The 70,335-nt window shown below is 38.1% G+C and overlaps 2 protein-coding genes and 1 long non-coding RNA gene across 3 annotated transcripts; 2 read left to right on the top strand and 1 right to left on the bottom strand.

Annotated features, from left to right (window-relative positions):
- The first annotated feature begins 21,557 nt into the window (after positions 1 to 21,557).
- Positions 21,558 to 38,209, top strand: TSPAN13 (tetraspanin 13). Its single transcript, XM_034402639.3, has 6 exons — positions 21,558 to 21,830; positions 28,070 to 28,237; positions 30,364 to 30,444; positions 32,105 to 32,218; positions 33,982 to 34,092; positions 35,429 to 38,209. Exons 1-6 carry the CDS (start codon positions 21,768 to 21,770, stop codon positions 35,501 to 35,503), a joined length of 612 nt encoding a protein of 203 aa, XP_034258530.1. The 5' UTR covers positions 21,558 to 21,767; the 3' UTR covers positions 35,504 to 38,209.
- A 4,888-nt stretch (positions 38,210 to 43,097) lies between these two features.
- Positions 43,098 to 49,173, bottom strand: AGR2 (anterior gradient 2, protein disulphide isomerase family member). The gene is made up of 8 exons (XM_034401868.3): positions 49,154 to 49,173; positions 48,291 to 48,443; positions 47,290 to 47,353; positions 46,419 to 46,471; positions 45,664 to 45,737; positions 45,069 to 45,132; positions 44,657 to 44,740; positions 43,098 to 43,693 (listed from the first exon to the last, which is right to left on the bottom strand). Exons 2-8 carry the CDS (start codon positions 48,433 to 48,435, stop codon positions 43,644 to 43,646), a joined length of 534 nt encoding a protein of 177 aa, XP_034257759.1. The 5' UTR covers positions 48,436 to 48,443; positions 49,154 to 49,173; the 3' UTR covers positions 43,098 to 43,643.
- LOC117654922 (uncharacterized) lies at positions 48,439 to 53,169 on the top strand. Its single transcript, XR_004588443.3, has 2 exons — positions 48,439 to 49,985; positions 51,332 to 53,169. It is a non-coding gene; the product is annotated as an uncharacterized LOC117654922 (long non-coding RNA).
- Positions 53,170 to 70,335: the final 17,166 nt, after the last annotated feature.

Genomic DNA, 70,335 nt, shown 5'->3' with positions numbered 1-70,335 from the left:
TATTAATGATTGATACAGTTCTTTACTGAACTGTGGACTCTGCAAACTATCCTGCTGGAATTCTTGTGTCATAGGAGTCTTGGCAGGTTTACATAATTCCATCCCATATTTTGTCAACAATTTGCAGATTTTATTAGATTGTGAAATTTTAAATCCTCTAGATGTTTTCAGGATATCCAGCCCTAGATAATGCCGTATATGTCCTAGATTTCTAAGTTTAAATTTTGTTTGCAACTGACCGATAATCTCTCTGGCCTCAGCGTCAGTTCTGGTAATTATGGCAATGTCGTCTGTAAAGAGTAACAAGAATGAAACACATCCATCCTGTTCTTTTTTAAACAGACATTTATCTGCTACGCCCTCATAGAACCCAATGCTATGTAATTCCTGCACTATACATTGGTTCCACTCATAACCTGATTGCCTTAAACCATATAGGCTTTTTTGTAGCCTCCAACACTCAGTGCTATCCTGTGTATCATAACCAGGAGGTTTCTTCATATATATTGTATGCCTCAACGGAGCGTTCAAGTAAGCTGTCTCGACATCTATATGAGTAATAGAGCATTTATTTCTAGCTGCCCAAACCAGCATCGTTCTCAAAGTGCTCGCTCGTAAACTTGGAGCAAAAACCTCATCATAGTCTCTATCTGTCTGTGAGAACCCTTGTGCAACAAGCCGAGCTTTATGGGTTACTACCCCATCTACACTTTTCTTTACCTTGTAGACCCACCTACAGCCTATAAGTTTCTCATTTGGTGGTATTCTTACAACTTCATAGACACCAAGCCTCTTCAATGAATCAATTTCTCTATCCATTGCCTCTTGCCAGGCTTTTTGCTCCTTTTCTGGATATAATTTTATATCATGATAACTGGATGGTTCGATATCTACTTGGCAAACCACTGTGGCTTTATAGTGATCTGGTGGATGCCGATCCCTGGAAGATCGTCTAGGCATAACAGGACTAACATCAGGTATATTGGGTTTATCCTCCCCTAACCCTGATTCCTGTTCCTGTTCTTCAACCTTAATAGATGGTTTATCATTCATCTCAGATGAACTATCATCAGGAATATGGTCTACCTTAACATCCACATCTGTAAAACCATAGTCTGCTTTTTCTAACCTGTCCCAGCCTTCATGTTCTAGGAATTTAGCATTAGCGCTACACAAAACTTTTGTTGTTCCTTTTTCCCAGAACCTATAGGACCTATGGTTAGCCTCATAGCCAACAAAAATCATTTTCTTTGCTCTCTGTTGGTCCTTCCTTCTCTGACTAACCGGTATATGCACCCAGGCTAGTGCACCAAAAGTATGTATATAACTTAAATCAGGCTTTCTCCCGTGCCATAAAGTAAAAGGTATTTTTCCTGTAGAGGAGTGCACCACATTATTTAAAATATGATTGGCACATAGTATTGCTTCTCCCCACAATTTATCAGGTAAACAAGCAGCAGCCAGCATAGTCCTAGTCATAGCTTGTAGGGTCTGGCCTCTTCGTTCTATGTATGCATTATGTTCTGGCCGAAAAGGGGCAGAATGTTTATGCTGTATCCAAGCATCCTTCAAAAACTTAGCCAACTGATGGTTAGTAAACTCAGTTCCATTGTCAGTAACAATGCATTTCACCTTAAACCTCTGCTTCCTTTCTACAAAACGAAGCCAGTTTGTGATACATTGGAACGTATCACTTTTGGACTTCATAAGGTAGCAAAAACCATATCTGGTAAAGTGATCAACTATACTCAAAATATAGCATGCTCCCCCTAAACTGGGTTTCTTTGGCCCTATTAAGTCTAAAAAGACTACCTCCAAAGGTTTAGTTGTTTTAAACCCATTGCAGCGGTTTGCAGGTGTAACTTTACTTTTATGCTGGTTACAAGTATTACAGTTCAGGTATTTGCTGCAAGCCCTTAACTTAATGCCTTTAGACTGCTTAACAGTCGAATGCAACAACCTGAAATTCAGATGACCAAGCCTTCTATGTAGTAAATGTACGCATTCATCATGCGGCTTTATATTTCCGAATTTAGCTTTTGACTGAACTAACAGTAATGACTTATCGCTAATGACAAATAAGTCGTTTTCTAATTCTGCAGTAACTACAGTGCCTTCACATTCCAGCAAACATTTGTTGTTTTTAAAAGTTACTGTAAACCCAGAATGTAGTAATGACTTTACAGATAAAAAGTTATATTTCAAACTAGGGATATAAAGCATGGGTAAAGGGTGCTTATTAATAGAACATTGAACAAGTCCCTCCCCAGCTACAGTCACATTCCAGCCATTAGCTAATTTGACCTTTTTAGTACTTTTCTTCATGTTTAGAAACAGTTTTCTGTTTTTTGTTATTGATTGAGAGGCACCGCTATCAATCACCCACCAATCATCTCTTATATTAATAGATGAACTGGTTGCTAAATTACACCCTTTCCTGGGTTTAGCAGAGTTTCTAGCAGACACTTTCTTATTATTACAATATTTTGCAATGTGCCCCTTAGCCCCACATGCATAACAGCGTTTAACAATATTGACATTCTCATATAAAGCTTCCACTTTTGGTTGCTGTTGCATCCTTAACTGGTCTCGTTCTTGCCTAGTTATACTGGCCAATGTTAGTTCATCTCTAGACAATACTTCTAATGATGAAACAAAAGAGTCATAACTGTCATCCAACGATGAAAGAATAATATAAACTTGCTGCAGTTCAGTAAACACAAGGTCTTTCTCATGTAGCTCCTGGAAAAGCCCTGTCATGGAGTCCAGGTGAGCCATCATGTCTCCTCCTTTCTGAAGATGTAAGCGAAATAATTTCCGTGTCAGGTAGATATGGACACCCACAGAGTGACGAACGTAGAGCTTCTTTAGCTTTGTCCAACACCTCGCAGCAGACTCTTCGCCCCGGAAATGGACAAGTTGCTGATCTCCCAGTGTCAGGCCAATGATGCATAAAGCACGCTCGTTGTCCCTGTGAAACTTTGCTATCTTTTTGGCATCTTCTTCGTCAGCAGCATTCAATGCAGTTATGTCCGGTGGATTATTAACCATGTCCCACAGTCCTTCTTTTCGCAAAAGTAGACAGCATTTTGTGGACCAGGTAACATAGTTTGTACCATCCAACCGGGTTATGGTAGAATAACTTGTACCTTGCTCAAAAGCCATCATCTTGACTACTACACCCACTGCCTGCATTTCTCACTTCCGCAAAAACAAATTAAAGAGCCCTGGAACGTTCTGGGCCCATAACCAATGTTAGGGTGTGTGTAAAAAGTATTTGTTGCTTATGCAATGAGCAGAGCAGAAACACACAGGGAAGGAGATAAACGTGCAGCTCGTGTGAGAAAAATACTTTATATACAAGATAAGAAGCAGTCTCGGTGTAGGTAAAATAGTCCAAGGTCATAAACAGTAATATCAGTCCAGTAAGTATCTTCCCTTACCAAAGCAAACAGACTTTAGTAACCCTTGGTATACAGTACCATATAACAATTCAGTCTAACAATCAGCAGAAAGACGCAGGAAGCAACAGGAGCAATCAGGAAGAAAGAACGCTTCTCTGCCCTGCTTATTTATGCACTGTAGCCTAATTACAGGGTTCAGCAAACCCTGATTACGTGGCTCAGTTGTTTCTTAAAGAAACAGATATATTGCCTGACCAACAAGTTAGGAGTGAGCTACAAGCTGAACCTAACAATCGATCAATCCAAGTCTTTGGTCATTCAAATCAATCCGAAGTTACAGATATCTTCTTACCAGACAAACAGCAGTTGGTAATAAACAGCAATTCAACGCTGGTAACAAATCACGACGGTAACAGATCCACCACTTCTTCACACACGACAGTAACAGTTTCAATCAACAAGTCAAGCAGCAAGTCAAGCAATGATGAGAGCAGGTCCAACAATGACTATAGTTTGGCTTCCTCCTTATATACAGTTTACACTAGTAATTATCCACTTAAGATAAGTGAAGTCAGCAGTGCAATGACTCAACAGTACAATTATGATAATTGCAGTCAGCATTCAGTCAGCAGTCATTAGTCATTACAATGACTCAGCAGTACAATTACTCAGCATTACATTTAAAGTTACAGAATACGGCACCCTGAGGAGGCCCACTCTGTGCGAGCGTACTGGCCGGTGGGAGGCTATTGGTGGCAGAAGGCGGTCTCGTAAGTACCCCGGCCCTAAGCCATGAAGCGCTTTAAAGGTGGTCACCAACACCTTGAAGCGCACCCGGAAGACCACCGGGAGCCAGTGCAGCTTGCTCAGGAGAGGTGTCACATGGGAGCACCTTGTCGCCCCCATAATCCCCTGAGCGGCCGCGTTCTGGACCAGCTGGAGCCTCCGGGTGCACCCCAGGGGGAGCCCCATGTAGAGAGCGTTGCAGTAGTCCAGGCGGGAAGTGACGAGTGCCTGAGTGACTGTGCGTAGGGAGTCCCGATCTAGAAGGGGGCGTAACTGGCGTATCAGGCGAACCCGATAAAAAGCCCCCCTGGCCACGGCCGTCAAATGATATTCTATAGACAGCCGTGCGTCCAGGAGGACACCCAAGTTACGAGCCCTCTCCGTGGGGGTGAGTGATTCGCCCCCAATAGCCAGCGATGGCGTCAGCTGGCTATATCGGGACGCCGGAAGCCACAACCACTCGGTCTTGGAGGGGTTGAGTCGGAGCCTGTTTCTCCCCATCCAGGCCTGCACGGCCTCCAGGCACTGGGACATTACTTCAAGGGCATCGTTGGGGTGGCCTGGGGTGGAGATGTACAGCTGGGTGTCATCAACGTACTGATGGAACTCCACCCCGAAGCCACGGATGATCTCACCCAGCGGCTTTACATAAATGTTGAACAGAAGGGGCGAGAGGATCGACCCTTGTGGCACCCCACAAGCAAGGTGCCTCGGGGTCGACCGCTGCCCCCGTCAACACAGATTGCGACCGGTCAGAGAGGTAGGAGGAGAACCACCAAACGGTGCCCCCCCACCCCCAACCCCGCCAACCGGTGCAACATGATACCATGGTCGATGGTATCAAAAGCCGCTGAGAGGTCTAACAGGACCAGGATACAGGAGCAACCCCTATCCCGAGCCCTCCAGAGATCATCCACCAACGCGACCAATGCCGTTTCCGTGCTGTGCCCAGGCCGGAAGCCGGACTGGAGCGGGTCTAGATAGACAGCTTCATCCAGGTACCGGGGAAGCTGTTGCGCTACCACACTCTCAACAACCTTCGCAACAAAGCGAAGGTTGGAGACTGGACGATAGTTAGCCAAAACAGCCGGATCCAGAGAGGGCTTCTTGAAGAGGGGCCTCACAACCGCTTCTTTCAAAGCAGCCAGCAGAATCCCCTCACTCAAAGAAGCGTTAACAATCTTCTGGAGCCAGCCTCGTGTCACCTCCCGGGAAGCCAGTACCGACCAGGAGGGGCAGGGGTCCAATAAACATGTGGTTGCGTTCAGCCGTCCCAGGACCCTGTCCATGTCCTCGGGAGCCACAGGATCGAACTCCCCCCAGATAACACTCTCAAGACCTGCCTCAGTCATCCCGTCCGGACATACCCAGTCAGAGGCCAGCCCTTCCCGAATCTGAGCGATTTTGTCATACAGATACTGCACAAAGTCCTCAGCTCAGCCCTGCAAGGGGTCATCCCGCACTTCCAGATGAAGGAGGGAGTGGGTCACCCTAAACAGGGCGGCCGGGCGATTATCTGATGACGCGATAAGAGTGGCAAAATAGCTAGATTTCGCCGCTTTTATCACCACTAGGTAGGTCTTAATATGAGACCTCACCAGTGTTCGGTCGGATTCGGAGCGGCTGGTCCTCCAACTACTCTCCAGGCGTCTTTTCCGGCGCTTCATCTCCCTAAGCTCCTCAGAGAACCAAGGAGCTAGGTGAGTTCGGTGCCGGGTCAGAGGCCGCAAAGGCACGGCACAGTCCAAGGCCCCAGCAGCCGCACTATCCCAGGCGGCCACCAGGTCTTCAGCCGAGTCATGAGCCAGAGTCTCAGGAAATGGCCCAAGCTCCATCTGGAACCTATCAGGGTCCATCAGACGCCTGGGGCAGAACCATCTGGTCGGTCCGCCTCCCTGCGGTGGGGTGCAGCGGTTAGAAAGTCCAGTCAAAGGAGTGAGTGGTCAGACCATGACAAGGGTTTGATGGCTATATCCCCTATATCAAGGCCACTCAACCACTGACCAGAGACAAAAACTAAGTCCAGAGTGTGTCCCCCTGTGTGAGTGGGGTCATGAATTAACTGAGTAAGGTCCATGGCCATCATGGAAGCCATGAACTCTCGAGCCACCTCAGACGTTTCACCGATAGATGGCAGGTTGAAATCCCCCATGATAACAAGTCTGGGGGTGTCCACTGCCACCTCGGCTATAACGTTAAGCAGCTCGGGCAGGGCCGTTGCCACGTGGCATGGAGCCAGGTACATGACCAACAAGCCCATCTGTACTCCACGACCCCACTTCACAAAGACGGACTCACATCCAGCTATCTGTGGAACAGTGGTCTCCCTTGGATCCAGACCTTCCTTTATAATAACTGCCACCCCCCCCCGCCCCTGCCCTGAGCCCTCGGGCAGTTTTAGCTGGCAGTTTTAGCTGGCTTACATAGCTCCATAACGTTTCAACATCTGATTTATTTTGCTAGCCTGTGACAGTTTATACTCTCTAGCTGTTTGAACAATATCAAGACCTAAATAGTGTCTAATATGTCCTAAATTTCTAATTTTGAATTTCTCTTGTAACTGTCTAACAATATCCATTGCTTCCTTGTCAGTTTTAGTTACAATTGCTATACCATCCGTGAACAATAGCAAAAATGATACTAAACTATTATTCTCTCTTTTAAAGAGACATTTGTCTGCTACACCTTCCTGAAAACCAATATTATTCAGCTCTTTCACTATACACTGGTTCCATTCAAACCCTGATTGTTTTAAACCGTAAAGGCTTTTATTTAATTTCCAGTTTGATCGTTTGTTTTCACTCCTAACGGCTTCCTCTTATAAATAGTATGTCTTAATGGAGCATGCAAGTATGCCGTCTCTACATCTATATGATTAATAATATACTTATTCTTTGCCACCCACACTAGCATAGTTCTTAACATGCTAGCTCTTAAACTCAGAGCAAACACCTCATCGAAATCTTTCTCCGTTTGAGCGAAACCTTGAGCTACAAGGCGAGCTTTATGGGTTATTGTCTCATCTATACCTTTCTTTATTTTATACACCCATCGACAACCAATCAATTTCTCTCCAGGTGGTAATTTCACATCCTCATAAACATAATAAATAAATAATTAACTAAAATAATTTAGTTAATGAGTTTATTTCTCTACTCATTGCCTCCTTCCAAGCATTTTCCTCTTTTTCAGGATACAACCTAATATCCTCATAACTTGAAGGTTCTATGTTAACCTGACAAATTACGGTTGCTTTATACCTATCAGGTGGATGTCTTTCCCTACTGGATCTCCTAGGTAATACAGGACTCATTGCAGGTGATTCAATTTCATCCTCCCCTAAAACTACCTCCTCTTCTTCAACTTTAATAGAAGAATCTACATCATCTATATCCTCAGCAGGAGTATCGTTACTCATTTGATGCTCAATGCTAACAGTATTATCATCCTGTCTATAATCTGCATGCTCAAGTTTCTCCCATCCTTCGTGCTCTAGAAATTCCCATGGCTTGGGACCTGGTTACTTACGGGACCGCCTACTACCATCAACAGCCTCCCACCGACCAGTACGCTCCCACAGAGAGGGGCTCCTCCAGGTGCCGTCGGCCAAACAATGTCGGCTGTCGGCCCCTAGGGGGAGAGCCTTCTCTGTGGGGGCACCGACGATCTGGAATGAGCTCCCCCCAGAGATACGGAGGATTCCGGATCTGCGCACCTTCCGCCGCGAGTTGAAGACGCTTTTGTTTCATCAAGCTGGCCTCGCCTAAATCTTCTCCCTTTAAATGTAAATTCTAAATTTTTAATGGATTTTAAAATATGGGTATTTTAAATTGGGTATTAATTCAGCCAAATTTATTTAATTCATTTTATTCGATTTTAAATTTTGTATATTTATGTGTTTTATTTCATGGCTGTGCACCGCCCTGAGTCCTTCGGGAGTAGGGCGGTATAGAAATTCAATAAAATAAATAAAATAAATAAATAGTCGTCATAACTATCGTCCAGAGAAGAAAGAATTATATAAACTTGCTGTAGTTCCGAGAAAACAAGTTCCTTTTCATGCAGCTCCTGGAAAATTCTGGTCATGGATTCCAAATGACCCATCATATCTCGTCCTTTAAAAAGATGTTGCTTAAACAATTTCTGTGTGAGATTTATATGAGCACCCATAGTGTCACGAACATATAGTCTCTTCAACTTGGTCCAACACCTAGCAGCAGACTCTTCGCCACGAATATGGACAAGTTGCTGGTCACTCAGTGTTAGTCCAATTATGCAAAGAGCTCGTTCGTTGTCTCTGGTAAACTTGGCTAATTTCTTTGCATCTTCTTCATCATCAGGATTCCACGTTGTTACATCCAGTGGATTATTTACTACGTCCCAAAATCCTTCTCTATGCAGAAGTAGATTACATTTTGTAGACCAGGATACATAGTTTGTTCCATCCAGCTGGGTTATTATGGAAATATTCGATAACTGTTCTTGTGCCATCTTCACTTGGATTATATTTCACAAACACAGTTTTCTGTATTATTCACATTAACTCTCAGTTTTGCTCTGAACAATCCTAGTTAGTTCTGGTTGGCTCTGGGCCCATAACCAATGTTAAGGATATTGTTGTGTTACCAACCAGCAGAGTAAGTGCACAGAGAAAGTGCACTGAGAGCAATGAATACAATACATACAAACTGGTTTAACAAAGCTTTTACTTTGTAATGAAAAACAATTGCATAGTCTTTTAATCAATCCAAGTCTTTAGCCATTCAAATCAATCCGAAGTTACAGATATCTTCTTACCAGACAAACAGCAGTTGGTAATAAACAGCAATTCAACGCTGGTAACAAATCACGATGGTAACAGATCCACCCACTTCTTCACACACGACAGTAACAGTTTCAATCAACAAGTCAAGCAGCAAGTCAAGCAATGATGAGAGCAGGTCCAACAATGACTATAGCTTGGCTTCCTCCTCATATACAGTTTACACTAGTAATTATCCACTTAAGATAAGTGAAGTCAGCAGTGCAATGACTCAACAGTACAATTATGATAATTGCAGTCAGCATTCAGTCAGCAGTCATTAGTCATTACAATGACTCAGCAGTACAATTACTCAGCATTACATTTAAAGTTACAGAATACATTTAAAGTTATAGAACACATATATTGCCTGGACAACTTGTTAGTCTTATACCATATCCTAACAGGCTCCACCAATGCATAAAGTTTTGGGAAATGAATTACAAATCGTGCTACTATCTTTATATTATAATACTCCCTATTAACTGATAAAGCTGTTTCCCCTATATTTGAACATCCTTGCTAAGGGCCACTGAGGATGAACTTTGTAATACTTGAAACCTGGTGTTTGTAGTTCTGTTGCATTGGTTAACTAACATGGGTATTTTTGTGTTTAAATTTGCTTTTTCAATTCAATTCAGTTAATAATTTCCCATTAGCCTTGATCTTAAAAAAAAGCCTGTCTTTTTAAAGCAAGGATTGGCAGGAGAGCATTCAAGACATTGTAGATAACAATTTCCTTTTTAGCTATTTTCAAGCCTCCATGAACAAAGAAAATAGTCAAGCTCAACCTTGGGAAGCGCTCATAATGTATCTTACCATCCCTATTTTATGTTTTTCTTTTGTAAATGTTTCTTTCACTTTTACACAGAATACAATGTTCTTTTCTACAGCTATATTCACATGTAATTGGTGATGTAATTTAATTTTGGTGATATAACTGAGCAGATGAGTATTTCTAAATCAATCAATTTTTGCTTTGAAGTTCTTTGTTGTGCAACTATAAAAGTAAATGTAATTAGTTTTTCATGGTTCCCTCTTTTTCATAGGGAGACCCCACTTTATCAGAGCACTCTACTAAATTACTCTGAAATTATCTTCCAACTCAGTTCCTTATTGGAAAAGGTAAACCAAGACAGAACCTACAATCATATTTGGGCAACACTGGAGACAAAAAGTAGTCCCATTTGATAAATTGCATGCAAAAATGTGTTTTGCGCATACAAAATAGATGTTCTGTCAGTGGATTCTTACATTAGATTATACTTTGCTCTAAACAAAAACTCATCTAATACTCAATCTTGCACAATATCCAAAATGCCATTTCATATAGCCTAGTGGAAAACTCATGTGAATGAGAGACCTAAAATAAGCAACTACTTTTGGAGTCATACAAAAATTAAAATCCTTACATGACAGGAATCCAGCCGGCATGTCTAGTTGACCGCAGTCTGTAGAAAACTGGAGTGCCTGAAGTAGCTTCTTTGTAGACCCCTTATATGCACAAGTAAGAGGGAATAAAAATCTTATTAAAGGGACACAATATGATCTTTCTAAACTAAGACTGGGCAAATATTCAGTGTTTTCCAATATGATCACTAAGTCCTAGTTAAAACTGTGGTAGAAATAGCAAAGGAAAGCTGCATGAGGTAATATCTCCAGAAGAATAAACTCTTCCTGGATCATTCCGTTCATTAGTCAGAATAATAGGCATCTATTCTGGGAAACCATGAAGGCAAAGCTTTTTCAGAGAACTTTGGGTACCTGATATCAAATATTGCTTTGGGGAAGGAATGGTAGCAATTGTATTAAGGTGCTTATCATAAATTTGATAACTAATATTTTAGTAACTCGTTGATTTTATTTTAAATAAAAGAATGGTTCTGGAAATCTTTTTTCAGGGCTACCAGCCTTTTGGAAATTCTTTTTTTTTTTTTTGGATAATTCTTTTTTTATTTAAAAAATAAAAAATAAAATAGAACACATCTTTTCAATACGAAGCTTTTGCTCGGGTCACAAATTGAAACAAATCATTAACAAATCTTATTTTCAATTAACACAACTCAATATTTTAAACAGATATTTCCCTCAAATCTATCTATATAACTATACCATTATCCCCAAAAACCCGTTACTTAAATCTTAAATCCTATCCAGTTAACAATTCATTTTTCCTCTTTCATTTGCTTAGATGGATATTTTGACAATATAAATCATACAATTATATTAGACAAATTAAACATTCATTCATTATTTAATTATTATTAAACCTAACTTATGCATTTTATCTTAACTATCACTCTCAACATGTACCTCCTTGTTTTTATCATCCCACCTCTTTTTATTACCTTTGATGTTAAACCAATCATTTCTATTTCTTGACTGTTAATCACAGCAGAACCCTTTGTTTTAGTTATTAAATATAGCATATTTTTATTTTTTGGCCATTACCCAGCATGCCCTTTGTTTGGCTGTTGAACACAGCATATTAGTTTTGTTTTTTGGCCGTTACACGGCATCTTCAGGTTTGTTTGGCTGTTGAACACAGCATCTCTATTTTTGTTTTTTGGCCGTTACACGGCATATTAAGTTTCATTTTGGCTGATACCCAGCATGACCGTTTGTTTGGCTGTTCTATACAGCATATTATAACTTTTGGGCTGTTAAATACAGCATGTTCATAGTTGGTTTAACAATCTCTACTTAAACCTTCCTTTGTTGTTTCCCTCCATCTATGCATTGCTTTTCATTTAGTCATATTTTTCTTTATCTTTTTTCATAGCAATCATAACATTTCAACTTGAGACATAGTTCTTTCTTAAAACATATTTTTAAGTATATTTTTAAATTCCTTTTAACATTTTCAATTAATCATATTTATCCTTATTCTTTATCTTGACATTTTACCATTAAAACATAGTTCTTGCATTAAACATATCTTTACATGTATTAATTAGTTTCATTTAACAATCTTAATTTCTATAAAAGCCTCCCTTTAATTTATTACAATCATCTTTATTTTATTTTTAATCATATTATCTTCATTTCCTCCTCTGCAAACATAAATTTCTTTCCATTTCCCAAGTTTTTAATTTTATTCTCCATAAATCCAATTAGATCTCTTTTCATATTTTTATTCTGGATATAATGTATCAAATCTTTCTTTTGGGGCTGCACTAAATCCTTCTTCTATTCCTGCACCAACATTCAAGTTATTATTTGTTCAACCATAGGAGTTCCATTGTAAATTCCTTTTCTTTTCACCCAAGTCCAGCTGCTTGCAGTCAGGAAAGAAAAATCCTCCTCCCCAGTTCAGCAATTTTTTTTCTGTAGAGTTCAAAGTTCTCATAACAAAGGGAAGTTACAAAGTTCCTCTTTGTGCCAGATGGTGTCTCTTTATAATTCACATTTCCCATTACTTTTACTTTACTTTACTTTTACTTTTATTTAATTTATATACTGCCCTTCTCCCGAAGGACTCAGGGCGGTGAACAGCCAACAATAAAATACATACATACAAAATTTAAAAAACAGAAATAAAATCGAATTAAATAATTTGGCCCAGACAGATTAAAACCCCAATCAATTTAAAACAGATTAAACTTTGAAAATTAAAGGATATTAAAAATATTAAAATATTAAAATTGTTTAAAAAGATGGAGAAAGTTAGGCCAGGCCTGCCTGGTGAAATAAAAAGGTCTTTAGAGCGCAGCGGAAGGTGCGTAGATCCGGGATCCTCCGTATCTCCGGGGGGAGCTCATTCCAGATAGTAGGTGCCCCCACAGAGAAGGCTCTTCCCTTGGGGGGCTGCCAGTCGACATTGTTTGGCCGACGGCACCCGGAGGAGCCCCTCTTTATGAGAGCGTACCGGCCGGTAGGAGGCTATTGGTGGTAGTAGGCAGTCCCGCAAGTACCCAGGTCCTGAACCATGGAGCACTTTAAAGGTGGTAATCAAAACCTTGAAGCGCACCCGGAAGACCACCGGGAGCCAGTGAAGCTCGCGCAGGAGGGGTGTTACATGGGAGCGCCATGTCGCTCCCATTACCACCTGCACGGCCGCACTCTGCGCCAGTTGGAGCCTCCGGATGTTCCTCAAGGGGAGCCCCATGTAGAGAGCGTTACAATAGTCCAGGCGGGAGGTGACGAGGGCATGAGTGACCGTAGGTAAGGAGTCCTGATCCAGAAAGGGATGCAACTGGCGAATCAGGCGAGCCTGATGAAAAATCCTCCCGGTCACGGCCATCAAGTGCTCTTCTAAAGCGTGAATCCAGGAGGACGCCCAAGTTGTGCGCCCTCTCTGTGGGGGCCAATGTTTCGCCCCCAATAATCAGTGATGGCACCAACTGACTAAATCGGGACATCAGAAACCACAGCCACTTGGTCTTGGATGGGTTGAGCCTGAGCCTATTCCTCCCCATCCAGATCCGCACAGCCTCCAGGCACCAGGACATCACTTCAAGGGCATCGTTGGGGTGGTCTGGGGTGAAGATGTACAGCTGGGCATCGTCAGCATACTGGTGGTACTTCACCACGAAACCACGGATGATCTCGCCCAGCGGCTTCACATAAATGTTGAACAGGAGGGGCGAGAGGACCGACCCTTGAGGCACCCCACATATGAGGGGCCTCGGAGTCGACCTCTGCCCCCTGTCAACACAGACTGCGACCGGTCAGAGAGAAAGGGGGAGAACCACTGCAACACAGTGCCTCCCACCCCTAACTCTTTCAACTGGTGCAGCAGGATACCATGGTCGATACCATGATAGATCGCTGAGAGATCTAATAGGACCAGGACAGAGGAGCACCCCCTGTCCCGAGCCCTCCAGAGATCATCTACCAATGCGACCAATGCCGTTTCCGTGCTGTACCCAGGCCTGAAGCCCAACTGGAATGGATCCAGATACGTCGTTTCATCCAGGTGCTGGGGGAGCTGTTGCGCAACCACACTGTCAACAACCTTCGCCACAAAGCGAAGGTTGGAGACCGGACAATAGTTTACCAACATTGCTGGGTCCAGGGAAGGCTTCTTGAGGAGAGGCCTCACCACCACCTCTTTCAAGGCGGTGGGAAAGTCACTCTCACCCAACGAAGCATTTATAATCCCCTGGAGCCAGCCTTGCGACACCTCCTGGGAAGCCAGCACTAACCAGGAGGGGCACGGGTCCAATAAACAAGTGGTCGCATTCAGTCTGCCCAGAATCCTGTCCAAGTCCTCAGGGGTCACAGGATCAAACTCATCCCAGATAACATTCTCAAGACCTGCCCCAGTCCCTCCCCCTGAGACTACCCAGTCAGAGTCCAGATCATCCCGAATCTGAGTGATTTTGTCATACAGATACTGAGCAAAATCCTCGGCTCTACCCTCCAAGGGGTCCTCTCGCATTTCCTGGTGGAGCAGGGAGCGGGTAACCCTAAAGGGGGCGGCCAGGTGGTTATCCGATGATACAATAAGAGCAGCAAAATAACTACATTTCGCTGCTTTTATCGCCACTAGGTAATTCCTAATATGGGATCTTACTAGTGTCCGGTCAGATTCAGAAAGACTGGCCCTCCAACTACTCTCTAGGCATCTTTTCCAGTGCTTCAACTCCCTCAGCTCCTCGGAGAACCAAGGAACCAACTGAGATCGGCGCCGGGTCAGAGGCCGCAAAGGCACAACCCGATCCAGAGCTCCAGTGCCTGCCGTATCCCAGGCGGCCACTAGGTCTCCAGTCGAGGCATGTGCCAGAGCCTCAGGAAATGGCCCAAGCTCCATCTGGAACCTATCAGGTTCCATCAGGCGCCTGGGGCGGAACCATCTTACCGGCTCCGCCTCCCTGCGGTGGGGTGCAGCGGTTCGAAGGTCGAGACGAAGGAGAGAATGATCTGACCATGACAAGGGCTCAGTGACTATATCCCCTATCTCAAGATCACTCAACCACTGTCCATAGACAAAAACTAGATCCAGCGTGTTTCCCCCCATGTGGGTAGGCCATGAATTAACTGGGTCAGGTCCATAGCTGTCATGGAAGCCATGAACTCCCGAGCCACCTCAGACGTCTCACCCACAGACGGCAGGTTGAAATTCCCCATGACCATAAGCCTGGGGGTATCAACCGCCACCGTGGCGATGACGTTGAGTAGCTCGGGCAGGGCTGTTGCCACGTGGCAGGGAGCCAGGTACATGATTAGCAAATCCATCTGAGCCCCATGACCCCATTTCACAAGGAGGGATTGACAGCCGGCCGTCTGAGGAACAGTGGCCTCCCTTGGTCTCAGACCTTCTTTAATAATAACTGCTACCCCCCTCCCCTCCCCTGTGACCTCGGCTGATGGAATGCGTGGAAACCTGGCGGGCACATTTCAACGAGGGGAAACCCCCCTCCTGGCCCAACCAGGTCTCCGTAATACCTGCCAGGTCTGCACCCCCTCCTGAACAAAATCACAAATGAGGGGGGCTTTATTTACTACGGACCTGGCATTGCACAGCATCAGCTGAAGGTCCAGGTCCTGAGGGTCTAAGCAACCTGGGGGGCGAGTGGAGCCTTGGGGCCGAAGCATGCCACTGCTTGAAGACAGCGAGTGCGCACTCCCCTAACACGATGTGGCCCCCTGCTCCCGCCATATCTACCTCTCCCACCTACAGTATTGATGTTCAGAACACTATCCAGATGAGCTCTAACCCCCTCCGGACTCCGGGTCTCCCATCCCCCATGCCGCGCTTCACGGCCAGAACCAACCCTCCCCCTTGTGAGTTATCCCCCATACCCACAACCCAAGTTCCAATCTGACCCTCCCCCTCCCTGGGACCCCTTAAAAGTTTGACTAAAAATTTCCATAGAAAACCCCTCAATCCCCTAGTTTTCACATGCCACCTCTCTGGGTCCCAAAACCATTAGTAATGCAAGATTCCATTTTATTTCTTATTATATAACCATCGACTTTATTTTCTTTTTTTGGTTAAAGAAGTATAAAATCTTTCTTCCCCCCCCCCTTAATCCAATTCAGATTTTAAAGTGTTTAGTCCTTTTACCAAATCTCTGAATTAAGTCTCTTAATTCTTGTTCCAAAATTAGTTATTTCTCGAGTCTTTGTTCTTTAAAGTTGCAGTTTAAAAAATTTTTTTCAAAGCCACTTTGTTACTTAGCCGCTGTTTTAGGCTAGGGGTCTTCTAGTTACTGATATAGCTCCAAACGTTGTTATAAGCCTGGGTTGTTGTCACTCACCCGGCTTCAAAAGGCTCCGATTTACTTCACTTTCCTCCAGCACTTTTCTTGCCTGGTTGTCCCAACTTCGTGGCTGCCCACCACCGCCGACTCACAGAGGGTTCCTCTGACCTCCGAGGAACTTGCCTGTTCCTCTCAGTCTTCCGAGGCGCCCCTCTTCTTCCCCCATCCCTGCAGCGGTTTGGCAGCCGGGGTTTTCGTGGGACTCATCAGAGCCCGCTATTTCCCCGAGTATCTTGCCGTGACGTCAACCGGAAGTCCTGCCTTTTGGAAATTCTGTTGATCAAGTGAGGAGGAAAGTCACTAATTCAACTTGGCTGGCTCAGTCTGGCTCAGTCATTATTGCCCCATATTCTCTCCCATATGTTTGCCTTGACATTAATGCCCACATTTTTTTTTCAGATAGACTACCTTCCTTATAAAATAAGAAAGATGATATCTGTTTGAATTTATATAGCATTAGCTGACCTCACTTAGGTGAGGAGGAGAGAATAAAAATATAAAAAATATTCTGCTGAGAAGAAAATTCATTTGGTGAGGTTTTGTCCCTATTTATCAGCCTTTTGCTTGTCCCAAAGAAAACTTTAGCCCAGCCAAGAGGATTCCCAAGTTATCAGAGGATTGCCAACTCCTCCTCCTCAACTTCATTGGACCTGAATTACAGGTCCTATGAAGTTGAGGAGGAGGAGTTGGACTTACTTCACACTTCTTGAGTTTGGAAGTCTTCCAGAGGCCCTAAGGTAGCCCTCGTGAGCTAATTTCCAGATGGCTACCACTGATCAGCTAGATCCACAAGCAGATAATGGAAAATGTCCATCTTTTGGAACTGGTCTTAGTTCCAAAGTCCACAGGAGAACTGTGGCTTCATAAAGCACACTAAACAGATGCAGCCAAAGTTTTATTGAAAGGGGCCTCTTATCTTCCTAGATGGGCTGTTGAAGGTTCCATCTAATGTAAAACTTTTAAGATAGAACCATGTGCAGCCCAATGCTGCCGGAAAAAGGTGATTCTTTTTCTTTCTCTGCATTTTTCCTGCTTCAATTCAAATTTTATTCAATTTCCAAGCAAATGGGGAAAAAGTACAAATGCATGTATGTGCGCATTCAAAGTATCTTTATGTCTTCTCCTTCAATGGATGAACACTGGGTAAAATGAAACACTGTGTAAAGTGAATCATTTCTTAAACTTCCTACTTTCCCTGAAGTTTTTGAACTTTTGCTTCATCTTTCTCTTATTGAACCAAATACGTAATTCACAGAATCTTTTCTCTTTTTCTGAATTGAGCAAGAGCTACATTCTCATAACTTTTAACTCTTTATTTTATTCCTTTGTTTGCAATAGATTAAAATATACTCCTGTTGCGATATACTCTTGTCAGTATATCATTAGACTAAAATACTATTTAGTAAGGTGTATTCATTGATTATTAAATATGCGTTCATTTCAAAACTTCAAGAAAGATAATCACTTTTAATAAACTGTGTGCCACAATAAAATTGATGCTGTGAAAGGCCCTAGATCACAATAGTGTACACTGTTCATATACTTATATTAAAGTAGCTAATAAATATATTGCAATAAGGTTTTAATCAAAATTATCAAGTGAAATCAAAACTGGACATACTAAAAAAAATTGAGATATGCACACAACACTACATTGACTTAAATAAAGAAGACTGAACTCATCTGGAAGGTAAAAATGAAAAGTCAAATATCTATGTTAATGGTAAACATTAAGAAAACTTAATATTTAAAATAATATGTAAACTAATTTTTACATGAATGAGCATTACAGATTTGGAAATTGTAACTAACAATAGAGGTAGCTCTCAAATTACAATCACAATTGAGATCAAAAAATATTGTTATGAGCACAGAATTCTGGCAAAATATCAATGAGTCTCCGGAGAAGGGCGGCATATAAATCAAATTAAAAAAATATATATATATCAATGAACAGATACCAACTCCAGAATGAATAAAATCCATTGGAGCGCTAATGAAGAAAACAATCATTCAGCAAGTTTATAGTAGGCCCATGGACACTCATTACAATATAATCTGACTGGCATTGTGTGGTGTGGTTCAATCTAGGAATTTAACCACTGGAGTTTTAAAGTGTTTTTATCTCTTAAGGTTATATGTCAAACAAAATCACTATGGCTTTCCCAGCAAACCAATCTATCGTACACATTTATAAGAACTATAGGGATATAGGATCAAATTTCCAATACAAATACATTTTCTTTCCTTGCAGTTCAGTCCCAACTATGCCAAATTCAAATTCAGAGTAATTGCCAGTGGGATTTATTTCCACATTAAGCAGAAATCTTCATCAAAGTCAGGCATATCTAGAAGGTTGTGGTTTTTATGCTTATATATACTTACCGACATAGAATTAAGTTAAAAGTATGCTTAGATTTTCAGAATTAAAACTCCAGCCCTGAGAGACCAAGTGGATGAAACATTCAAGCATGCCCACATTTTAAAATTCTTTTAAAAACAGTGGCATGGGAAAAATCTACAAATTTTACAAGGACTTCTGCCATGTGTATTTGTGTTGAAGGTACCTTTTTTCTGAGCTGTTTTTCCAGACGTACAAATGCACAAGGCTGCTATTCATCTACTGAAGAAAATGTTGCATCTCAAAATGCAAGGATAAGAAACTGCACCTACTTGATATATGACCTAATGCTATAGTAGAATACCGAGAATGCTTCCTCCTTCCCCCGCTGGAATTACATTACATTATCCCAGCAAAAATTTCAGGGTAGTTTAAAATCATTCCTTCCTTTGCATTTGATCGACCTATTTTTCATACCTACTACATTTTTATTTATATATTTATATAGAACACATGACTTGCGCCTGACATACATATCATTTGCAGCAGCTTGCTCTTTAAACTGTGAACTTGCTGCAGCAAATATTTATATTTGCCTTTATCTAGCAAACTGAACATTTTAGTGCAAGAAAGCACCTTGAGTATGCAGATAATGAACATTGGCCATCTTATCGCAACCATTTATAGAAGGGTGTACAGAGTTCATAAGGATATTAAATGTAGTCAGTTGCAACTCTACACCAGCTAATACTCAAAAAAATTCTAGTAATGCTGCCTACTAATGTTGCCTTTGACTTTGTCCACATTCAATAATTTAGGCCCAGGTTACTAAACATCTCTGTCCTTATCTACATGTTTTCCCAGTTTCTGGGGAAGGATTTAAAACACCTGCACAGCAGAAATAAAAGAATTAAAGATAATCAGGAGTAATGTATTTTTGATGTATCATCAAATAAGCTTTTATGAACTAAACTTTAATTCCGATTGTCCTATATAGATTGTCCTCAACTTAACAAACATAATTGAATTTGAAACTTTATTATTAAGTGATAGGTTCAGTGAGTGAGTTGCTTTTATTACCTGTTTGCTGCAATTGTTAAGCAAATCACTATCACACTGTTTTTAAGCAAATCCAGTTTTACTCATTGGCTGTACTTTTCAGAATCCCCCAGGGAAGGTCATAAAATGATGATCATTTGACCCTGGGATACTAGAAGCACATTGTAAATTACATGCCAGTTGCCAGACACCCAAATTTTGAGCATGTAGGTGCAGGGTCAGTTGTAATTGGAAGTTGTAACTGCAAGAACTGGTCTAAATTGCTTTTTTGTGTGTGTGCCATTGCAACAAGTGTCAAACAAGTAGTCCTAAAATGAGGGCTACTTGGATAACTTAATGTACTTGTTTCATACTTAAGTCATACAGAAAATATTCAGTCATTAGCTGTCTGAATTAGCTCTTCCTTTAACTCTTTCTGAATATCTCATCATTCAAATTAAATGAATAAAGCCAGATTCTAGAATGACAGAAGAAAAATATAACCTATTCTTCCTATAAATGTCTGATTTTACATGCATGTCTTTTTCCCTTATCTATTTTTGCATCACAGTCTTTTTGCTAAGAGTCACAGATGTTGAGATATATTGTTACATAATCCTTGATACTCCAGATTTTTTGATGCACAGAATTTAAATAGAATTGTTGTTTAACTAGATAAACATCTAGATAGAATCACACAGATGTTTTACAAGTTGAAATCTTTATTATCTTGAAAGGAAATTCCAGTGACCTGGAGATGTTATTTCTGAAAAAGCTCTCTATTTTTCTGCATATATTACCATGATACTTCTTTTAAAAAAAGATAAGCATGTGGCTTTTCAGTTCAAGGCAAATATATAATAATCCAATAAAAATGTAATTCACTACATGGAACACACACACAAAATCAGATAACCATTGGGTTGCCTTATTCTTCGTCCTAATGTCTCTGTCTTTAGCACATACACAAAACTTTCAATAAAATATTATTTTCTCTCTAATGGACTCCATAGATGATGTCTAGTGAGGGCTGGGTTTCCAACCAGTAAAAGTACAATGTGCTAGAACAGTCTTTTAACCTACATGCTTCGGGTCTATTCTTTCCACAATGTCTCTGTTAATCCATACGATTATAAATAGGATATTGGGGAAAGTGAGTATAAAATTATATTCCCAAATTGGAAATCTATCAAAGCACGAGGAAATATTGGACTTATCAAGTGTAGATAACAGCTAGTATACTTCACCTGAAACCTTAGATGAAAGATATGCTTATACTTTCTGTGTATGAGCAGACTTTCTACTGGCATCATCATGGGAATCTCCTTCGTATAGTTAAGATTTATTTGGTTGTTATTTAAGATCTCTTTTATTGGGATTTTCTTTTTCTTTTGTTTATTTTCTTTTTATTATTTCTTTTTATTATATATTTCTTTTTATTATATATTATTTATTGTTGTTCTTTTAGTTTGTCATGGAATTGAAAAAGCAATTTAAAATATATATATACCCAATATATGAACATACATGTAGGGAATTCATTATAGTCTCCAAATATATGCATTGCATTAGAAGCCAGACTTTTCCAAACAAATACTTCAAAGACATATTGGTCTACAATACCTATCAATCTTAGACATAGGAAAGAAATAATGAATAATAGTGTTCAACTCATGCGGAAGGCAAAGAGCTGTACTAAATTTACTGTAACTCAAAATCAACCAAATCTTAGGCATGCATGGAACTACTTCAGTGAGAATTTTGCTTTCAGGGTAACCAATGTCTCTCCAGCAATCTTGCTCTAAATGCTAACATAAAATATTGTAAACTACAACGGGAAAGTGCTAATCGCCGCAAACTCTTCCACGACTTCGTTCAAAACCAAGTCGCCGGGCCGGGTGCATTTGCATATTTTTACCTTTGTCTCCGAAGATCAGCCAATGAGGGCCTTGGCTGCCTGCGGGCCTCCCCCACCCCCCGGACGTTTCTGAGCTGGCGCTGGCAGCTAGCTGGGAAAACGGGGTTTTGTGACTGCTGTTCGTGCAGTGCCGCCGTGGTCATTCTGGTTCTACCTCCCTTTTTATACTTCTAGCAAGGGAGGCAAAGGTTTGTTTTCCCTCCCTTGAAGGAAGAGGGGAATTATCCAGATCAGGGGACGCTGCGGCAGCAGCCACAACCGCAGGGGCACAATGGTTTGCGGCGGCTTCTCTTGTTCTAAGAATTGCCTCTGCGCGCTCAACCTGCTTTACACGGTAAGTCCAGCCGCCGCCCGCATTCTCGAACCAGGTGGCAACTGAATGGAAGCTTCCTGCAGTGGGGGGGGGGGGGCGGGCGTGGGAGATCTTCTTGCCGCCGCCCCGAAGTGGCTGCTCTTTTCTTCCTGCTGAGCGAAAAAGCACCACGGCAGGCCTGTGGGAACCTCATAGTCCGCAGAGAGTAAGAAGCAGTAGTGACCGCCAGATATCCCGGAGAGAGTCGCCTCCGCTAAAAACGCTTCTCGCACGCTGCTGTAGCCCATTGGCAAAGGCGATGCACCTGCCGCGGTGAGAAAGAACCTCCACGAGGGACTGCGGGAACTCGAATCTGCTAGAAGCCCCTTTCCTGCAGGCTTTCTTCGGCGCCTAGGCAACGGGCTGTTCTGTTAAACCCCAGATTACGCGCTGGGAGCTCCACTGATTTGTACTTTAGGGTGACATATCACTTCGTCCAGCAGGATTGTCTGTCTCGAGGAACTGCCCAGAGGCGGTCGTTTAGTCTTTCTTCCTTTCCTGACAGAAATCCAACGGTGGGGAAATCTTCACCTGTGGAACGTCTTCCAATTCGGTATTAGTTAGCCATAGAGGCGGATTATTGCCTGTAGAAAAACAAAACTAGATAATTTGGCTAGTAAGACTAATTAGCTGAAATAATTATTACTTTTCATCTGTAAAAAGTTTGAGCCTTTTGGTTTTTTATATCCAACCCCCTCATGTCCGTGCTAACTCTAAATGACATTTGTTTAAATTGTGGAGTAATAATCCAAAAAAAAAATTATTTTAGGTTCTATAACTCTATAAAACCTGGACTTCCATCTGTGCATTTGCACTTGGAAATAAACTATCACTGAGTAGGGAGCCACAAAGTCCTACAACTGAAGCTTGTTGAAATAGGAGGTCAAATAACAAAGATTGCAGAATTGAGGCTGAGACTAGAGAGGACATCATTTGTTTTGTTTGCTTGTTTATTATTAAATTTATTCTCTGTCCACCTCGCTATTAAGCCATTCTGACCATGATATGAAATTGCAACTGGTTCCTGGTTATAGGCTGAGACTGATGGAAGCTGGAATTCAACAATATTCAGAGGGATTTGGGATTTCTAACTATGTTACCCCATTACAGGGGTGAAATCCAGCAAGTTCTGACAGGTTCTGGAGAACTAGTAGGAGAAATTTTGAGTAGTTCGGAGAACAGGCAAATACCACCTCTGGCTGGCCCCAGAGTGGGGTGGAGATTTTGCAGTATCCTTCCCATGCCACACCCACCAAGCCATATCACGCCCACCACACCACGCCCACAGAACTTGGTAGTAAAAAAATTAGGATTTCACCCCTGCCCTGTTTTCCCTAAAATAAGACATCCCCTGATAATAAGCCCAAATGGGCTTTTGAGTGTATGGCAATAAGGCCAAGCGCTTATTTCAGATTTCAAAAAAATATAAGAAAGGGTCTTATTTTCAGAGAAACACAGTATCTTATAGGATAACATTCTTTGTTTTTGTAGATTTAACTGCTCAAAAACTTTTCACACATTTTTAAGCAGGGATAGAGGAACTACTTTTTCCATGTTTTAATACTTTACATTGGGAAGTTATTAAAAAATTGACACAATGTGCTCAAAGATTTGCTTAAGCACTTTCCTAAATAAATCATGTCCTGTTAAGTCAAATGTACACAACTGAAGTCCCTGAGCAACTGCATCCAAAAACCTTGGGTATGCCTCAAATTTCTTCAAAAGTTGTTACCCAATTATTAAACACATAAGGAATCATCTATATATTTAAAAGCAAAATGCCACTCACCCATCATCACAAAATCTTCAGAACAGTAAAACCTACAAACTTGAAATTTACCACGTATGTTCCTCTTGGCTTCTAGGTGCTCATTAGAAAGGATTTTTGGAAATGACCATCAGAGCATTAGTATTTCCTATATTATTATTATTAACATGCTCTGATCCTAAGGAGTTCTAATCCCCCTCCCAACCTGAAAAGAAATCTGTTCCAAATGCAAAACACAAGCAGAGGAGTTTTAGTTTCAGTTTTACTTTCACAGAAGCAAGCAGGAGATAGAATAGGATAGGCTTCTGTGGCTTCTGCCTCAAGCTTGAGGCAGAGAAGGGATAGGAAAGGTGAGAATTCTGTAGGGCAAGCCTGAGGGAGAGAAGAGGTATAGTATAGGAGATATTTCTGTGGGGCAAAGTATAGGAGATATTTCTGTGGAGCAAAGCCTCTTGCTGCACAGAGGCTGAGGGAGAGGGGATAAGATAGGGGAGGCTTCTGTGGGGCAAGGCTGAGGGAGAGAAGGGGATAGGATAAGGGAGGCTTCTGTGGGGCAAGCCTGAGGGAGAGGAGGAGATAGGATAGGAGACGTTTCTGTGGGATAAGGCTGAGGGACTCAAGGGGTAGGATAGGGGAGGCTCCTGTGGGGCTAGGCTGAGGAAGAGAAGGGGGATAGGATAGGCTTCTATGGGGAAAGACTGAGGGAGAGAAGGGGAGAGTGGAGGCCAATCGTAACTATTCATTAATTTTCAAGCTGTAAGTGTCGATTTATCAGGCCCGATCACATAATTTCGTAGCAGAATACAGGTACTCAGCTAATATTAATTATAGTTAATTTTAATTACTACTGGGAAGCATAATTTTGGTACAGTATGGTCAGGCCACATGTTACTCTTAGCATGCACATCTCTACATTAGTTCCTGAATCATGATTTACAAGCAAATGGATGAATCTACGCTCTACATTTTGATATAGGGTCTTGAATGAACCCATTTAATAAATATCTAAACATTGTTTATTTACTACTAATTATTTTGACTACTTTATTTACTACTACTACTTTGCCTTGTTATATCTGTAGTTTTTCTTGGAAGCAGCTGGATGAGTATCACAGAAACCCAGATTGTAGATTAAGGTAAACTTCTAGATAGATTTGTTCTAGCAACATTCATAATCTATTCTGGATGCGTGTGAAACTTTAAGAGCAGTAAATTCTGACATCAGGAAATCCCTTTCCAGCCTCAGTCCCTTTCCATGGACAGCCACTTTGGTAAGACTAAAGTTAATTTGTTTTGACATTGGAGCAGTCTGAAATGGAACAGGACTTTTCAGGATCATGTTCTACGTGATATCACGTGATCCATGACTTTTGAACTACAGATTATCCCAAGAAACAGCTATTGCAATCTTATTTCGTTTTTTGTCTTAAATTAACTTTAAAAAGTTAGAATTCTCATTTTCAAACATTAGAAATGTGGTTACTATACTTTAACTTTGCATTAAATTATTAAGCTTTTAAAAATAGAAAGTTAAGTCATGCAGTAAATCAGAAAGCATTGCAACCTCTGACATCAGCACATAGATGAAAAACCATCATGTCTAGTCAAATCATGTGATTTAGGTCCCAGATAAGGAAGTAATGGAAAAGTATGTATCTTGCCACATCATACGTGAAGCATCCTGGATGCTGAATAATGGCTGTTTGGTTGACGGTTTAACTTACTCAAAGCCTGTGTTCCAGGTTAGTTTCAATATAGGCCTTCATATTCTTACATTTAAAAACCATAGAACCTGGGAAACCAGATTAAGCTGGCAAGACGACAAGGAATTACAGTGATGAAAGTTACTGGGGCTTGCAAACAACTACTGGGGCTTGCAAACAATTACTGGATCCTGTTGAAACTAAATATTTACATTGGATAGAATTCCAGAGTTTGAGAATGAGTGTTTTAATTTGCATAATGTATACCTTATCTTTTATTATAATTGCAGTATTGTGCAGCAGTGTTATCACATTCCTCTGTAATGGTCCAGCAAGTCAACTTTTAAAATAAATATTTGTTATTGACATCTTGTGCTTGAGTTTTTACAGCCTATAGCTACTTGTAAATGAGTTTAAACTGTTACTGAATTGCTTTCTTGCTTTTTACATCTTATCAAAGATTTTTTCCTGGTCAGGATTATGAATTCATTGAATACATTTCAACAGTTTGAATTGTACATAAATTAGACTAATAAAACTACAATAGAAAAGTAAAAATGGAAGTAATACTGTACATGTATCACTATAAATCTACCAACGGGATTAAGGCAAAATTTGAAAACTATTCAAAACATGGATATTGCAACAATTTTTGGGACTGGGACTGCTAGCACTAGAGAAGACATAGTGGTTGGGTTGATATATCAAATTCATCCCATTTGGCTGTTTGTAAACATCACATAATCCTGGGATTGTTGAAAGTGTACAATCAAAAAGCCAAATATTTATGAGAAAGTTTGTGTCCTTTTTTTCTGGATCAGTCACAATAAAGCATTACTGAATATTGCTTAAATTTACCAGCTTCTTGGAAGCAGGTGATATCTGCATAGTTGTTTAAACCACTTGTGCACACAAGTGGACTAACCATTTAGCATTTATACCGAATAGAATAGAAGCATTGTTTTGGGAAGCTTTGTGTCACCTAGAGGTCAAAAAGTTGCCCAATCTGGTAGTCTCCACATGTATTAGGATTGCAGCTTTCCTGACAGTATGGCCAACATACTTTTGGTTTTTATTTCTGATATTTTCTGAATGGCACTTGATTGTAGGTGCTATTCTATATTACAATAGCTCTGTTTTTCAGTACTTTTCTTTTTTACAGAAACAGGAAAGGTGGGGTTTCCTGCATTTAAAAAGTGATTTCCTCCACTTAAAACATAGCTTGTCAAATATTTCTTTGTGCCAAACCTGTCAATTTTGAAATGTGGTGCTAGGGAGAAAAAGTGCTATTCAGACTTTAACTTAATTTTATTTAAAGGCTGGGCAAAAGTAAAAACCTTTATAAGTAGTCCTGGTTTAGTGACTACAGTTGGTACCAGCAACTTGGTTGTTAAGCAAAGCTAAATGAAATCACAACTGTGCTTGTGGTCATACTTTAACTTTCATTTGCTTTATAAATTATGACCTGCGTAGGTCATAAATGTGAGGATTTAGGTTTAAGTTAAATTTAAGTTATTTTGTTGTGAGTGTTATAATTGCACTCACTAAACCAGGATTACCTGTATTCCAGGGGTGGGTTCTTCTTATCTTTACTACCGGTTTGCATCGCGCCTGTGTGCACGCGCTCACTTCGCTCACGCGTGTGCACCTATGATGTTCGGATCAGTGGGCGGAGCCTCCAGCCAGTTTTACTACTGGTTCTTGCAAACAGGTCCGAACCGGGGGCAACCCACCACTGCTGTATTCCATTCAAAAATGTTAACATGACATTATACAAATGACACAGGTTAATCACTTCCTCTATCTCAAGTGGTATATATATTTATTGCCTGCCATCTGCCAAAAGAGTGTGAGATTTCTGATGTTCTTTGTGAAGCCAAATTTCCATTTAATTTCTAGTGTGGCTTTAATGTTGTGGATTAAAGCATTAACTTTCCGTTGTTCATAGATGTCAGAATATTTTTTATTAATTAAGGATACATGTTTTTTTGCATGTTTTTCAAAGGTTGATTAAGAGCTGCTGTTACAAAGATTAATTCAAAATTATGAACTAGATGGCAGAAATTAGCTGACATTGGATGATCTTAAGAAAAAAAAAAGCAACTAATCAGGTCAAACCAGATGAGCACATGGGAGATTGCCAGAAAACTGCAAAACTCTAAGCTAGACAGGGCATTAAAAATATTCTGGAAATATTTCAGAAAGGAAAATAATGACAAACCACTTCCATACTGTTATCCATAACATGTGGAAAACAACATGAGAGAGTTCTTTCCTTTGATTTTTTTCTTCTGATTTTTTTTAAAAAGCTATAAACTCATCAAACTCGTGAACATGAACATGTATATTACAATGTTTTTTTAAATGCATAATGTACAATTAAATATAGCATTATTATTAATAAAATTAATGAACAACAACTTCCTACCTGCATTTGCTGATTTCCTTTATGATTGTCTTTGGTTTCCAAAAGGAACTTTGCATAATTTTAAAACTGCCATAAGCATTTTAGAGAGTTAAAGTACCACATCAAATAGGAGATTTTTAAGATCATGAAAATTAAACTAGATTTAACTCTTTAAGTTATTGTGAATATATTTTATACCCAGGAGAAATGTTTGTGAGAAATCTTGGACCAAGATTATTGTACTGATTTGGATATGTTCACCTTTCACTTGGCTAGGGAAGGAATGCTACATTGCTCTAACATATGAACAAAACTTTTCTTCACTTTTTCTCTTTTGTAACAGTTGGTCAGCCTGTTGCTGATTGGAATTGCAGCTTGGGGCATTGGCTTTGGCCTCATCTCCAGTTTCCGGGTCGTTGGAGTAGCAGTGGCAGTTGGAATCTTTCTGTTCCTGATTGCTCTGGTGGGACTGATTGGGGCCATCAAACACCATCAGGTCTTGCTTTTCTTCGTATCCTTTGACTTGAAAGTAATCTAACATATTTCGCCTATTTCTCTGTAGCTCCTTTGAATAACACCTTCACAGTTTCTTCTACTTCATTGCAGGTTAATTAAATTGAAGGCAGTATTTTGTTGAAATCATCTAAAGTACAGGAAAATAAAACTTTAAAAAAAAAAATTTCTATCTTGTTACGACACTAAAAGTTAGATAGTAACATCTTTCTCCAGTGGTATAACTGGTTTCTTTCAAATGGCTGCAGATTAAATCTTGAGTTTGTTTGTTTATTGAGCTCCCAGAGTTTCCAGAGAGAAAACTATTCAATTTCATTGTAAACATGTTGTGCATTAATAATAAAGGTTTGATTTTGATTTTTTTTAACTATTTGGAAAGCCAATTAATAAGAGGCCACTGGAGTTGAATTGCTAATACATAAATAAATAAAATACTGGTCAATTTAATGGAAAAGAAGCATTGACTTTAGATAGTCTTAGACACTAAATCTTTTTTTAAAGATAAAAGTGGAAAAAGTGCTCACTGCTCACTATAACATTATTGTATTAGGTTACACAATTGTTTTTGTTTTTTAATACATCTCTTGGAGGCAAACAGTAGTTTTTAAAACATATATGGATGATTTAAAACTCCGGCATAAGAAAGATCATGTGGACCTATGATCTTTTTAATTTTTTAATACCTAACTTGTCCATGAATCTTAAATAACAGATAGTATTTGACATATGACCACAATTGGAACCATCGTAATCCATAGTAAGTTGGGGTATAAACATGTTTTCTCTAATTGATATTGTTGGAAACTGTTTGGAAAGGTTGCAGATTGCAATCATGTGACCTCAAGAAGCAGCAGCCAGTCATAAATGTGAGCCAGTTGCCAAGTTCCCAAATTGCAACCATGTGACTATAGGCGTGTTTGTGTACAACAGTCATAAGTACTCGTTATAAATCACTTTTTTCAAGGCTATTGCAATTTTGTACCAACATTAACAAATTGTTGTAAAGTGAGGGTTACCTGTAAGGAAAAGAGGAGATAGATCAGTGTGTAAATATTCATGTATCTTATGTTATTTTTTGACTGCAGAATATTTTATGCAAATTAAACTACATTAAGTTCAGAAAGAGGTACAATGATTCAGTGGTTAAAGACACTGAGCTTGTTGGTTGGAGAACAGACAGTCCAAGAATGAGACTCAAGATCTGTGCAATGGGTGAGCCCCCATTACTTGCCCCAGCTCCTGCCCATCTAGCAGTTCGAAAGCATGCAAATGCAAGTAATTTAATAGGTACCACTTATTGGAAAGGTGGGAAGGTAACAGCATTCCATGCACCTTTGGCATATAGCCATACTAGCCACATGACCATGGAAATTGTCCTTGGACAATGCTGGCTCCCTCAGGCAAGAAATGGAAATGAGCATCATGCCCTAGAGTTGGACACGACTGACAGGGAGATCTTTACCTTTACCAGAAGTTCAGAAGGAAAGCTTGTACAAAAGGTGCCAGATGTTTACTACACGGCAGCTAAAATTACTTCACATTCCAGCAAATTCTAACAACATCTCCTCTTACTATATGTGAGTATAGCATGCCTCACTTTTATTTTACATGCAAATTCAGGTATTTCAATTGTTACATTAAGAAATAATCTAATTAGGATTATTCAAGGGGTGTAAGGCAAAGAAGGAGCTGATGATTCAAGAAGAAGGCCCAGAGTCAGGTTGAAAAATAGCAACTGCAACAAAGCTGAAATGATTTGGAGGCTGCATATAAAATGCTGCGGGATTGCAGGTAGCTGACATGACAACCAATATCCCATTGGTTGATGGAACAAGTGGAAATTTTGGCATAATCATAATCCAAAATGTGCTCCATCATGTAATCTCTCTATTCAATTGGGCTTCCTTTGAATCAGATCAAATTAGCTTAGCCTTTTAAATTTGTATCTACATTTTATCTATGTGTATGTGTGGCATGCTGCCCAGAATCACTTGGTTGAGTTGGGTGGCATACAAGTCAAACAAACAAATAAAATGAATGAATGATCAAACAAACAAACAAACAAACAGATGTGTATTTATTTCTGCAAATGTGGTTTTGATGACTTTAACTAAACTATTTCAGTATATGATTATACTCTTGCTAGTGTTTGTTATACAGTTCTCCGTCTCATGTGCTTGTCTGACATTGAATAAAGAACAGCAGGTAAGACATTTCTTATGATATCTTTATTTAAAATATATTATTATGTGGATACAATTAGATCCACAATAAAAGACTGGTGAAAATTTAATAATGCAAGTCCTAACCTAGGACCTAAAAATTATTGAAGTATGTATGCAAGCAGTCCCAAACAGGGTTTTATTTATTGATTTGTAATGTCAAAATGTTGAGGCATTATTATTATCAAAGAGCCATTATATTTATCAGTAGGATCATAAAGAAGATATTCATAGTCAAAATTGTGATGGGCCCACTGAAGAACATTTGCTTGTTAATTAAAAAAAGTAACAGTTACAAAATGTAGTATGTGTTCCCCCAGTAGATGGAGAAAACACAGCAGTTAAGCCTCAGTTGAAGAGAAGACAGAGGATACGGTGTATATTTCATTAGGTTAAGACAATAGTGCTGTAAATGGTTATCCAGCAATTTTAACTCCGATTCCCAGTTCAAGATACTTAGGCCCAGAAGTATTTCAAAGCTAAAAAAGGGTAAGAAGGATTTATGCTAAAAAAAAAAGACCAAAGACTGTAAAGACTCTTACTGTATATATAAAAGATAGAACTTGTAACAACTCGAGACATTCTAGAAAAGAAATTGCTGGCTGAAGGGCTGAAACAAAAAAAGTTCTATAGCAATACTGCTATAAAAATTCATGATACATTTTATGGATTGGCTCCATTGAAGCTGGTTGTTGACAGTCATGGTTGAAGTCTAGAATCTAGCAGTATACTGCTGTTCAAGTTGGAGTTAACTTATTCTTTTCTTCTTAATTTTTTTTTCCTGATAAAAAATAATAAATGAGAAGGTTAGTCCTGGAACTGATCCCCTCTCTCATAAATACTGTAACATTAAGTACTACTACTGTTAATCCATTTTGTGAAACCTTGGTTGATTCAGTTAGCCAAAAATAAAACAAAAGGAAAAGGACAAATAACAAAATAGAGAAATCAATTATCTGTTGCTTGAAGTCTTTTCACCTTAATGTTACAGAAATATCAGTTAAATAGATATACAAACAACTTTAATTTAGCTGCAGGTTACACAGACTTTTGAATAGCATCTTTTAACACATTTAAGGTAATCCCAGTCTCTTCAAATCCATAGTTTATGGGTGGGTGTAAACCAGCATGCTGGCTAAAGAATTATGAGAGCTGAAGTCCATACACCTTAAAGTTCCCACATTTGAAAAACTCTGATTTAAAATAAGCCTATGAGCAAACAGGAACCAAAATGCAGATATTTCCCCTCATTTCCCCCTATATGGCAAAAGAAATGAAGCAACAGCAATGTAAGCACTTTTTTGTGAACAAGCAAAAATGGGAGAGAGGAAGATTGCAGAATGCATCTAAGATGCATTCTGCAATCTAAAATATTATAAATATTAAGAAACGGTGGAAGTTTTTACATACGAAAAAAATACTGATACTAACCACTAATGACAAACAAATTCAAGACAGTGAAAGCTTTAAAACTATGAGCAAAATAAGAAAATGAAATTAATAATTAAAATACTGGAAAATGATTTTGTTTGCATTGGCGGTTCAGATATAATCAGCAAACCAGAGTCTTTATGCAGAAGTTTATATCAAACTAACAGCAAAGTTTGGTTCTTGGCTACTACATAATTTCCTTGTGTTTATAGAGCAAACTTCTAGAGGTTGGGTGGAACAACACAAACAATGCAAGGCAGGATATTCAGCGGAATCTAAACTGTTGTGGCTTCCATAATGTCAGTGATGATACCTCTTGTTCTGCTGTAAGTTGACCTTTTTTATGTTCTGTTTTAGAAGAACTTCGTTACCATATATTTACTTTGCTTGTCTGTCTTGGATGTGTAATGTTCTGTCTTTGAAATCCATAATCCATTCCTTGCATTTGATTACAATATATACAGTTATAGATTTTTTGGAAAAAATACATTAATTTGAAAAGTTGCATCCAAATCTTCTTGTTTCAAGATCTGTCCAAGAAACAGAATTCATGAGCACTATGGCAGTCCTGAACTTAGTATAGCTTATTGGGGGTCCATTTGACAGAAGAAGTCACATCCCTAGATATGCTTTTCATCTTGGTAAGGTGACAATGTGGTTGGATGATATTAATTTATTCCTTGCCATGGTCCTGCAGGGATCTGGATTTTCCTACCGGTTCTGTAAGACGTGGCTTGGTGGGACATGGCTTGGTGGGGTCATGTGACTGGGTGGTTGTGGCTTTTGACGGGGGGTTATAAGACAGAAAATCACTTTAACAATTTCTTTCAAGGTATCCTCTGAAGCTGCGTCTAGGGTTGTGGTCCGTCCTTTCTCTACTTTTTCCCTCCCTCCCTCCCTCCTTTTTCTCTTTCTTTCTTCCTTCCTTTCTTCCTTCCTTCCTTCCTTCCTTTCTTTCTTTCTTTCTTTCTTTCTTTCTTTCTTTCTTCTTTCACAGACCCCCCCCGCCCATTTTTGGCGTAGCAGGCTTCAGGGAAGCCTCCTGGGACCAAAAACAGACCCCGAATAGGTAGTAAAAAAATGCTTTAAAAGGTAAAAAAAAGGTTCTGAAGATTGCGTGGCACAGCTGATTGTCACAGCTGATTGTTGGGACCTTTTTAAAAAACCCCTGGTTCATTCATGAGTTCTGGAAGATGAAACAATATAAGAGATACTTAGAGTGTTGCTAAGACAAAATGTTAATAAGACAAAAAGCAAATCTGATAGGCCACAAGTGAAATTATGTATTAATTATTTATTATGTATTTTCTTACAATAAGATGTTGAAGTGTAGTAGCACTTACCTGGACAATGTTGGTATGCAATTTGGAAATTGCATCTGTTTCTTAACTGGGAGGGCCTGCTGAACTTATTCATGTCTTAGACACTTCTAATTCAACTACTGCTCCATGGCACTACCCTTGTTGACTACTTGGAAGTTTCAACTGGTCCAGAATGCAGCCTGTTCATAATTCTGAATGCTCTGAGATTTGCCCATGTTACACCATTGTGGTGCTGCACTAACACTTCTCTCTCAGGTGCAATCCAAAGACTTCATGGCACAGGTCAGCTTATTTGCAAATAATTTAAATAAATAAATTTGCAAGACTGTCTTTTGACAAGGGCATCTACCAGTGCCACCAAATCTGATGGATGAACAGAAGGCCCAACCTTTGTCAGCAGTGTCTTTTGGCATAACCTTGGGGGAATGCTTTATCTGTTGAGGTGCCTGCTTTTCAGAACAGGCTCTCCCTTGAGACCTAGATGGCCCCTTTTCTCTTGACTCTTCTCCTAGACTATGAGCCCGGATGTAACATGAAACCAAACTATGGACAATTAGTACAAGTTTTTTTTTTTTAGTATCACCTGGTTAAGCTGTGATGGTCTTTAATTTGGTAGGAGTGAGTATTTGTAATATGTTGGTTTGATTATTGTTAGCTGCCCAGTGTTATATTATGTAGGGAGGGCTACAGTTATTTTAAATAGCATATATATCTGTACATGTAGCTATAGATAACATCCTAATAATGAATTGAAATAATGATTGCAGGAATGTTTTGAAACACAGACCTGTAAACCCTGTGCACCTATAATTAAGGAATATTCTGGAATGGTCTTGAGATTTGTAGGAGGCATTGGTCTCTTCTTTAGTTTCACAGAGGTAAGTGCAAAATCAGTCTAAACCTTTGTGTATGTTTGTGTGATTTGGAGAACTTTCCAATATAATTTTTTTCTATAAAGATATTATAGTTGATATGGAGAAGCATTGTTCTCTACTATAAAAGTAAAAATATTTTTATTTCTTAGCAAGATAATATACAAATTATCTCAATGTCAGGTAAAGTTAATATCCTATGCAGTTACTTAAAGGAGTGAATGTCATTGAATTAACTGTTTATTATTTATGTACAGGTAGCATACATTGTAGCATTGTCAGTTATAGCTTATTCCTGGTAATTACACAAACAGCCCATTTTATTTTCAAGGACTGTGTACACTTCCAAAATAATCAGGAAAAAGTGCCTTAAAGTAACCATGTCTTTTTTCATATCTCCTCATCATCTTGAAAAAAAATAGTGTGTGTGCATATATATATATATAAAATAAAAGTCTGTCTTTTGTGCAGAAATCTAAAAAGCAACTTCAGTGAACTTCAGTGAACTTCAATGAACAGCAGTGAGCTCCAAATAACTTTTTCTGAATCAATTTTTAAACAAAACCTTTTGTTAGAAAAAAGCAAAAATGCAAAGATAAAATGATGCAGTCTTGTTTTTATAACAGGTAGTCCTCACTTACTAGCTGCAATTGGAATTCCGTCATTAAGCAATACAGTTGTGAGATGGGAAAAACCACATGACCATGCCTGATTTATGATGGTGGTTTGTCAGTTCAAGCTGTGGTTGTTAAGCAAATTACCACAGGTTATTAAGTGTGAAGCGCAACACTTTGCTTCTCAGAAAATAACTATGAATGTTGCAAAATGGCAATCACATGACTGCAGGATGCTACTCCTCCCATAATTGCCTAGTGATTGCCAAGAACTCAAACTGCAATTATGTAATTGTGGTAACATTACAATATGTGCAACATTGAGGACTGATCATAAGTATCCTTGTTCAGCACTGTTGTAACTTTGAATAGTTATGAACAGTCATTACATAAGGACTACCTGTATTGATGAAATAAAATACATAAAGATATGTACACATAGAAAGATAAAGTATAATAAAAATTTTGTTCTATGTATAAAATGATATCCCAAGTTACTCCAAGTTCAGGAATATCAGGAAAAATAAAAGTTCAATTTCATAGGTTATTCTAAAGATGAAAATTCGTATATTATTTACTCATAGATATTATTCCTTCATATATGAATATATGATGAGTCAGAAGCATTGGGTATAGAGAATGTTTATAAATGAAGTGATGGACTGCTGAAAGATATTGCAATATATTATGAAGTTTTAGCAGATGCTTTCTTTCTTTTCTTCCTTCAGATCTTAGGAGTGTGGCTGACTTACAGATACCGGAATCAGAAAGATCCACGTGCAAATCCTAGTGCATTTCTTTGACCTGGAAATGTTTTCAGGGACTTTTTTTTCTCTGTAGTTTTAAAAAGCTGAATTCTCCACTGATCTGTCTACTCTCCATGTTAATTGGGGGCGTGTGCCTTTGAGATGAGAAAACAGATCTAGAACTGCTTTTCATCCTATTTTCTAGTGTTCTTTGAAGGAACTAGTCTGAAGTGCTTGTTGTCAATTGTATAACTAAACAGAATATGAATTCTGTAGGAATGTAGTAATCCAATAGAATTAGTCATGTTATTCTTCTCTCAATGGGTTAGTGTTACTTTTATTTAAGGAAGGATTTATTTGAACTTATAAACAGAGTTGGGCCGGTTCACACCAGTTTGGGCAAACCGGTACTTAAGATTATGTGCAGTTCACCGAACCGGCAAATGCCACCACAGCCTGGCCCCTCCCCTCCCCTCCCTTTCACTCCTTATCACACCTCATCTGCCTTGGGCGATTACTAGATTCACACCCCCAGCAGAGCTGCTGCTGCTCTCTGTTTCCCTCACTTGCCTCGACCATGCAGCCTAGCTGATCTCTGCCTTGTGAGTCTTCCTTCACTTCTCGCTTAACTACCTCCTACGTTGGCCCCGCCATGCTTGCCTGCCTTCCCCTCTCTTCCAGCTTGCTGGTTTGGGCATTGGGAGCTTGAGGGATAGATTGTGCATCCTGAAGTCCATCTGCTGCTGCTTCAAGGCCAGCTCTGGCTGCAGTTGACTATCGGCCAATTTTTTTCAGCACTTGTGCGGGGAACCCGGGAGTGGCAGCCTATTGCATGCTTTTCACTTCAAGCAGCCTGGGCTGGAAAATGCATGGCTGGGTACAGCAGCCCTCCTTAACAAGCTCCAAACCGTTGCTGCTGCTCCAAGCCTGGGTTCCCCCCACAAGTGCTGGAAGTCCAGTACTACTTCCCTACCCAGTCAGCCCATGCTCTCCTCTTGCTCCAGGCACCCATTCCTCTAGCACAACCCCCTCCCCCCAAAATTTTTAAGCATTAGAGCCACTGGGAAGAAAGGCGTACTGATCTCTGTCTCTTTCTAGGACCGGCCTTGGAAAAGCCTGCCCTCACAATCAGACTCCCTTTCTCCCAGCACTCGTGTGAGAACCCAAAATTTTTAAGAATTAGAGCCATGGGGAGGAAAGGCACACTGAGGTTACCGGCAGGCTTGTTAAGATGTGCAATATGCTGCCACTAAGCTCCAGAGTTCCTCGCATGAGTGCTGGAAGAAAGGGAGTCCCAATTGTGAGGGCTTTTCTAAGGCCAGTCCAGAAGGCAGCGGCAGCACACTGGCTGCCTTTTCTCTTGCCAGGCAAACTTTGAGGCAGTTCCCTAAAGGTAATGATGCTGTGGCAGCAAGGGGGGTGGTGAGGGTGGGTAGTGATGCCGAAGCCTAAGTGTGCCGGAGCACACAAGGGGGCAGCAGTGGACACTACATTGTCTGTGGAGCTAGCAGGAGCAGCAGCACACAAAAATGCCGCCACCTTTTCCCTCTCCGCTGCTGGACGATCCTGTGTGAAGAAGGGAATGGCAGCTTTAGCAAAGGAATAAAAACTGATTTTGCTGCTTCCCCTTGGCTAACGCCCAGCGAGGGAGAAGTTGCTCTGCCATAAATGGGCAGAGACAGGCAGCGAGAGTTGTGCCCAAGTAATGCTCCTGTGCCGATAAAACCTTCCCTTCCCCTGCAGAAAGACTGTGTGTGTGTGTGCGCGCGCACACACACACACAAGTTGGATCTTTCATTCGTCCTGCCTCCCCCCACTTAAGAACCCTGGATTCCCTCCCCAAACCTGCCAATCCCATACAGGCACCACTCACACAAGTGACCAAGTAGAGTTGGCCATACCCACTCAGTCACATGACATCCATCCAGCAATGCCCACCCAGAACCTGTTGTTAAATTATTTGCAGCCCACCACTGCTTATAATGTATTCCATTTGTCAGAATTTCTTTCCTTGATCTATTTCTTCCTCCTTTTTTGAAAGACTAATTTATTGGCTTCAGTGTGTTTCATTTGAAATATGTTAAAGAAATTATGCTTTTGTTTCTGATACTGGTATTAGTTTGGAAGAAACCCCCTCAAATAAACCCCCTCAAAAAACAATTGAAAACTCATCATTTTTAATGATTGGAGGTTATACTATCAACTCCTCTCCATTTTTTGTATCCGTTTAAGATATAAATGCAAATCAGTTCAGTGTTGTCCATTAATTTCAGTATTGGCTATATAAATAGTGATTCTGTTTCAGCCCAAGAACAGATTATGTCTAAATCTCTTGATTTACCTCAACTCTAAAAGAGATAACCAGGGGTGGTTGGATATTATCTAACATAATAATTTTCAGAAGATTAACTATCAGGTTTTTTTGTGTCCAATATATGAACACAGTAAGAAAGAGAGATGCATTTTCACAGTATACTGAATTTATACAAATGGTGTAACTTAAAATGATAAATGGGGGAGCATAGTGTGTAGTTGGCTAGTCATGGTAAGACATTTGATGCTAGGTGGTTTTTGGGAAGGGGCAATTCGTTTTTATCAGTGTAATACATTAACCGTGGTACTGATATGGGTCTTACATTTAATTGTTTGTTCATTGATATATGAAATGTCTGACCACAAATGTGTACTAGACTATTGTAAATGATATCTTTGTAGTTCTTCTCTTTATTTAAAAATAAAAGTTTTAAAGAATTACATTTAAAATTCAGTTTCAGGCATGTATCATATAACTTAGCTCTTGTTGAACTGCCAAAGCATTTGTAGTATTTCTATTAACATTATATAAATGCAGATTGTTCAAGCATATTAAATATATTAATTTTAAAAGGATAATTGGAGGAAGCCTGTAGAGAGCAGAAAGCTTAAAAGAAATGTAAGTAATAATGACTTACACTCTGTGGGAAAAACAGAATGTCAAGAAGACGCAGTTCTGGAAAATAAAGATAGTGTAGGAAACCAGTTACTGTTCTTCAAGCGGATTATTAGGCTTGAATTTCAGAAATCCAGATGGCCATTAGAGAGCAGTCAAGTATTAAGTTTTGTCTCATCCCTTTAGTAACATCTTGGAATTATCTTATTCTTGTAGCCATAATATGAAGTTTTTATTATCTCTGGGGAGTTGGAAATGAATGAAACGAATTGAATGAAATGAATTGAAAATATCTGAAAGCCCACATATTGGAATAGAGTATCACAAGACTTCATTGAAAGATAAAACTTTCCATGAAGTGGTATGGACATCTAATTGGAACTGAGGTCTATGGATGCAGATCTTAGGCTACAGTTCAATACCTATTCATGAGCTGGGAGTAAACTTTATTCTTGTGGAGCTAATAGTTGAGGAGCACAAGAATATCAATCCACAATTTAGCTACTATCTAAATATACTTTAAAATTCAGTAAGAAGACTTTTCTATGTCTCATGTTGTTCTTCCTCTGGAATTTCCTGAAGTCTAAACACGGTTTGTCCTTGAATAAGGAATCACACAAAAATTAGTTGCATTTAAAACATATCTCCTGTGGTCCTGATTTTGATTCAAGTTGCTCTTGTATTCTTCCTATTCCTTGCCTTTTCTTTTTACAGTGATGACACTCACATTCTTCTTAATTGCAGTTCTCTATCAAAGAGGAACTTAGCCTTAACTATGAGTAAAGATGTTTGTGAATATTCACCATGTTGATATGATTGATAGGATGCCCTTCTCAATGTAGTGAGTGTGGGCAGCTGGCAGTTTATAAAATGTGCCAAGAATGTAACAGAAAAGCAAAAATTGTAATTTAAAAATCTGTAGCTAAGAAAAACAAATATGTTAAATATAATAACTAAATGTACATCAACAGTACAATCCAACTGAGGTTTCTAAAAGCCCATCTGGAAAAATGGAATAAAATACTTTATTTGGTCAAGTGTGATTAGACACACAAAGAATCTGTCTCTGATGCAGAAACGCTCAGTGTACATGCAAAGCAATAGAATCATCATCATCATATCACCCCAATAAGGGAGTGGTAAATAAGATAATAGGGATAATAATATTGTACTACTACAGCCTGTGGCTAAATATTCACAGACATTAGACAGTATTGTGAGAATTGGGTTCAGCAGAAGCATGAAGAAAAAAAACTGACTGTCAGTTGTTTTGGCATGCAATATCCTATAATGGCATCCCAAAGGAAGAGTTGAAATGGTTTACGTCCAGATGGATCTATAGAGATTTTCTCAGTCCTCTCTCTGATTCTTGCAATATACAGATTGTCTATGGAAAGCAGGCTGGTTGTAATTGTTCTTTCTGCAGTCCTAACTATTCATTGGAGTCTGTACCTATCCTGTTTGGTTGCTGTACTAAACAAGACAGTTAAAGAAGTACAAGTGACAGACTCAGTAATTCCTCTGTAAAACTGTATCAATAGCTCTTGGGCAGTTTGAACTTCCTGAGTTGATACAGGAATAATATTCTTTGTTGTGCCTTTTTAATATGGTTCTAATGTTACGTGTCCACTTCAAGGGGAAATTACAGAATCCAAAAACTTGAAGATTATACTGCTGATACTATATTGTTGAATAAGAGGTGGTAGAACAGAAGGGCTTCTCCTAAAATCTATTCCCATCTCTAGTTTTAAGCATATTCAGCTCCAGATTGTTCTGGTTGCAGCACTATATGCAGACTTGTCACTGTCTAGAATGAGGCCAGTGGCTGTTGTATCTGTAAACTTCAGTACTTTAACAGATGGATCCCTAGAAATGCAGTCATTGGTATAGAGAGAGAAGGGAAAGGGAGGGAGGGAGGGAAGGAAGGAAGGAAGGAAGGAAGGAAGGAAGGAAGGAAGGAAAAATAAAAAACATACCAAACTTAACACAGCAGGCTCAACTAACAAATAAATGCTTGAGGAAAGAAACAGATTTTAAAGACCCTACAGAAAGCTGAATGGGTGGGCTATCTGAATCCAGGAGCAGGGGAAAATGTTTCGGAGATACCAACATGCAAGAGAAGATAGGTCTCCTGAATCCGACTAAATGGCATGATTTCACAGATTGATTAAGTGACAACAATTAGATTGGCAACCACAGATTTTTCCAGGAGGATCTGTCCTCAGCCAGCTTTTTCAAGACTTTCACTGGTACACCATTGCTATATAATTGACCATCTACCTTTTTGCTGGTATCCTATCATCTTCCACAGCATTACAGATTTCTCCAGAAAGCTAGACCTTATCATAATATGTCTAAAGTAGGACAATTTGAACCTGGTAATTTGTGTCTCTAGTGAAAATTCTGTGTTTATTTCTTCAGTGATCAATTTGTTTATTTAGCTTTCATGCTACTCTAAAGTTTTCTCCAATACCAAGTTTCAAAAGTATCAGTACTATTTCAATCCCTATGCTACTGGATCTGGTGGAATCTTGCCTTCAAAAGTTGTGGGTGCTCCATCATTGGAGATTTTAAAAGAGATTGGACAACAATTTGAGATAGTATAGGTTTTTATCCATGAGAGGGTGTTGGACTAGAAGGACCAAAATTCCTTCCAACTGTGTTGTCCTGTCCTGTCCTGTCCTTCCCTGTTCTGTTCTGTTGTCCTGTCCTATTTTGTCCTGTCCTGGTGAGACAAGCAGAACAGCTAAGAAAAGAAGATCCTGCAAAATACCTGGCTCTGTGTCATTTAGGACTTGAAGGTGATAACCACTATTTGAATCACACCCAGATGTCTATTGGAAGCCAGTGTAGCTTGTGAAGCAATTGTATTTCATTGCTATGCCAGGCAGGGTAAATAGAAAACTACAAATACTCATGGGTTGTTTTTGGAATGGCAGCAGCCACTTGTAACAACTGACCTACTAGCATTTTCAATTTGTTTGGAGGCATAAAACCCTGATTTTGACCCAGAAGTGGCACGAAAGCTGGCAAGCAGGTTCGCCTGATCTCCCAGTTGCGTCCCTTTCTGGATCGGGACGCCCTGCGCACAGTCATGCCCTCGTCACTTCCCAGCTGGACTATTGTAATGCTCTCTACATGGGGCTCCCCTTGAGGAGCTCCCGGAGGCTCCAGCTGGTCCAGAATGCAGCCGCGCAAGTAATGGGGTGACTCGTTGCTCCCATGTAACACCCATCTTGTGCGAGCTGCACTGGCTCCTGGTGGTCTTTCTGGTGCGCTTCAAGGTGTTGGTTACCACCTTTAAAGCGCTCCATGGCTTAGGACCTGGTTATCTACAGGACCGCATTCTGCCACCGATTGCCTCCCACCGACCAATACGCTCCCACAGAGAGGGCCTCCTCAGGGTGCAGTCAGCCAAACAGTGTAGGCTGGCGACCCCCAGGGGGAGAGTCTTCTCTGTGGGGACCCCGGCCTTATGGAATGAACTGCCCCCGGACATACGAAGGATCCCCGACCTCCATGCCTTCTGTTGCGCTCTGAAGACCCTATTATTCCAGAAAGCTGCACTGACAGGATAAAGGTTTTTTAAATTGGGTTTTGATAGGAGTTTTAAAATGATCTTAGTTGGATGTTTTAAATTTGGCTGAATGATTGAATTATTTTAACAAGCTTTTAATTTTTGTTGTTGTTTTTACCATGGCTGTTCACCGCCCTGAGTCCCTCGGGAGAAGGGCGGTATACAGATATAATTAACTAACTAACTAACTAACAAAGTGCGAGTTTCCTCCCTGCCTATTTGTGTTGCTAATTTTCTTTCAGGATATCTGTGAATGAAACGGCAAAGGAGTAATAGAAATGGAACTGCAAGAGAGGTTCCATTTTGCATTATTATTTTCCTAGAGAACTTATGTTTTTCATTCATCTTCACCATTCCACAGTCAATATTCACTAATCATGGCAAATAGTTATAATTGGGAGCCTGGGAGCCAAAAGTGTTCTGCTTCAGCATAATGTTCCACACAACTTTGAGTCTACTGTCATATGTCATACTTCACAATATATTATATCTAGAATGTTAAACCAGTATATATTATGTGATTTATTCAGCATGCTGAGCTAAAATATGTATGAACCTTTTATGTACATAAAAATACTTTTGTTTCTGTATTTTTGGCAAGCTATGACTTTGCCAGTAGACTGACAAATTTCATTTGTGTATTATTTGATTTATATGCCGCCCTTCTCCGGAGACTCAGGGCGGCTTACAATGCGTTAAGCAATAGCCTTCATACTTTTTATATATTTTATACAAAGTCAGCTTATTGCCCCCACAAACTGGGTCCTCATTTCACCTACCTTAGAAAGGATGGAAGGCTGAGTCAACCTTGAGCCTTGGAGAGATTTGAACCAGCAGTAATTGCAGGCAGCTGTGTTAATAACAGGGTGCTTAGACCACTGTACTATCAAGGCTCTTCTTAATTGGAATTATTAATTGGAAGATTGCTATTCTGCCTGAATCCCATGATTGTGGAAAGGCAATTTCCAGCATTAATACTTAAACGCGTTAGGCTAATATTTAATAGATGACCATACTTCAATTACAGGGTTTTTGCTTATACATTTCAGTGTGTAATATAAATAGCAAGTCAACCATTAACTATTCAAAAGATTTTAGGTAAATTGAGACTGAAACACTGAGGCAACGGCTTCACAGATGGAAAATACCTGTTTCAATTCACTTATTTATTTAAATTCATGCATCTATTCCTCATAATGGTTTGCAAAATGGTTTGCAAAAAGCAGTCAAAGCACAATTTTTGGTACATTGGATTGATAGGCATTGATTTTTATATTTTCACATCAAAACTTTTCTCACCCAGATTGAAGACACCAACAATGATCCAAGTACACTTTGGCATTTATAATTTTATACATTTTCTTATTTTCATTGTCATCTCTTTCAGATATTTTACCTGTGTATTGCTTTTGACTAAGAAACTTACAGGTGGATGTTTAAAAAATGACAGTGAGAGACTCTTTTTTGGTAAAGATGTAATCTGGATTTATTTTTAAATCATGATTTAGCATACGTTAGTATTATTTTATAAATGAATATTTATAACATAGTTTTGGTATTAAAAAGTAGCATATTAGCAAACCATACCCTATGCAAATCCAAAGTCCAGGCTGCTTTCATTTGGGGGAGAAAACTAAGCATATTTGGACTGTCAGGTGCAGAAGATCTGAGATTAGGTCACTTTTCTTTCTTCACAATTCTGTCTTTAGCAGAATCAGAGCTTTCTGCATATTTGAATACACTAGGAATAAAGAACTTGGAGTCATTATTTTTTAAGGAAACAAAACATGTGCTATTAAACAATTTTATAGCTTGAATTATTTGAATTAAACAAGCTGCAAAAATAAAAACCACACCTTAAATTGACTTAAAATAGCATGACCATTCACAGCATGTTTATTGTAGAAAACAGATTCATAATTTGGTTAAATTGGATTGTATTCATTTTGATGAACTACTCTTAATTTATCTCAAATGCAAATGTTTTATCTAGGAATGATTTGTCACTTGCATACTGTGGTAGAGAGCTAAAGAAAGGGTAGTTCAGAGATTCCTAAAGTCCAGCGCCACTTGCATGGACAATTGGGCATCTTTATTTATTCTTCAGATTTATATCCCTCTATTATTTTGTAGTCAAGGGACTATATATTCCTCTTCCTATATTGTCCACAACACGGTGGATTGGGCTGAAAGAGTGAACTGGCCCAAAGTTACCCAACCACCTTCTCTGACTAATGGAAGAACAGAATGTCTCAGTTTCTAATCCAGTTCTTTAACCACTACACCAAACTGGCACTTGTTTCTGGTATGACACGATGGCAGCTCAGAAACTTTATCCAACTCCCAAAATGGGGAATGGCCACAATTCCACAATGGCCAGTGTACACTCAAGATGCCATACAAGGTCTAATAGGGGCCATGATCCACAGAAGTTGCCTATCACCAATGCTGGCCAATCACCAGTGCCTGCCAATTCGTATCATACAGAGTCACACATAAATGTTCAACATGGCTAAACTCTCAGGATAAAACCTTTCAGCTGGCTTTCACTTACAACACATGAAAGGAAATGGTGTCAAATAAATGGATGTTTTTTGGTGATAAATTCTAATGGTATATTCAAATATTTGCTTATAGCATAAGTCACTGGATTTTCCTTTGTTAAATCTTCTGAAAGCTGTGAAATGAAAGACAAATTACTCACACAGTAGAATATCTTGAGGCTCATAAGCATAGAGACGGTTGGAATATCTTCCAGTAATATCCGCTCTAATAGTCAGTGAAGGATCTAGAGACAAGGGAAGATAGAATTAGTCTGTAAAGCTAGTCGTTCATATTTTTCCTATCATCAACATCTGAAGTACAAATTCCTAATTAGAGCTAGGTTATGAACTTGTGTATATTGAGGAATATGATGTCAAATCATTCAGATGATACCAGACTGGGGAAAGACTTTGCAAATGATATCACCTGTATGTGATTCTTTTTTCTAGTTTTTTCACATTCATACTGAATAGTAAACAAATTTTGTTTGCACAATAAATATTTGTTGAGACTATTTTTATTAGCTAGATACCAGTTTTTCAAGTAAATATTTTCAACTTCTAAAGACTCACCTATAAACAAAATTCTGGGCACATATTGACCATCTGGTGAAAGATGTTTATCTGTAGTTTCATACTAGAATTAAGGGGAAAAAAAGATATTGATATTCCTATCTCATTTAAGCTCAAATCTCTGTATCTCTTTCTCATTCCAACCATTAAATATAGTTAAAAGATTTGATAGAGAAGGACAAGGTACAACTATTGCATTGTTGCACAAAATTCACAGAAGTATAATTTCAAGATATTCTCCATATTCTTCAACCAACTTCAGCTACCATAATCCTCCAGCCAGTATAACTGACAGTACAACTGGAGAAAGTTGAGATTGTCACATCACGTTTTGATCATATTTTCCTATAAGTATACATGTAAGAAACAATATTACTCAAAATACATATTGTGAATTACTATAAGACTGAATATATTTATTAATATACTCTATGAATTGTTAACTCAGAAAATCAATGCAAATTATGTACTTGCAAATTTTATAATAATAGCTTTCATTTTCTCAAATTATTTGCAGCTCATTTTCATTTTGGTAAAATGCCTTGTGTAAAATTATATCCAGATATAATAATTCAAACATCATCTGAAAACTTACTATAATATTAAGAAGAACAAAGCTTGCTGCCATTTTCTGTATTTCTTTGTGTTCAGCAAATGCCTTCTTCAGCGCTAAAACAGAGCAATAATTAGAAAAGCTATTTTTTAAAAAAAAATAGAAAAAATGTTATATATCAATTGATAGTACAAATCAGGCCAAACTTGTAAACTATATTAATGCCTGGTATATCTCAATATAAAATGAAAAAGTAATACTGTAGAGGAGAACCAATTTTGTAGTGGTTTAGACATCAGGCTATAAATTGGAAGACTGAGTTCTAGACTTACATTAGGCACAAAGCTAGTTGGTCACCTTGGGTCAGTCTTAGCCCTAGGAAGTAGGCAATGGCAAGCCATTTCTGAAATCTTGCAAAGCAAACTGCAGGGACTAGTTCAGTCAAAAACTGACTCAAAATCACACACACACGATATTATAAAAATGAAGCATAAAAATGATTTAAAGAAAAATACTTAAAACTATCACAATAATTGTGTTTGGATTTTAAAACTTGGATTTCTTTTATATACACATGAATGGGATTAACATTGTTCTTTACAAATCATAACACTTCATTTCTAATTACCATGGCTGCTACAAAACCTTTTATTCAAATTAGTTATGTCTTTCATCTTTTAATTACTAAGTTAAAACAGGTTGCTTTTTCAGGTGATTCAGGTGAAAAAAACCTGATGGGAGGAAGTAATTAATTTTGATAGATGGGATGCAAATTTCAGTTGTTAAAACAACAGTACCTTGACTATGAGGACATTCTTCTAAGTGGTGGATGATCATTATAGGCTTGTTGCTGTAAAAGAAAAAGTGGTCCATAACACAACTTTAGTTATCTAACTTCTCTAATTAAACATGTCCCACTGTATTGGCCTTCAATTTCCATCAGTGTAGTTGGCATAGCCAATGGATTATATTGATGGGGGAGATGAGAATTAGAATGTGTCTGGAAGGGATCTAAAATCTGTGCTTAGTTTTTATCAAACATAGTGCTGAAATAAATTTTTCCTAAATTTCTTCTGCAAAAGATCTTTCTGCATTTCTATCTCATTCCCATAATGCTTTAGAATTTCTTTAGCATTTCTTCTGTGGTTTTGTGAGATGATTTTACTGTTAAAAAAAAAAGGTAAGTTCTATAGTGTTGCTTAATCAGTCTGTCTATTAGTGTGAAGTCTATTTCCTGTTGCTTTGTGATCCATAGAAGTCTGCAAGATGAATTTCCTCATGTTGTAATTTTCTTGGATTTAATTGGAATATGGAAACTCGGGAAAGCTGAAAACTGCTGTAATGGTGATTATATTGTGAAAGAAAGGAAGAAAGAATGAAAGGTTAGGGCAAGATCATATGGCAACCCCACCCATAAGAATTTCCCTAAATTGTTCTTATCTTTCAGGGTGGAAAAAATGAAAGCAAATTCTTTTTCATAAGATCGAAAGAGCATAAACAAAGAAAGAGGCAGTGATATAATGGTAATGTGCAGTATCATTTGTTGAGATATACTAAAAGAAATTGAAATATTTTATTTTACTGGATATACTGAAAATATGAAAATTTTGGAAGTCAAATTATTTTTCATAAATCAATGAGTAGGTCTTGCAGAAGGGATTACTTTACCTTGTTTTGGATTTAAAAAGAGCTTCTTCATAAGTCTGAGTCCAGATTAGTAGATCACCCCAGCCTGAAGATAAATGACAAATGGAATTTAGTTTAAGTATGTCATTGTTGAAAAAAATCATAAATATATAACTTCATTCAAATCTGAACAAATATCATAGTAGCTCTACTACATAATACATTTCTTAATCCAAGCATTTCCCCATGTTTTAAGGAACTATTTTTGATGTTATGGGTTAACAGCAAGCATTTCTTTGAATTCATTTATTAATGTGAATTCAGAAGCTTATAAACATAGAGTGAATTATTAGCTTCTAATAATTATTATCTCTAAAGACTGTTAATCCCCCCCCAGACTGATATATGATTAACACTTGAATTCATTTTTTTAAAGGAAGCTGTTGTGCAATATCTACTTTTCTTTGACATTCTGGGAATTGACACATCTTGAAGTTATAAAGATAGGCAAACACTGCCTTGGATCACACACTCCAGTTCCTACCAGCTCTAGCCAATATAGCAAATTATTCAATTAATTCAAACCATTAATTTAATGGAACTAACTTTCAAATAAATATATATAAATAGCTATATATTCCTCAGATCATTATTCCATTAGTCATTAGATCCTTGGAATGGCTTTATATCCATTTTACATTGTCCACACTGAGACACAAGATTCTTTTCATGTTGTAGATCAGTATTTCTCAACTTCAGCAACTTTAAGATATGTAGACTAGGGAATTCTGGGAACTGAAGTCCACATATTTTAAAGTTGCCAAGGTTGAAAAACAATGTTGTAAACTATCTATCCCCTGATCTAACATTTGTTAGGCATGCTGGATTTTTAAAAATTGATTATAAATTACATAATATTCTGTCTGTTGAAAATTATTTGAAGGAAAATAACTGATAAATAATTTTAGAAATTATGTTGCTTCTTAAAAATAAACAGGTCTGATTAACAACTGAGATGATTGGTATAAAATACACAGCCTTACCTCTTGAAAGAGTCTGTGGAAGTTTAGGATGGGTCTCTTTGGGGTCTTTGGGGTCTTTTCTTCCATCTTTAGTAGTAGTTTCTTTAGCCAGTGTATTCAAGACAGCAAGAACCAAAATCAGGATGGAGGCTATGTTTTTTTCCATTGTGAAAGCTAAGGAGTGAAGAAAGCATTAGTCTGGATATACTTGAAAAGCAATGGGACAAAATACTACAAGAAAAGAACAATAGTAACAAAACATAAGAAAGAAAAGATGATTTAAATCTCATGTACTGGTATAGAACTTCTCTATTTAGAGAGGAATTGACTACCTAGGCAAATTTACAACAAATTTAAGTTCAGCTGAGCACTGCTGAACTTAATGAATTTCCTCCCAAGTTTCCTTCCTTCCTTCCTTCCTTCCTTCCTTCCTTCCTTCCTTCCTTCCTTCCTTCCTTCCTTCCTTCCTTGTGCCTATTGGGGAATAGAATTTGAAAGCTGCAAAAGAGTACTCACAATTAGTGAGTACTCGAACTTGAACTATAGATTGGATTCATGCATCACTCTAAACTGAGATCCACTCTAAGATAAGTTTCCTTAATCATTTATTAAATGTTGAGTTCACTAGTTATACTAAACTAAAAACAAAATGCATTGTGGCTTAGTATGATGTATACTAAGAGTTGCAAAAATCTGAACAAACATTGGATAGCAGCAACGAAGTATAGAAAAAAAACTAGATATTTACAGATTTTTTACTTATTTATTTTTATTAGTCATATTTCTATGCCGCCCACTCTCCAAGGACTCTGGGCTGCTTGCACCAAAGACAGTACACTAAATAGCATATTGCCCCCAACAATCTGGGTCCTCATTTTACCCACCTCGGAAGGATGGAAGGCTGAGTCAACCTTGAGCTGGTGAGATTTGATCCGCTGATCTGCTGAACTAGCAGTCAGCTGAAGTAGCTGCAGTACTGGACTCTAACCACTGCGCCACCTCAGCTCTTTATCTGTCAGATAAATGTACAATGTCTATAAATGTAGATTTATCTCCCAGATAAATGTACTTTGATATTACCGCTTGAAATCTATGTAGTAAATCTTATATACACTTTAAACAAGAATGTAAAAGTCAGGGTTTTTGTATTCAATGTATTTCTACTGTAGAATCCACAATAATATTCATTATAAGCTTTACAGGAAGAAGTCATGTACAGTGAATGAAAATCCTTTTTAAAGATATAAAACTTCCATTTTGTACAACACAGAAGCCATTCCCTTTCAAGTGCAGCCTTAAAAGAAATTAAATGGATTTGTCCTTGCCAAACAGGAAATCAAAGCACGGTAAAGGAAAGACTGTTGGCAGACTAGAAAGAGAAAGCAAATAACTGAAAATAATGTATCTTGGCTGTAAAAATATGTTGTGTACTTGCAAAGCTCTGTTTAAAATGGATTTTTTTTCCTGTCAAAAAGAATGTCAGGATTATTTAAATATCATAGCTCTACTTGTTACCATTGTTTATTATTAAGTAACTTGACTCACAAACATAAAAGATTTTTAATAGGACCTTTGCTACGCAAGCAGCAATAACCTTACCTTTCCTGCCCTCTTGCTTCTTAGAGCAACAGCTGAAGAGATTTCAATTTCAGTGTGAACAAGAAAGGTGTGGAATGCCTATTTATATACCTGGGTGCACCTGATCCCACCCACAAGGTTGGTATTTGAATCCTGCTCTTATAAGAAAAAGTTAAAAAGAAAAGTAGGAAAGTATTAGCAAGGAATTTTTCAAATAATGTTGTGCCATTTTGTGCTTCAGTTTATTGAACAATTATAATAGAAAACTAAAATGTTGAGTTTATGTGATTTGTTCAACAAACATACTTGGCACCAGGCCAAATCTAGTACAGTAAGTGTAAATGGAGACTTCCAATTTGACCAAAGGCTGATTTGTCCATATCTGATTGGAGCAACCTTTATGCCAAGGCAAAGGCCTATAATTTTTTTGAAAATATGAAGCTGATTATTTGATTCTGGTACAAACCAGAATGGACCTTATTATCTGTATGTTATTACCTGGAATAAGGTTGTTCCATAACTAAAAACCAGTTTAGTGTAGTGATTAAGTGCTGGCCTAGTAACTAGAAAACTGACGAAAGCCTGCCTTAGGAATGAAAGCTGGCTGGGTGACCTTGGACCAGTACATTTAAAAATTATTCTCGCTCAGCTTCATTTCACAGGCTTATTGTTTCTGGGAAAAGAGTAAAAAGAGTATTCAGTATGTTCACTTTAAAAAGTAAGATAAAAATTTAATAATAATTATAACTAACAGATGTCAAACTAAATACTTTCAAAGGAGATGTTCTAGATTAAGCAAGATGGTGAAGTGTCATTACATTTTTGCCATTACAAACATACAAGCTATCTATGCAAAAGTTGCATATGTGCTCTGATGTTGTTTGCTTCCATATGTCTTTGTTCCTTTTGTACAATACCATTACAAAATAGTCACACTGGTATTTCGTTATGGTAAACCTCTGCTGCGATTTGTTCCTAGCAAGCTTTTTTGATCATGTTAGGATCACCACTATTCTTTTGCCATTCTATTTATTTTTCATTGCAACTAATTAGATTAGTGCTTAATCAGCTTTCCCTTTAGTTGTTCATTTGTCCATGTGTGTTTTAGATCCATGTCCCTCCTAGTTGTATAAGGCCTTCAGGGATATGGTTGGATACATACAGTGGTGAACATTTCTTTTGTGTGAAAGAGTGAATCTAGCCACTTTGTTGTTCACAGTCTTCTCAAGAAGCTATTACTCTAGGACAGGGATCTGCAACCTTAAACACTCAAAGAGCCTTTGGATCCGTTTCCCACAGAAAAGAAAACACCGGGAGCCACAAAACCTGGATGGGCGTGGCCAACTCCACATTACTCACTTCCACCAGTCACATGACTCCCTCTCTGTATTTTTCTATGTCTCTCTCTTTCCCCTTCTCTCTGTATCTCTCTGTCTCTGCCCCAGCTGCTTCTCCATCACCTACTGTCGCCCTTATCTTTTCAGGCCAGGGGAGGAGTGACTGGGAGAGGAAGGCGAGGGCAGGCCCAGCCAGTGGTGGGATCACCCAACAGCAAAGGGCCCGAAGAGCCGCCTGCAGCTCTGGAGCCACAGGTTCAAGGGTGAAATCCAGCAGGTTCTGACAAGTTCTGGAGAACCGGTAGTGGAAAGTTTGAGCAGTTCGGAGAACCAGTAGCGGAAATTTTGAGTAATTTAGAGAACCAGCAAATACCACCTCTGGCTGGCCTCAAAGTGGGGAGGGAATGGGGATTTTGCAGTATCCTTCCCCTGCCATGCCCACCAAGCCACACCTCGCCCATGAAGCCATGCCCACAGAACCGGTAGTAAAAAAAAATTGGACTGCACCACTGCACAAGTTGCTGACACCTGCTCTAGGACAATCTCAACAACTCAAAGATGTATGAACTTCAATTCTTACAATTGTTCAGCCAGCTATTGTTCTACTGCTGCTGGGAGGTTTGTTGAGAAAATGATCAGCTTATAGCTCCAAAAGAAATTGATTATTTTAGCCCTTTTCAATTTGGACTAGGCCATGTCATAGCCCTGAGACAGTATTTAATTCATTTGATATCTGCTAGGCTCTGTATGACTGTAGTACATCCATTCCTACACTCCTTAATTTTTTAGCAATACCTTCATGACCTCCTGAACTGGCTCAGGGGTTTGGAAATGGAAGACTTTTGTGATTCTTTTCTTTTTTCCTGTCCAGTTCCAAGTGTTCTTTGTAAGTGTGAGAGATTGACCCCCCACTTTGTGGGGTGCTTCTTTACTCTTTCCTTACTTCTGTTGTATATGATGAAGCTACTATCATCTGTCAATATCACCCATTCCTGTATTTTTGTCCTGGACTGATCAAATTATGCTATTAAGTTTCCCACTCCCTACATTTCCTGGAGCTTGTGTGAGTTTGGATGGGAGACAAGAGGCAATACCATAACTTGATCTATCTCTTTTGCTATAAGGTGGTTTGATGAATGGCTCTTGTTGATAAAATATAAAAAAAGGAAAGGAAAGGTAAATTGTCATCCAGTTTGATATAAAAAGCAGCCCCTCAGTTAAACTGTGTTAAATTGTTTCACAACATGCTAAATTCTGCTGAATTTATACATGGTGTACTGAACACAATATTCTTAATTGACACAGCACAACCAATCAGCTTTCTACCCAACCAACCAAGTTTGTGATTTTATTTATTTGTATCTCACCTTTATTATTTTTTATAAGTAACTCAAGGCAGCAACCATATCCAACAAATCTTCCTCTTTTTATTTTCTCCACAACAATACTGTGAAGTGGGTTGGGCTGAGAGAAATCCAGCTGTCTGTACAGGATTTAAAAGTATGGTATCTTGATTTATAGCCTGGTGCCTTAACTACTAGACAATTGGCTCTCATATTCAAATATATACAGTGGAATAGAAGAAATAAAGTGTTCTATATATGTACATCACTAGACCATTTTGGAATTTATTTTGCATATTTATATAGATTTTAAACTATATAGACCTATATAGATTTTAAACTGTTAAAATAAGTTCCTGTTTATTGGATAGCTATGTCACTTTTCAGGAAAAAAATTGGTGAGTTATTAGAGATGTGGCATTCAAAATGCAGCATTAATTCATATGGTATAACTATATTTAGTTGTTCCCTTTTCAACAGAATCCAGTTCATCTAATATGTTTTATTCTGGAAGAATAAATAGTTTTGTAGATGCTCATGCTGTTTTGAATGCCAATTGTTTGGAATTAACAGCAGAACAATAGAATAGATATTCATAATAAATGAATGATGGTTAAATATTAATAAAATCAAGATTGCTTATTTGTGTGTATATTTATTTTTAAAAAAGAAAAACACAAAGTCAAATAATGTGCCTGAGAAATATGTTTGACTTATCAATATACTTCATTGTAGTTGAAAGTTTCCTCTTCGTTTCCTCACAGTGTGGTATTAGCAATATGCATTTTTCTGTCATGGCACTATATTCTGCACTGTGACATAGCCATATACCATGAATGTGATGAAGGATGGGGTTGGAAATTACATTGGATAGTTGTGGGTCCATCTTTGTCCAATCATGCTGAAGGATAATATACACATACATACATATAAAATACATATCTTTTGGAATGGATATTTGATACATAGATAGATGCTTATTGCAATTTGGTAATGTACCAAAGGTGCTTTTCAAAAGGCAACTGGACTTTCTTAGTCCAGTTAATCAACTTAAGCAACCATGACCTGAATGATTGAGAATCTCCATAGACACAATTTGGTAATATATCAGCTTTTCCCAATCTAAAAATGTTTCTTCTGGGAATATAACCAATTAAAAAGCATGAGTAGTGGACTTGCTAAACAAATTATTGTATTTGTAATTTAACATGTTAAGAGAAAACCAAATTAGAAGTCTGGAGAGCCAAGGTTTTTCAGATCCTTGTTGCACAGGGTATGTTTATGAGCACAGAAGATTTGCACATAGAATCTATTTAGATGAAGCTACTCTTTACTGGAATCAAGGAGTCTGGAACTAGGACATTGGTTCTGTTCCAAACTTTTCTTCTTTAGTCAGTGAATGTAGATGTTCACGAATTCCATGTAGCAACTTGTTTTATTCCTTAAATTCAGTATTGAGGTCATTTAAGGGCACAGCTGATATATTCCTTTTATTTAATATAACTTTAATAATTCTAGTTAAAGGTTAATGTTAATTTGATCAATATTCACAAGCAATTAAACATTTGTCATATTTACTTTATCCACTCCAGAAATTTCATTTGATGATGTGTACATAATTTCAATAGCAAATCCTGTTGTGTATAGCTCTGACGATGCATTATTTTTGCTGTACTATCACTGTATGTCCTAGCCCTAAAGATAAATAATGACACATACTTTATTAAGTATTAAGTCTAGTCATCTTTCTGAGCTTACCTGTTTATCTCATTACCTGTGATAGATGAGATTGTCCTATGTTGTATTTTAATATAGACATGCATTTTCTCTCAAGATGAAGGATTTTTGTAAGGTGGGAATTTAAAATTTCTCAAGATTTGGACCTACTTGTGATTTTGCCTTTTTTCTGAAAATGTGGATTACAGAATTTTAATACACTCCCTACAACTACAACATTTTCTGTTTTTCTCCAGTTATCAGCACAATTTGGTTATTCTTCAAAGTTTCCATAATGTGAATTCTGTTACCAGCAAGTTTTGATGTTCTCTTTATTCTAATTGTTGAAATTATCTGCCTTCGTCCCATATTCATATTTATATGGACAATGAAACTTCAAGCGGGAAAGCTATATGTGATTTGCATACTAGATGTGATACAGGAGAAAATCCTCTTGTGTGTCAGATAAAAAAAGGTTCTGCCAGGTGGAACATCTTCAAAAGGATCTCTCCTGCAGATCTTAACATCTCATCAGGTTTCCAAAGGGAGAGGAAGTCAATTAAATAGGCCTGAATTTAATTGGGACAGAAATTAATGGAAGAAAACACACCAGAGAACAAATCTCTTCAGTTAACTACAGTTAAGAAGAAACATTAACCTAACTTTTGAATTAGAGAAGAGCTAATCCTAAAACTTCCTCCAGAGGTTCTGGGTACTCCAACACCAGAGATTTTAAAGAACAGATTGGACAATGATTTGTCTGAAATGGGATATGATTTCTTGCTTGAGCAGAGGGCTGGATTGGAAGGGTCCCTTCCAAGTCTGTTATTCTTTCTTGCTTTTTTTTCCTCTTTATATTTTAGTTTGGAATATTTTCTTCTTCTTAGCTAGGGCATAGCTAAAATATGTACAACTGATTTGAATCCAGACTTCAATATACTTTGAATAAACCTGTTGAAATAAAAAGGGCATTAACTTATTTATAATATGTGTAACCTCTAATTATTTTAATGGAATGTTTAAGTATGATGGAGTCTACATGGGGGAAGACAATGGTAAATACCTCCCATATTTTGCCAAGAGAACCACATTGACAAATCTTATAAAGTGATGGATCACATGGTACTGGATGATGTGTAGCCCAGGAGCAGATGGGCATTCAATATGCTATTGAGAAAGAGCAAAGGAACTTTTAAAATGGAACTAATTTAAAACATTTTGAATGTATGGCAACTGGTGTTACCATGCAGAAAAATAAAAACTGAAGGCACAAATCCAGACTCACTCTGGCAACATGGCTTGTAAAAAGCACGGACATGGGAAAACTCAACATGTATGAAATCAATTGGTTAAACACTGACAAATAATGAACTGAAATGCATTGGGATTGGTCACTTTCAGTCAAAAGATCACACTTTTTGCTATTTAAATCACACACAAAAATAAAGAAGGAACAATGTTAGTTTTGTATCCAGAAGAATGGGAAGACAATGTTTTGATACAATGAAATAACATGAATTTCACTTCATCATATGTTTATTACTAGGAGGAGGAGATGGTGGAGGAGGAGAAGGAAGAGGAGATTTTCTAATCAAGTTTAATATGAAATTGACAGAACACGTAAGAAATATGAACTACTTGTGGCTGGATGCTGGAATGCCACATGAACATCATTAGATGGAGTACACAGCAATCAATTTAACTACATTATTGGTACAAGGAGATGTAAGAACTCAGTTATGACTATCATTAAGTGTTATACCTTATGATTCTTGATGAATGTATCTTTTCTTTTATGTACACTGAGAGCATATGCACCAAGACAAATTCCTTATGTGTCCAATCACACTTGACCAATAAAGAATTCTATTCTATTCTATTCTATTCTATTCTATTCTATTCTATTCTATTCTATTCTATTCTATTCTATTCTATTCTATTCTATTCTATTCTATTCTACTCTACTCTACTCTACTCTACTCTACTCTACTCTACTCTACTCTACTCTACTTTGTTCTTATAACAATAAAGATGTGGCCAGGGTAGAACTGTGGAACACATTGCAAATTGCTTATTTGGAGTAGACTACAAACTGATTATTTACAAGTTCCAAGTTGAAGAAGAAAGCCAACAGTTTCCATGATATAACTTTATGTATATCCATCATTTTCAAGAAAATAATCAGATTGCTTTGAAATCCTGAATCTCATTGACAGGAAATTAGAGAAACTGTGAATGAAGTAAAAGAAGTTGTTAAGGATGAATGTGAAAAGAGACTTCCAAAGATGAAAAAATAGAATATTAGACTGAAAACACCATATTGCACATCAGCAAATAATTAAAATTGCTAAGAAGAGAAACCAAATCCAATGAGAACAAATATCTCTCAGAATCTCAACAAAGAATTTCATAGAATGTTAAATTCTGTGAAAGAAGAAACATTATAACAACATTTACTATTTCAAATATAGAAAAGACTTCCAAAAGAGCTCTGAAGTCAGAATGAAGTTCTAAATTCAAATTGGTATCTAAAGATTGCCAATGAATGGATGGTATTTGATTCAAAAATCAAACAAAAATGGAAGGAGTATAATGAAATTATCTACAATAGAGATGCTAATATCTAAGATACCCTAGGGCAGGAGTGTCAAACTTGCAACCCACAGGCTGGATGCATCACACCTGGCCACCCCCACCCCCATTTTAGCGAAGGGGCAAAAAGTCATGGTACATCACATGATGACGTGACACTGCGAGTTTGATACCCCTGCCCTAAGGGATATTCCCGACTTAAAAGAATCTCTAATACTATAATATGAAGCTATATGAGCATTCTAATCAAAATGTAAGGCTATGGAACTGATGGAACACTAATTGAAATATAACAATAAACAGAAGAATCAGTTAAGGTTCTAATCTAACTATGTCAACAAATCTGAAGAACAATATATTGGCCAACAGGTTAGAAGAGACCAGTCTATGTATCAATATCAAAGAAAGGAGACTTAACAGACAGTGCAATCTATTGTTCAATTTGTTAATTTCACATGCAACATGCAACAAAATAATACACAGAATCATCCTGTGTTTAACAGTCCTACTGGCAAAGGAGACTTGTTAGAACAAACTCAGTCAAAAATATGGGATGGAGCAGTGGGAAATACTTCTTAATACATTCCAGTTTTTGAAACTAACTTGGGCTTCCTATTTGTCTTTTCCCTTAGGACAAAATAAATTATTAACTTAAAATATCTCACCTTCTGAAAGTGTCTTGGGCAATGGAGTGTGCATAGAAACAAGACGTTGGCACAAATTTCCAGGATCAAAATTGTATTCAGTTCCTGCTCATTGCTTACTTACAAAACTGATTGAAAAAAACCTATTTCTTTGGTATTTCAACTGTGCTAAAATTACTTATGTATCATTGTAATCTCTGTACAGTATTAGAAGTCGAACATGGGATACCAGATAAGTTAACTACAAACCATATCAGTTCAGTGTGAATATATTACATTAAGAGATAAGCCAATTCATAATTCTTCAATTTGCCATTTCATAATCTTCCACAAAACAGTTGCAAAGGAGTGATTGCACTGTGAGTATGGCCTTCAATATCAACACATTGCTGCTACATATACTCTGTTTCCCCACAATAAGACTTTCCCTGATAATAAACCCAATCGGGCTTTTGAGTGCATGGCAATAAGGCCAAGCACTTATTTCAGGGTTCAAAAAAATATAAGACAGGGTCTTATTTTCGGGGAAACACTGCTTCTATAATATGAAGTTAGCAAGGGAGCTAATATTTTTTAAAGAAAATAAAGAAAAGGCTCTTCCCTTGTTACAATCTCAAAAATTACATGCATTGCTGCTGCTTTCATATTTTGTACATTATAACTGAAATTACCAACAAGCTCAAGAGTTACATTATTGTATTGGATTAAAAAAGATCCAAGTTCAAATCTTCAGCCATGGAAGTTGAATGAGATGACTTTGAGCCAGCCATTCTCAAGTCCAAACTACTTTACAGGGAAATGTGTTAAGGGAGAAGAAGAGTTTAAAAACAACAACAAGAAACCATTAAAGAAAACAGCTTTTTAAAGTGTATTTCATTTTCTGAGTTCATGCAATAAAATGAACCACAATTAAACAAATGATCTCAGTCTGATGACCTTGAAAGGAATAAAAAGCAAGATTAAAACCAGGTATGTGCAAAATGAAGAATGCTCTAGAGTATTTCTTTTCTGAAGCAGGTTGATCCAGCTACCCTGGGTGGTTTTGCAGCGTATTGGATATTAATATTCACTTCAAACTTGGATAAAGAATAACCAATTCACCTGAAATATTAGGATTAGGCAAAAAATGTTGAAAAATGCAATAATGTGACTGCAGGATATTGCAAAATGGCTGTAAAAGTGAGCCAGTTGTCAAGTGTCCCAAATGCAATCACATTACATCATAACAGTCAATGGTCAATAAGCGATCAGTCATAAATTGAGGATTACCTGTATTGCTTAGTTATGTTCCCTTAAAATTGTATCAAGGAGCCTTCTTTCATAAACCAGTTAAAACAAGTAATGAGAAAAAAGCTGTATGAAATGCCTCAGCAGGGCAAAAGTGAGGATTACAGCAATAGCAGCTTTTTACATTAGGATGGTGCTCTCTAATTGTAGGGTGAGAGCACAGTTCAAAAAGATGGAAGCTTCATATAATTGAATCCTGCTTCTCCTCAGAATCCTCCTTTCTTTCTTACCATGACCTTGCTACTGAATATGATCTGAGTTTTTTGCATATATTTTTTTTCCTGTTTCTTCCTGGTGGGTATATAAGAAGGAAAAGACTTTCAAAAAAAATTATGGCTGAATGGTCTGACAGTATAGGTTAAATGTCTTGTAGAACTAGTTTTACACATGAGGGGTAGGGCTTTGCACATTCCTTCCAAGTACCAATTTGTGTCTTAAATTTAAAAATTTAAAGAAGGTTTCTCGAAGCTCAGAAAAATTTACCATGATCACAGGCTATTTTCTTTGCTAAGCAGAGAATCTACTAAATTGATTTCAGCATAGACTTTATTTTTGAAAACTACAAGAGAAAATAAATCTTCAATAAATCGATCATAGTTACAGAAACTATGGCTTAGCATATTGAGTTTAAGTGTGTAACAATTCATTTTTCTACTGTTCTTCTAAGATTAGTATATCTTACTTTCAGTGAGAAAAAAATTACTGTATAAATCTAATCATGTTGTCAGATGGTGCATTCAGTTCAATGTCAATCTTAAAATTGTTAAGTCTATGACAAAGTGATTACAGTATGTTAAGTTTAAGCCAGATTTAAGTTAACCACAATACTCACTGAGTGACATTATGATTGAATCATTATTTTAAAAAGTAATTTATCTCAACATTGCTGTTGTAGGCATATTTTTAGGTAAATTGAGAAGAATTCTCCAGTTCCGTCACTAGGATCTGTGTCCCCCTTGGGGTTGTATCCTTGTAACACTTTACAGTAAAGGAAAGCTGAAATAAAACCATAAGCAGTCCCAGTCACGTAAGTTTCATTTAGCAACTGCTTTGCTTAACAATTTCCACTCCAAATTGCAGTCACTAATCAACGACTATCTGTATAAAATATTTAATACATGCCAATGGAAAGCTTGCACCTTGCGTTTTCAATCCTTATGGTTGGAGAAAGGCTTAGGCAGAAATTTTCTTAGATATCTGTCTTCCAGCACCAGAACTGAGGCAAAAAGAGAAAGGTGTATAGAGACAATGCTCTATCTACTCCTAACACTCCTAGTGGTCAGTAAGTTAATACTAAACCTGTAGCTATGTTTCCAATATGTGTGAAGATAAAATGAAATGGGGATTGCTGACAAACTTCTTGCAGAAAAGATGAGATGCAAATAAAACAAATAACATCCATTTTCCTCTTTCTTCACAGCTACTAGACAGCCAAAAACAGCCAAACACCTGAAGAATTAAAGTTTTCCATTTCTATCACAGTGTGAAATGTTTGCAGTTTAAATATATATTCCACTTGCCTGTCACCTCACCCTGAAAACTATCAGCTTTAATTCAAAGTTTAAATTTAATTTAAATTTAAATTTAGACTTTAATTAAAAGTCTACCTTTTAGCTTAATTCCAAGGGTATTTGTAAGATGTAATTATCTTCAGTTTATTACATATAAGTTCCTTATTTCTTAATAACATTGTTAATGCCTTTTATTTTTATGCTTTGGTAGAGCACACTATGAGATTACATATAGATATATATTACTTCCTCAGTGAGGTATTCCTCTTCCTAGTAGAACAAGCAGCTTGGAGAATTCCTGCTTTTAAATTGGTTTTACTACATTTGTGTATCTTTTCTTTTTACTATAAAACAAAAAGACAAATATTGTCTTTAACAGGATAATAAAGGACAGAAAAATACAGCTTTTTTTTTAGTTAGCACCCTATGCAGCACTTAAAGGTTTGCTAGAAAGGGATATGTAATTAAGAATAATATTCATCTAAAATACATACCATTTTGAAACAATATGGAGATTAGCTGTTGCATTTCATTTTAAGAAAAAGTACCATAGGAGTTGCCATATGAAGAGCAGTCCGAATACATTCAGGCAAGCTAACCTCAATGAATATAAATAGTGGATTCATATATTATGCTAAACCACAATATGTTCCATGTACCTGTGGATTATAGATATTTTGATTTGGTGGTTGTTGTAACTCAATTAAATGGGTAATCATAACATATGAACCATGTCACTATAGTGATGAACAGAAAGGGTCACTTTAGTAAATGCTGTTACAACATTATGGCAATCATCTAAAATATTATGTTACTTGTCTTGGGGGAAATTGGTGTTTCTTGACAATTATCCAGTCTATGTGGCATATTTTTTTAAACTGAGCACTGTTCATTGTGATGTATTAATGGAGAGTGGATAAATTTTTGCAGGGAACCACAATGGCCTCAAAATAATGACTCCCATGTTATGGCATCTGACAGAAGTCTAGATTAGTTTGATGACATGGTCATGATCAATATATCTTTTCCTCTTCCCTAACCATCATTGCTCCTATCTGCACTGCCAGATTTTTCTGATATTCAAGAATAATTCACAAAATATCACTATCTTTGAAAATATCTAGTACCTCAGTTATCAGAATGTATGGGCCTTTTTTCCCTCCCTTTGACTATTATTCACAGTAAAATTATATACTACTCAGAATAATATCCACAAGATTTAGAAATATCCCAACATAAAATACAAATTAACTACATAGTTGGAATTAAGCAAAACAGATTTTAATTGGGACCAGCTTTCAGGGTTTTTCTTTGAAAATTATCTACAAACTGTTATGCCCATTTAAAGAAGACAATATAACCCATTAACCTGATCCCTTAGTTAAGACACATCAGCATTGGAATTTTCCTCTCACAGCCCTTTTATAGGCTTACATCGAGTTGTAACCCTTAGAACAATGAAGCATAAATCAAGAACACATTTATCCAATTTCATGTTCTTTCTGTGGCTTAACTGCTGAGGTGTTTCTAATTCTTTGTCTTTGTGGTAAATCTTTTTTTCCCTTTTAGTTACAGCTCACAAAACAAATATTTGTTCAGTGGGAAATATTCAGCTCTACACATTTGTACATTTGCCATCTGCTTAAGGAAGCCTCCACCCTCCTTGTCGAAGGCGGATACAGGCCAGAGACCTGTTCCGTCAGTTTCTGAAACTCAGATGCCTGAAGTTACATAGCTGAAGTTTGTTTGCTTCCTGTTCAGATTACTCTCTGATAATGCTGGAGGAATACAATGTGCACACATTTGTTTGGGAAAGGAGGAAGCAGGATCCCTCTAACCTGGCACCTTTCAAATGTATTTATTCCTGCAGTTGGGATGATAAGAACTGAAATCATGCATGGGGTGGGGAGCTGGGCAGATGGAAACCTAAATTTTCCCTTCCTATTAATCCTTTTAAAATAAGCTCTTTTCAGTATTCTAGATTAAGACTTCAACCCATGAGAGAAATTTGGTCTTTCATGTATTTAAAATAAATATACGAGATTCTTGCAATATACAATATACTCTAGTTCCAACATGGAAATCAACATACACTCAAACATTTTTGTGGATAAGTAAATATGTCTCTTTCTGGTTGATGAACAAAATTCAGAAAAAAAAAAGTAGAAAATATGAGGACAGTCCCAGATGTTCCCAAAGAAAAAGCTCTCTGGATACACTTCCTTAAATATAGTGTGGATAAGAACAAAGGATACTAAAGCATAATTGAGTATAACTTATCTCTCTTGACCCTTCTCCTTTCATTTATGGGCAGTACAAGAAAAATTAATGTGATACCTGGGTTGGAGAGCAATAAAAAAAAAGCAAAGGCATACAAAGAATTATCAATATTAAATTCATGAGCTGAAAGAAATGAAGTGAGAAAACAATAAATAGGTACCATTTTGAAACAATATGGGGTTATCCTGCTAGCTTGTTATGGAAAATAAGTATAGATTTTGTGAATAGTATGTTTATTATTATTTCTTTTAAAGGAAAAAGAGAAGTAATATAAATCAACATTGCATAAATATGAAGTTTATTGCTATCTATTTTCAGTACCAATCTGAGGATAAGATGTTATCAAAGGATGGCATGATGAAGTAGGATCCTCCCAATACTAGTCATTTCCATTTCCATTCAGAAGAAATACATTTCTAGGATGGAGAAAGCTCACAGGCATGAATAGGAGTTCCTATCAATTGTCTGTCCTTCAGCTCAATGAGAAACAATGCCAAATTTCAACACGAAAATTTTGTGATTTGAGGTTTGGGGCAAATGGGCTGAAAGAAAAATGATTTAACCCAAAGGTCCCCAACTCCTGGGCTGTGGCCCACTACTGGGCTGTGGCTTGTTTGAAATCAGGCCACAGGAAAGATGGGCAAGCAGAAGGCAACTGATTTAACTGCTCAAGGGCAATGTTAGAGGGAGAACAAAGAGGCACAGTGCTACAGTGTGTGGAAGTCCCTACAGAATCCACCCACTTCTGCAAAAATTCTTGCTCTTGTATTCTGTTTTTGGTACACCATATCCTGCATGCTGAGTCAAATGGTATTGAATAGCAATAGCACTTAGATTTATGTATTTCTTCATAGTGCTTTACAATCTTCTCTAAGTGGTTTACAGAGTCAGTATATTGCCCCCAACAATCTGGGTCCTCGTTTTATTAACCTTGGAAGAATGGAAGGCTGAGTCAACCTTCAGCCAGTCAGAATCAAACTCCTGGCTGCGGGCTGTTTGCCTGCAATACTGAACTATAACTATTATGCAACCCTGGCTCTTTCTGTGGGTGGAAAATCGCTTAGAAATACATTAACAGCTGTACCCTTTCCTAATATTTTTTTCCTATGTGCTATTGTCCTTGCAAATTGAAAATAGTATATTTGGCTTTCTTGAGCTAATACTTATGATTACATTATAGATGTCAGGGTTCCAAGTAACACTCCCAACAGAAGTAAAACTCTGAGGCAAGCATTTTCCTCAAAGCTTAATTTTATTAGAGATGTCATATTGGCACATCTGGGAAAACCCAAACCTGAAAGCCCCCGGGTTTTCCCCACCCAAAGTAAAGTCAAAATCCTTTCCCCTGCATCGACATGGACATCACATGGTCGGATCAGGTCACTGTCCCAACTGTAGTTGATTCCCAATCATACTTTTCCAGGTGCAGGCTAAACACCCTTGAGTCGCAGGGAAAAAATGTTGTTAATTACTTTCACTATGGGTAATGGCCCTAAAAACATAGGTCCTAGTTAGGCAACTTCAGTTTAAGGTATTTGATGGTAAACGTAATCTCCCACCCAAAAGGGGGGTTGAAGAGATCAGCTTTTATCTGTTTGTTTCTTGTACGCTTCCGCTGCTTCCGCTAGTTCTTTCTTGGTATTCTCCCAAACCAACTTCAGTGACTCCATTCATTCGACTAAAGTCATGGATGATGGCAGCTCATGTGGCAACTCAGGCTTGGGAACGAATTCCATGCCGCTAATGATTTGAAAGGCGGTCAGCCTGGTGCTGCTATCCACTGCATTGTTGTAAGCCACTTCTGTGAAAGATAGCAAGTCTGCCCAATTTTCCTGTTGATAGTCCACATAGCATCTCAGGTACTGTTCCACCATGGCGTTTGTATGTTCTGCGTCTCTGTTCATACTCAGATGAAAAGCCGAGCTAAGTCCCTGGGTCAATCTGATGGACTTCAGGAATTCCTCCAGAATTTAGTAGTGAATTGAATACCTCTGTCTGAGAGGACCTTGACGGGAACTCTGTAGCTGGTATATTTGGTTAATAAACATATTGGCTAGCTTCCTGGCCGAGGCAATCCTGAGCAGGTGGTGAAATGGGCTGGCTTAGAGAATAAGTCAATCACAGTCCAAATGACAATATTGCCTCCGCTCTTTGGAAGTTTTGCTATAAAGACCATAGAGATTTCCCCCCAGGGCTGGCAGGGATTGGCCACTTGTTGGAGAAGTCCAGGGGTTTTTCCTGGCCTCATTTTCATAGTTGCACATGTAGCATAACTTTTTACATAATCTTCCACATCAACTTTCATCTTGGGCCACCAGAATTGCCTTCTGGCTAAGTGGAGAGTTTTTAGGAATCCGAAATAACTGGCCAAACGGGAGTCATGGCTGCACTGTAGGACCTGGAGCCTCAGACTGGCAGGATCATATAACTTGGATCCTTTCCAAGCTAGCCCCTCTTAGGGTCAGGATGTCCTGTTGTCTTCAAACCACTGGTCAGCTGGGAGCACAGCCTTTCGTGCCACTGTCATTTGATCCATGCTAGGGTCATTCTGGTGTCTGGTCTGACCCCTTGTGATGACTTGAGCCACCTGACTTCCTCCCTCCGACTATTGAATTATGGCTTTCTCAACAATGCATCTGCTAGCAAGTTCTTCCCCTCTGGGATGTATTTTAGCTCAAAGTTGAACTGCTTAAAATACTGTGCCCAGCGGACTTGTTTGGGGAAGAGCTTTCAGGGGGTCTTTAGGGTCTAGAGTTCTTATGATCTGTGCAAACTTCGAAAGGCACTTTCCTCTAAGAAGTGTCTCCAGGAAAGGAGAGCCCACCCGGACTGCGTAAACTTTCTTTTCCCATATTGCTTACCATCTTTTGCTGTAGGTAAGTTTTTTGGACACATAGGTGCAGGATAGGAGTTGACCTTGGGGATTCTTTTGTAATTGTTATGGTTACATCGCTCGCATTGGCTTGGACAATAGCTGGGACGACGAACTGAAGAATGGGCTCCTCGGCGAAGAGTAACTGTAAACATGCTATACAAACAGCCTGGTGTACTCTCAATTGTGTGCCTACTTACTCCCTTGTAATCCCTTACTCTCTAATATCTCTACACTTCAAGAGGGAAAAAAGAAAAATGATAGGTCAGGGACACGTCAATGTGTACTGACTGTCATAGCAAACAAGTGACTTAGGGTTATTGAGAAGATTATAAACGTGGGATTGGTTGTAAAGTTATTTTTTTAGCACCATGCTAACTTTAAATGATCACTGAATGAGGCTGTTGCTGAACAAAGACTACCTGTATTTCAGGAGGGATTTGACAAATAGAAATATTAAGGGCTAAAAGTAGCCTCTGTCTCTCTGTCTTTCTTATACAAACACAAAATACTCATAGACACAGGGTTATACATGAATAACCCATTTATTACAACTTATTTTAACATTGCAACTCTAATTCTTTTTATTCCTTCTATTTCCAGGATCAGTTTTACCATAAGAAAAGAGTGATTGTGGAAGCTGAAAGTACAGTGGGGAACACCAATGCTAAGTGTTGAAAAGAGTTAATCCAGCATTTTCCCTTAAGAACAATGGAGTTTACTATCCCATGGTTAGCACTAAAGTAACAGTAAGCTACTATTTCATTTTTCATCTCAGGCCTCCTCCCTTTCTTGCATCTTCTTTATGTTTATTTAGCATTAACCTTCAAGTACAAAATTGAGCAGCTCTTCCCTACATTTCCTTACATGTAAAAGCCCAGTCCAACACAATACCACTGAAAAAAAAGAGCAAGAAATCCAGAAGAAGAAATCAACAAGGATGCACAAAGATCTCTGATAAATTGAATAACAAAAATGATAAGTACAATAAATGGAAAATATAACTAAAGCAGAATATCAGCAAATAGCCTGAATCTTCAAAAAGGAAGTCGGGAACACAAAAGCTCAGAATGAAAAAAGACTTACAACAAAAGTTAAAGATAATTTTTAAAAAGTTTCTTTCAACATATACATAACAAGAAAAAGGTCAAGGGAACAGTCAGTCCACTAAAGAGAGACAATGGCAAGGAAGTAACAAGTAGTACAGAGAAAACGGAGCTGTTTAAGACATTCCTTGCCTCAGTCTTCATGTAAAATTAAACTATGGCCCAGCCTACTAAAACATAACTGTAAAAGACAGACTAGAAATAAAAATTAAAATAACCAAGAAAATGGTAAGAGAGCACCTGTCTGATCTTGATGAATATAAAACACTGAGACCTGATGGATTAAATCCCAGAGTTCTGAAGGAACTGACAGATCTTATCTCAGAACCATTGTACCATAGCTTTAAAAAATCCTGGATCACCAGGGAACTACCAGAGGATTGGAAAAAAGCTGATGTGATTCCCATCTTCAAAAATAAAGTTGGGGGGAAACAGACCCAGGAAACTACAGACCAATCAGCCTAACATCAATACCTGGGAAGATACTGGAAAAATAATCAAAAATAGATCTGTGAATATCTCAAAAAAACAAATAAAGTCATAACTAATAGTCAGCATGATCTGTTTGTTAAAAATAAATCATACCAAACCAATCTTATTTAATTCTTTGACAGAGTGACTAAATTAGTAGACCAGTAAAATGCTGTGGACCTAGTATACTTAGACTTCAGCAAGACATTCGACAAACTCCCTAGTAAACAAGAAAAATGTGGGATAGACAGCATCACCACCAGATGAATTTGTAACTGGCTGACAAACTGTACTCAACGAGTAATCCTAATGGTATTATATCTACATGAAAGGAAGGAAGAAGTGGGGTACCACAAGGTTCCATTATTTCTCTTCATAAATTATTTAGATGAGGGAATAGAAGGGAAATTCATGAAATTTGCAGATGACACTAAGCTGGCAGGAATAGCCAACATCCCAGAAGACAAGCTCAGGATCCTAAAAGATCTTGTCAGACTTGAACAATGGTCTCTGGAAAGTAGTAACATAATTTCAATAACATGAAATTTAAGGTAGAGAAAAGCAAGGCTTTACACCTAGGCATGAAAAACCAAAGGTGCAATACAGATTAGGTGAAACCTGGCTCAAAAACAGTAACCGTGAGAAGGACCTTGGGCAGTGGTGGGATTCAAGTAATTTAACAACCGGTGCCCTAATGATTTCTTCCAACAACCAGTTTGCCAAACTGCTCAGAAAGTTAAAAATCGGTTCTCCCAAAGTGGTGCGAACTGGCTGAATTCTACCACTGACCTTGGGGTCCTAGTGGACAATCACAATCAGCCAGCAGTGTGTGTTAGCAGTCAAAAATACCTAATACAATTCTTGGTTGTATAACAGAGGAATAGAATCAAAATCATGTGAAGTATTAGTATTGCTTTATAAATCCTTAGAAAGACCACACTAGAATATTGCAAACAGTTTTGGTTGCCTCATTAAAAAAAAATGTTGAGACTTTGGAAAAAGTGCAAAGAAGAGCAACTAAGATGATTAAGGGCCAGGAGACAAAAACATATGAAGAACAGTTGCAGGAATTGGGTATGGCTAGTCTAGAGAAAAGAAGGATTGGGGTGACATGATAGCAGTATTCCAGTATTTGAGGGCTGCCACAAAGAAGAAGAGATCAATTTATTTTCCAGAGCATCAAAAAGCAAGACAATAAAGAATGGATGGACACTAATGAAAGAGAGAAGCAACCTGAAATTAAGGAGAAACTTCGTAACAGTGAGGATAACTAGCCAGTTGAACAGCTTCCTTCAGAAGTTGTAGGTCCTTCATCACGGGGGGTTTTCAAGAAAAGACTGGACAGCCACCTGTCTGAAATTGTATAAGGTCTCCTGCTTGACCAAGGGGATGGACTAGAAAACCTCCAATGTCACTTCCAGCTCTATTCTGATTGATTGATTGATTTGCTTCATGAGGATTCAAATACTGATAACTGAGGGGGAAAAGTTAAAACAATGAATAACAACATAGCTAGCATAATAATAGAATTGTATAAATAAGCTGGAGGCAAGAGAAATGGTTGAATAAATCCAATCATTTTGTTGCTTGTACCTAGAAAAAAAGAATTACATATAATGTCTTTTCTTGTAATAATCTTAGTTTGAAACACACTTGATATGCATCTCATGCCACCCAGTGGTGGTGAGGTGGGACTGCAGAACCTTAATGCCATTAACTTTCCTCAATGTGATACTTCCAGAAATATTGGAACTATATTCCTCCTGGTGAGCATACTGAACAGAAATTCTGGTAACTTTTAATAGAGATGTTAAAGCTGCCAAGAAACAAGAAAAATTTTGTAAACTCTTACATGCCAAAATGATACAATGGGATTATAAATCGTCTATATTAATGGGAGATTGGAATGGAGTATTGGACACTCGAAAAGACAAGAAAAGCCTTTCTCAAAATATTTCAAGTCATGCAAAACTCCCTAAAGCTTTTTTTGATATGTTGGAAGATTTGGAGTGAGCGGAATAATGAAGAAAAAGATTTTACTTTTTTCTCTGAAAGACATCAATCCTTCTCTAGGATTGATTTTATACTAATTACTAATGATTTTTTTTCTAGGGTAAAGAAGACAAAGATATGTTCAAGAATATCGTCTGACCATAGCCCGGTTTGGGTGGAATTAGATCAGGAAAAGAGAGATAGGCGATCATGGAGATTAAATAAAAATTTGTTTAGATATGAAGAAAATGTGAAGGAGTGCAAAAGACATAAAGAATTTTTTGTTATGAATATGCATAAGGGTACATCTATGGAGATGGTATGGGATGCAAGTAAAGCATATATGAGGGGAATTTTAATACATATGAATACTAGATACAGACTTAGCAGAAAAAGCAGAAAGATTTAGAGGAAGAAATAAAAAAGAAAGAGCAACTACTTATATTAAATCCACAAGACAAGAGAACAAAAGAAGCAATAAATATATTATGAGGGCAGTTTAAAATGTTGATAGCAGACCAGGGGGCTACTAACTTACAATATGCTAAGCATAATACGTTTTGCAATGCTAATAAGCCAGGTAGATGGTTGGCTTATCTAATAAGGAAAAAACAGAAATCACGTTTAATTGCTAAGATTGAATATAGAGGTAAAGATGTATATCAACAGAATTTGATTAAGAAAGCTTTCTTAGAGTTTTATACAAAGTTATATACTAGTGACTCAATTCAGGATATAGATATAGAGAGATATATACAGGAGCAGAATATTGTTGCACTTACATTGGAGCAACAGGAAGGATTGAATCAATTTATAACTTCTGAGGAAATTTCTTCAGTAATCAAAGAGTTAAAAACGGGTAAAGCCCCAGGGACAGATGGTTTGACAGCTGTTTATTATACAAATTTACAAGCAGAAATGGTGGAACCATTTAGGGATTTATTTAATAAAATTTTGTCTGGAGGGGAAGTGCCTCCTTCATGGAGAACAGCTTTTATTTAATTGATACCAAAGGAAGATCAAAATTGTAACAAACCAGAAAATTATAGGCCAATATCGCTTTTAAACATTGACTATAAGATTTTTGCTAAAATATTAGCAAATAGATTGATGATAGTTATGCAGCAAATGATTCATAATGACCAGTCAGGATTTATAAAAGGGAGACAAATGAGATGCAACGTTAGACAAATTGTTGACTTATTGGAATATCTGGAGAGAAACAACCAGGTCCCTGCAGCACTTTTTTTCTTGGATGCTGAGAAAGCATTTGATCAATTGAATTGGAAATTTCTACTTAAAGTAATAGAAAGGATACAATTTGGGGAATATTTTAC

This window comes from Pantherophis guttatus, chromosome 4, assembly GCF_059756535.1.
Source record: "Pantherophis guttatus breed Tessera chromosome 4, ASM5975653v1, whole genome shotgun sequence".
In the NCBI taxonomy this organism is placed as follows: Eukaryota; Metazoa; Chordata; class Lepidosauria; order Squamata; family Colubridae; genus Pantherophis; species Pantherophis guttatus.
Note: the sequence above shows the minus strand (reverse complement) of the source record. Positions and strands in the feature narration are given on the sequence as shown.

Coding starts and splice junctions, on each gene's coding strand:
- TSPAN13 (XM_034402639.3), top strand. CDS start 21,768: ATGGTTTGCGGCGGCTTCTCTTGTTCTAAGAATTGCCTCTGCGCGCTC. Junction 30,445..32,104: donor CATTGAATAAAGAACAGCAG/GTAAGACATTTC, acceptor TTGTGTTTATAG/AGCAAACTTCTAGAGGTTGG. Junction 32,219..33,981: donor ATGATACCTCTTGTTCTGCT/GTAAGTTGACCT, acceptor TAATGATTGCAG/GAATGTTTTGAAACACAGAC.
- AGR2 (XM_034401868.3), bottom strand. CDS start 48,435: ATGGAAAAAAACATAGCCTCCATCCTGATTTTGGTTCTTGCTGTCTTG. Junction 45,738..46,418: donor AGAATGTCCTCATAGTCAAG/GTACTGTTGTTT, acceptor GCTCTGTTTTAG/CGCTGAAGAAGGCATTTGCT. Junction 43,694..44,656: donor GCCTCAAGATATTCTACTGT/GTGAGTAATTTG, acceptor CTTTATTCCTAG/TGTATTCAAATATGCAGAAA.